This window comes from Colias eurytheme, chromosome 21 (genome assembly GCF_061535395.1).
Source record: "Colias eurytheme isolate Ceu_HAF_F1 chromosome 21, ilColEury1 Martin Lab GWU primary, whole genome shotgun sequence".
In the NCBI taxonomy this organism is placed as follows: domain Eukaryota; kingdom Metazoa; phylum Arthropoda; class Insecta; order Lepidoptera; family Pieridae; genus Colias; species Colias eurytheme.
In genome coordinates, this window is record NC_143000.1 from 4,403,342 (window position 1) to 4,466,681 (window position 63,340).

Consider the following 63,340-nt stretch of genomic DNA (forward strand, 5'->3'; position numbering starts at 1 on the left):
TTTCGATATGCCGTTTCTATTATAATACTTTCTGTGGTATTGGTAATACTAGTTTTATTTTATGAATTAACGTAAGATTTCATTAAAAATATATACCGTATATATGTATATACCGGATTAATACTTTAAATCTAAACCACTGATAACTTTAATCCCAAAGTGCAAACAATTGCATACATTTACGCAATATTGAGTAAGGAACATCCATGCATATTGCATAGTTTTTATTTTATTTGTGAAGCATTTTATTCATTGTTAAATGGTAAAAGATAAGGTCAACACAATATTTAAATATGCCTTAATATGGGTTCCGTATGATATTTAAATTAATATAGGTATATTAAGAGTATATCACTGAGAAATTATAAGTTCTAAGTAAGTTATAAGTCTCTACATACAATATTCAAATAATTACAGACATTACTTCCCAAATTACTTTTCTATTTATGAGGTTTGGCTGCAACCTTCATTTTCTTTTGTTTTTTATTTCTAAAGATGTACCAGAGACATCGAAAGGAGAGGGTCAGATGTCCCATTAGTACCAAATAAGTATTTATCATCGTAAATGACTAATTATCATGTACGCAAGTGTTAATAAACCAATAAAAAAGATATACAATAATGTTATCATATTGTTATGGTTGTAATTAATTTATGTATTGTGTTTACAATATTGTAACATAAACAAAGTACATTTAATAGATATGATTACTAGCTCTGCACCCGCGGCTTTGGCCGCGTACCTATTCAAAAAAAAACCCGCATAATTATATGATTCATCCTATGTCATTTCACAGGTCTCACGCTATTTCTGAACCAAAATTCATCCAAATCAGTTCTGTGGTTCAAGCGTGACAGATAGACAAACAAAGTTACTTTCACAGATATGATTATTAGCTCTGCTCCCGCGGCTTTGACCGCGTATTCAAAGAAAAACCCGCATAATTATATGATTCATCCTGTCATTTCACAGGTCTCACGAAAGACAGACAAGAGTTACTTTCGCAGTTATAATATTAGTTAGGATAAGCAATCGTGCAAGATTAAAAAAGCACGCAATTTCTTGCATTTTTATAAATATTTTTACGAAATCCTTCTTTGATAAAAACGTTCAGTTATTTTGAGCACTAAAGCATGTATAACCACTACGAGTTGATATTTTTAAAAGTACATTTTTTCTCTCTATAGGTCAATGGTATCATTTATTGTCATTAATACCAATCGCATTTTAACATCTGAATTAAAAATCTTACTTCCTACTTTAATATAAAAATTCGAAAGTTACCAGATTCCTTCATGCTCCATATGGGGTCTTTTAAAATTATTTTTTGTGGTATTTCTGCACCAGATTACAAAATGTTGTACCTATAACATTTATTTTTGTCTGAATCTGAAGATCTGTTAAACAAATGAATATTTTTTCAATACCATATAACTCAAGTAAAAAAGCTGGTATCTTGCTATATTTTGTTACTTTTCGGTACTAATAATGTTATTGACATTCATGTATCAAAAATATTTTTAAATATTGATTTCGTTAACCATTCTTTGGAATTTTCTAAATTTAAGAGAAAGTAGGATTAATTTAGCTTTCTACTAAATAATTTATAACTAAACAAAAAAAGTAAGCTCTACACTGCACTGATTTATTTAATTATCTCATAAGACTTTTATCGTATTATAGTACTTTGTAAATTCATAAATATACCTACTTACGAATATAACAAATTGCGTTTTTTTTACATTTAGGTATCAAAAGGAATTTACATATTGGTTAGTAAGGCTCTTGTTATTTACTTATTTATAACTAGCTGTGCCCGCGACTTCGTCCGCGTGGAATAGTGACTGCATAGTAGTTACTACTTACACACAATTATTGAGTAAACACGTCTTGAAACACGTACTATCATATACAACTAAATTATAAGTACTTACACATTATTATAAAGTTAAGAAATAAAATAAATAATAACACAAAAGAACTGTTAGTAAAATTTATTACTAAACTGAGCTATAAAACTTAGGTACAGAAGAGTTCAAAATTTCCAGGATGTGGTTATTCTCCCGCTCCCATATTCCTTCTACTTTCACAGACTTTCAACTTTTCCCTTTCACCCTTAGTAAATGGCAGAACCGATTTTGATCTAAATTCTAAACCATGTCTAATCATACCTATATATTATGTACATTGTACATGTCATATCCTTTCGTTTGGTACTCTATTTGGATTATGTATCCCCACTATCACCCCAAGGTGCCCTATATGTAATAAACAGATTAACCAATTTTGATAAAACATGACTAATTGTAATTCACACGTCATTTGATATGCCGCTTGATTATATTATTTGACCACATTCGATTATTCATTCCCACTTTTACCGCTATAAATCAATAAATGGATGAACCGATTTTGATTAAATATGCCTCATCATACTTCTCACGTCAGGTCATGCCCTTTCATTTGATATGCCACTTGGGTATATTATTTGACAACTTTTATTCCCACTTTTATACCTATATCCAATAAATGGATGAACCAATTTTGATAAAATATTGTACTTTACACGTCATGTCTTTCATTAGATAAGTCACTTGAGTATATTTGATAAAATTTATTTATTTATTCCCACTTTTACCCCTATATCAAATAAATGGATGAACCGATTTTGATAACATTGGACTACTTAATTGTTTCTGACAGGTCGTCTTTTTTCATTTGATATATCACTTGGGTATAACAGACAGCATTCGTTTTTCTCATTCCCACTTTTGCCCTACATATAATTATTGGATGAACCGATTTTGATTAAATATGCCTCATTATACTTCTCACGTCAGGTCATGCCCTTTCATTTGATATGCCACTTGGGTATATTCGACAACTTTTATTCCCACTTTTATACCTACATATTATATCCAATAAATGGATGAACCAATTTTGATAAAATATTATGTCTTATTGTACTTTACACGTCATGTCTTTCATTGGATACGTCACTTGAGTATATTTGATAAAATTTATTTATTTATTCCCACTTTAACCCCTATATCAAATAAATTGATGAACCAATTTTGATATAATTTGACTTGTTGTTTCTGACAGGTCGTCCTTTTTCATTTGATATATCACTTGGGTATAACAGACAACATTCGTTTTTTTCATTCCCACTTTTACCCCTCTATATAATAAATGGATGAACCGATTTTGATTAAATACCAATGCCTCATTATACTTCTCACGTCAGGTCATGCCCTTTCATTTGATATGCCACTTAGGTATATTTGACAACTTTTATTGCCACTTTTATCCAATAAATGGATGAACCAATTTTGAATATGTCTTATTGTACTTTACACGTCATGTCTTTCATTAGATACGTCACTTGAGTATATTTGATAAAATTCATTTATTTATTCCCACTTTTACCCCTATATCAAATAAATGGATGAACCGATTTTGATAAAATTTGACTAATTGTTTATGACATGTCGTCTATTTTCATTTGATATATCACTTGGGTATAACCTACATTAACAACCTACATTAACAACTAACATGCGTTTTTTTCACCCCTATATAATATAATAAACAACTAATGTAACAAAAAAACCGCATCTAATTCGTATTACCCGTTAGCGAGCTACGGTGGCACAGACAGACACGCAATACACACATAGCGGTCATAACACCCCTCTTTTTGCGTCGGGGGTTAAAAATATAATACCTACGACATAATTTCAAAGACCTTTTATATAGAAAATTTACCTAGAAGTAACCATAATGCTATTTGTGCAGGTTTTAGACTTATGAGCAAAAATCTAAATAAAGGTCCTTTGACCCCCCCTACTACCCCCTCAGCATAACCACCCCCCCCACGCTTGGGGACTTTCGATATGATCATCTGGACATGTCAAGGAATAACTTTAGCGTATAATTTACGTAATAAAGTAATTCATGTATAGAATGCCTTAGCAAATGTTCGCTGTGATTACTTAAATGGTCATAACTTTTTTATTTATGAACCGATTGACATGAAATAAACACTAAATGTTAAATGAAGCTTACCACAATATATTAGTGAAAACCGCATCTAAATCGGATAAGCCGTTTCTGAGATTAGCGTGTTCAAACATACAGACAAACAGACAAACAGACAAACAGACAAACAGACAAAAATTTTTTTAACAACAGTTTTGGGTTTGGGATCGATTTAGTAATAACCCCTGCTAATTTTTTTTTACATATTTTCATTGTACAGACACCACTTTTCTAGAATTTTATTATATGTATTGATGGACTTTACGACGACTCTACGCCAGCTGTTTCTATTGATAACCTATAACCTTTGGCTCATTTGCAACGTCACATAATACAACTTAATATTATAATTAAATTAATACTTAATATAGAATAAACTTAGCCTGTCCTAGATTTTTTTACAGAATAGTCAACATCAATGCTGATTAACAAATTTACATTCCAAAATTTGGGAGAGCATGAATTGGTAAAGTAGAACAATATTTTCGATATTAAAATCACATTTATTTGTAACTAGCGGTCCGCCCCGGCTTCGCCCGTGGTACATTTTTACGTTTTCTCTCCATAAGAACCATCCTCGTACTTCAAGAAATGTAATAAAAAAAGATACGAAATCGGTTCAGTTGTTCTCGAGTTATTCGCTTACCAACACATTTTGCGATTCATTTTTATATTATAGATAAGAAATACTATGAACAATATATAGGTAGTAGTTATAAAGCTATGTAAAACGTGGATTTGAAAAAGTCTACAGACACCGCTTCTAGTTAGAAGCAGTTGCTTCTACAATGTTTTATGTTTAAGAATACTAATAAAAACATACCGACCGAATAGAAAACGTCCTCCTTTTTTTGAACTCGGTTAAGAATAATTTATGGAATGTATTGATTTATAATATACTGAAAAACTGCAAGCATTGCTAAAGGATTAACAATTTAATGAATGCATGAATAAATTAATGACCTGCTTTTTACCAATAAGCTTTGTTGCGAATTTATCTTTTGTACCATATTAAATAATGTGAATTTTTGAGTTCTCAATACAAAGGCTGACTTATTTCTTCATAATATATTTTTTAATTAGTATTGAATATTGATATGGATATTATGTCCTTGTCCATGAAATTATATAAAAATCTCAAACAATAAAATTAGCGGAACAGTGTTAAGTGAATCTAAGACCTATTTCACAAAATACGCGTCTATTCGAGATGTCTGATCCTTCCTTAGAGCATATAATTTTGCCTGTATGATAATCTATACAATTTACTAATATTATAATAATTATTATTACATTTATATAATATTTTTTATTTACTATAATATGTATTTAAGATTGTTGTTGTTGTTTAAAATAAACCTATATGGCGCTGTATGATATTTCTAACCCATTTTAACGTACTACAAATCTGAACAGTAGCCACTAAAAAAAGGAACAATGAATTTCCCATATTAATATTCTTGTTAAAAATATTTCGAGCCTACGAGTACCTTTAACATAATATACATCTGTGAATAATGTTTACTTAAAATAGTAATTCTTAATAATTCACATTCATTATAATATTAACATCACTTACATTTTTGTCTTCATAAATATTTTATTGAGACGAACTACTGGTTCGATTTGAAAAATTCTTTCGGTGTTAGATAGCCCATTTATCCAGGCCCAGGATAGCCCATTTATCTATTTGCTATAAGTTTGATTTTAATTTTTTTTTTTCATAATTATTATTATAATTAAATTATATTTGTTTTTATAAGTTTGAAATTCATAAAATGCAATAACTGCAATTACTTTTCTGCTTTTTCTGAAATAAACTTTTATTCAGAACATTAGATTTCTCTTCAATTTATCGTAGTCTTGTTTTATTCCGAAGTCTCAATTATTTAGAATATTAATTAAGCATTTATACTCCTTAGTCCTTACTTACTTAGGTACTAGCTGCGCTTCGCGGTCTCACCCGCGTGGCTCCGCTTCTTTTATAGCGTAATGATATATGCAGGCCTAATAGCCTTCCTCGATAAATGGGCTATGTAACATTGAAAGAATTTTTTCAAATCGAACCAGTAGTTCCTGAGAATAATGATGATGTTCCTGAGAATGATGAAAAATAATGCGTGTAACACCTAAATGAAAAGTGAAAATATTAAACAGTTTTTAAACGGCATAAATACTGAGCAAGTACATTTCTTGTTTGCAACGAAATGATAATGAGAGTCGAATTCTTGGTGCGAGTCAATGACCTACACATTCACGTAAAATTTTACGTAATTTACAAAATTTTAGGATCTTGTAGTACACGGAAACTGTTTATCTAATAACTATTATTGATACATTTTATCGGTTGTACAAAAAAATGTCCTGATTGTGTGAGACTCATAAAGATAATAAATATAATGTTATCTATGAGATATATCGCATAGTTCGCTTGGACAAGGTCGTGAACGTGTCGGTAAAATGTTTTAATAAATGTACGGGAAAATCATATTGGGGTAAGTTTTTAATATAAAAAATGAATTAAAGTACCTATATTTCAATGTATTTAATTTAAGGTTTATTTTTTTTTTCATACCTAGGGGGCGAGTAGTTATGCTATTTCTAATACATAATTACTTTAAAAATACGAAACTAAATAAATCCACAAAAGTTTAAGGCAAATCTTTTTCTCTATCAAACAATATTATTTTTATCTATTGAAAATCTATAAAAAATAGTTCCTTGTGTACATAATCTTCATAACATTTATTGGATGAAATTAACTTACACAATAACCAGCGGTCCGCCCCGGCTTCGCCCGTGGTACCTTCATGTTTATACTATCCTATCTCTCAAGTTGGATCGAACTGCACATGGTGTAAAATTTTATTATAATCGGTTAAGTGGCTTGAAGTCCATTGAGGACAAACATTGTGACACGAGATTTATATATATATGTATTAAGATATATTATACACTTCGAACCATGTTTTTATTGCATTTATGTTCCAATTAATTATAGGTCTTGTCAATTCAAGACAGCAAACAAGCATATTAATTATTTATAGGTACTTAGGTACTATTTTGTAATTACAATATTCTACGTTACTTTATTTAACAACATTGCAGACAGATCCAATTTTAACGGACGTTCCAAAAACGACAAAAATTCTCTTTTTTTTTTGTAATTTTATACAATATGAATCCTTGGCCACAGTAATTGCAAAAATTCCGAAAAATCTATAAATAAAATAAAGATCTAAAAAGGCTTTGCAAAATGAACCGAGATTGCATTTTATATTGACAAAAGAATACGACATTTAATGAAACGAGTTTTAACACAAATTTATTTTTACCCTTGTCCCTACATTGAACAGACAAAGCGTTAAACATTGTGCAAGTACCAAAATGTATCTGTCGCAGTCATTTGGTTGAATTTGCTATTTGATTGAATGACTAGCGCCTTCATTTAATTGAATGAGTAAATGACAACTCGTCAAGTTGTTGAATGTTCAACGTCTTGACTGTACGTCATTTAGCATAGTCGTTGGTTTGGATAAGGGGATGGGTTAGGTTATGTTCGTGTTTTTTTTTACTACACAGAAATAGGAGCCCCGTTTCGAAACTTTCTTTTTATAGACGTTTAGAAAAAGTAAATTCTGTCGTCATTCAATGAACGCGCTAGTCATTCAATCAAATAGCAGATTCAACCAGATGACGACGACATATCTACTGGATAGTAATTATAATCGATCTTCTGATATAAATACACAATGCATATAATCACATGTTCATTATAGGTTCCGATTTATTGGCAATGCAAGTTGGACGCTATCTTAGTAATAAATTATATTATACTATAACATAACAAAAGACGGTGTTTGTGAAGTGATCAAAGAGACTCAGTTACAAATATGGATTTTATCCCAAAGGACAGGTTTTTGGAACTGTACCCTGACACATTGTATCAGGTAAAGGAAATTTATTAACTTTTTATAATCCTTGTTTATAAATATTTTGTTTGTCATTGCTGTTAATAATTTCAATGATCATAATAATATTTAATTATGCGTAAAATTAAGTCTAAGTATATAAAAGTTGCATGTGCTTCTATTATAATGAATAAATGTAATTTTAAAGTCTAATACAATGATCGATTAATATTGGTTTTAATAGAAATAATGAAAGCCAATAAAATAATAATTTCTGTAATGTACTCATCTTTAGCATCTTTTACAAGTCCAGCAAACGCGGACAAATATCATTAAAATTAGTTCAGGATTTCTCTAGTTATAAGTGGTGTAACTAATACGACTTTCCTTTGTAATAATATATAAATATTAAGCGCAACTTTAAATTTTAATTGATTATTTCTTATTCTCTTGCGAAGATTTTTTTTAGCTGTAGTATTAAATAATACTTCATTTCGTTTACTAAATACGCTAAGCCCTTATGTATTTTTTGATACAGATAAAAATGTACATTAATTACAGGTTCGTAAAGAAATAAATATGGAGAAGCCAGGTGAAATGAAAAGAGCGGTAAATCTTTTGAAGGAATGGCTGCTCAAACAACCGCATTTGATAAAGAAAGATTTTCGTAAGTCAATGTTTTATTAAGGGGCTGAAAAGACCAAATTTAACAGTGATTGCGCTCTCGTTTACTCCCATACAATTGGACAGTGTGCGCAAACGAGAGCGCTAATTGCGCCAATTTGGTCATTTTAGCCCCTTAATAGTTCTTTCTACCTTTTTCATAAACTAAGTAATAATAATGTCTGCATCTCAGGTGTAATGTGAATTATTTAAATAATTTTTTATAATATATAGAGTTCTAATAAATGTTAAATAGTGTCGATTCAAATTTCAGAAAATGTAATTTTAAAAAGATTCTTACAATTTCTTATAATTAAGTAGGTATCCGGTAATAACTTTAGTCATACGAATTCATGTGAAATGTTGTGATTTATATAAATGTAATTTGTATGACTATTAGTACAAAAATACCGATCTTATCTTAAGAATTCAAATCCTATTTTTATATGACTAATCGATATCTATCTTATATACTAATCGATACCTAAACACTCAGAATAACCCATACTTTAGCAAGAATCACTACATACCTAGTACTAGTATAAAACAAAGTCGCTTTCTTTGTCCCTATGTCCCTTTGTATGCTTAAATCTTCAAAACTACACAACGGATTTTGATGCGGTTTTTTAATAGATAGAGTGATTCAAGAGGAAGGTTTTAATATATAATTTATTGGGTTTTAGACAAAGCGGGCGAAGCCGCGGGCGGTAAGCTAGTGTATCATAATATTATGTTAAAACCGTTTGGGGATTCATGAAAATTTACAAACAGTTCTGAATGTGTGATATATTAATACCGATTGAAGACTCATGAAAATTTACAGAATATAGAGATTTAAAAATAATTAAACTTATCTAATTAATCTGTATCTTTGCCGGTAACAAAAAAAAACGATATATATTTATCATTATACATATATCGATGACGTATAAAAACATTATAAACGGCCGAAAATTCGTTATCAAATACAAAATTAATCACTCGATTTAATCATAAACGTATCAGGAATTATATTTTAATCCACTTAGTATTACTACTTTATTATTATGTATTACCATATTTAAATGATTAATCATGAAACTAATTCTCGAGGATCAGAAAACTGCATAGATAGTAAATTAATTGATTGAAATATTTGAAAAAGTAAAGTAATTTGAAATAAATAAATTATATTAAAACTAGACTTTCGCCTGCGGCTTCACCCGCGTTTTAAAAAAATCCGCATTGTTCCCGTTCCTGTGGGATTTCCGGGATAAAATTTAGCCTATGTCTTATTCTGGATTTGCACCTACCTACATAGCTAATTTCATTGTAATCGATTCAGTAGTATTTGCATGAAAGAGTACGAGTAACAAACATCCATCCATCCATACTTACAAACTTTCCCGTTTATAATAATAGTAGGATACATTTAAACAATCGCGCCTAATTTAAGGTGCATTGGGGAATCTTCAAAAGACGGGGTCATAATGTGAATGTATATTTTCATACGTTACCTACTAAGAAACGATCCTCTAAAGCGGTATTCTAAAATTTCCAAACCACATCGAGAATTCCCCTACTAGGCAATAATAAAAAGTAAAAAAACTAAAACCCAACTACGACAAAAAACGGCGCTGAAAAAGGATAAAACAAGATTTTCAGAATACTGAACTGAACAAAGTTGCTGAACAAACCGCAGTCATACGTTGTCAAAGTGCTACGGTAGATAGGTATATGTAACGTGTGACTACGCCTTTCAAAACATGACAATTTATCTCTACAGTGGAATATTGCATACTTCAGAATATTATTGTATGACATTATTGTCAATTTACAACGAAGGCATCTTGGTAGAGTCTATAACTGTGTCCATTTACTTGCAACTACATTAGCAACTTTGTTCAGTTCAGTATTCTGAAAACCTTTTTTTATCCTTTTTCAGCGCCGTTTTTTGTCGTAGTTGGGTTTTAGTTTTTTTACTTTTTATTATTTGTACTATTTTGGTGTTAAAGTGTATTTGTGGCGCATAATATTAACAAAAGTTAAATTGATGATCTAAAAATACTCGTGAAGCTCTTTCAAGTGATACCAAACACGGTATATTTATTTTAATTTTATATTAACATACAACTTTTTGTCCACTAGAGGGCGCAATACTAAATTTGGTGACAAGCTTTATAGCTCATAAGTCATAACCAAAATTATTCTGATAAGTAGTAAAGAAGCTATGAACGAAAAGATGTGAATTATATGCAATCAGCCCATGAATACAGGTAAAGTCACAAGCAAATGCTAGTAATATACATATATATTCAAATGTACAAGTAAAGCGCTTTCAAATGATACCAAACACGGCATATTTATCTTAACTTTATTTTTTTACTCTGTATGTTTTGTCCGCTAGAGTGCGCCACATTAGATTTTGTGAAACCCCATATTATAGCCTATAACCAGCGAACAATTAAGACGCTTCTAATGATATGTCATTTGTCGAATTCTGATAAGTAGTTTAGAAGTTACGAGGGAACAGATGAACATACATACATATACCTACATACATACATATATAGCCTATCAAAATCATAACCCTCCTTTTGCTTTGCCGTAGTCGGGTAAAACGTAAAATATATAGTCATTGATAGCAAATAACGACTGTTATGAATAAAATTAAAATTTGCAATTAAATGACATCATTCATAACACAAGCCTTTAACTATCCTGTCTACATAAATAAAACATGGCTAGATCATTCAATAACATGCGGATAAAAACATTTCAAGAAAAAAATCAAAACCAGTTATCGTATGGATCTTCACAAAAAAATCTGTTCAAAGTTCAATATTCAAGTCTCAAGATTATACGTGCCTAATATTTAGATAATTGGATACTTGTGCCAATTGCTGAGTTTTTGCGCTCATCTGTCATTGGAGAACAATCCATCGCATGAATGTGGAATAGTTAGATGGAGCGTAGAGGTATCTCTGTGTGTATATGGTGCCGAATATCGAGGCCGGGGTCCGTACCGCCATACTGCGATGAATGTACTTGGACTGACCCTGCTTGATACTTGAGGGTGAGCTTTTACTTCATAATGTGTAAAATGGTAAAACGCGGACCAGCGGACAATTAAGAGGCTTCTAATGATATGTCATTTGTCAAATTCTGATAAGTAGTTTAGAAGTTACGAGGGAACAGATGAACATACATACATACATAGCCTGTCAAAATTATAACCCTCCTTTTGCTTTGCCGTAGTCGGGTAAAAAATGCCTCTGAACTAGAGACAAAAAGCATGAATTGAAATATTTTTAATCGCGTGTTGTTTTGATTATTAATAATTAACCGGTAATCGGTGTATGAGAACTAAAATGGTCAAGGATAAGCTAGTTACACAGAATAACTAATCGTTTTATTGTTTTGAATATTTCTCCTTGTGATGAAATCCAATGTCATTATTATTTTGTAAAAAATTGGTTGTCTGTAAAGTCGGTTGACTGACGATAGTTGAACGTGACAACGGCCGATTGTGCTTCTTTGTCGCTCGTTCCGCAGTCTCGCTTGCACTTCAAGCCTTACGGAACGCCTCAGAGCGCGAGGTAACGCCGCATGAGTAATGTTTTATCGTGCGTGCAGCCGGCTATCGAATTATAAGACGTTGTCACGTCAAAAAAAATTGGTTGTCTGTAAAGTCGGTTTACTGACGATAGTTGAACGCACAGGTTGAATGTGACTACGTCCGATTGTGCTTCTTTGTCGTTCGTTCCGCGCTCTCGCTCGCACTTCAAGCCTTACATGGAACGCCTCAGAGCGAGGTAACGCCGCATGAGTCATGTTTTTTCGTGCGTGCACGCGGCTCTATCGAATTATAAGACGTTGTCACGTCAAAAATATTTCTTTGCCATAGATATATTTATGTACTATGTACTAGAACTAGATATTTACTTTCTATGAGATAGGTATATATGTATCTGTCATAGCTGTTGTAGTGGCTCATAGATCTTCAAGTAGGCTATGCTTACATCTGCAAAATTAAGCAACATACATATATTGTTGTTTTAATAAATAGTTTTTACTTGTAACAATTAGTATTTTTATTGTTTTCAACTTGAGATTAACTCGATTTTGTAATTGATGGGATTTTCATATGAACAAAATTACAATTTTTATATACCTATTCATAATGTTCGTAAAATGGGTTATGATTATTGAGTTTCTTTACATATTCGACAAAAAAATACCATTAATAATTAATATACAATAGGTAATAATCATAATATACACACCGGCACAATTAGCGGAACAGAAAAAAAAGTGAGACTATGTGATAATAACGCATATATTTGACGAAAATGTAATTAGGCACAAAATTACAAATTGATTAACATCTTTTAACAACGAATTTGAAAAGTCTTCGTTATTTTTTATTGAAAAATAAAGAAATTTGAAATAAGTGAAATTTTTAGATGATTATGAACCATCACAAAAAATAAAAAAAGTAAGCATTAAATGATTTAACAATAAAATTAAAGCAAAATTAATAACGAGTGTTTCCCCCTTTTGCTCTGATTACGGTTTCCATTCGTCTGGGCATGCTACAGATTATGTTATCGATGATTTCTTGAGGCAACCGCTCCCACTCCTCAAGTAATGCGTTTCCAAGTTCATTCAGATTGTTGGAGGGTGGCATTCTGGATTTAACCCTTCTTTTTAGCAAGTCCCAGACATGCTCTATAGGATTCATATTGGGGGAATTTGCTGGCCACTGCATCACCGGTATACCTACGTGGTTCAGATATGCATGTACCGATTGTGCACTATGAGCACGAGCATTATCTTGCATTAGAATAAAGTCGCCACCAATAAATGGGGCAAATGGTACAACATGTTCTCCTAAAATGTCTCTGATGTATCGATCTGCTGTCATGGTCCCTCCTGTGACTATCACTAACTCCGTGCGAGCTCCCAAACATATCCCTCCCCAAACCATAATCGAGCCGCCACCATAAACCACTGTGTGTTCAAAATTAGACTGTATGTGGCGTTCTCCTTTGCGTCTCCATATTCGCTGTCTCCCATAGATCTGTTTTAAAAGAACTCTGCACTCATCAGTAAAGAGAACCTGCTGCCATTCGTTCAAATCCCAGACGATGTTCTCGCCCATCGGTTTCTGTTCCGCTAATTGTGCCGGTGTGTGTATTATATATCATTTATATATTATTCTTACATGCTACGTCGTAATAGTAATGATTGTCTACGGATTATTATTTTGCTCTATCATACACATCAAACATGAATAAAAAAGTAATTTATTTAAAAAAATTCATTAAACATTTTCTTTAGTATTACTATATGATTACTATGAACTAAACTCATGACAGTATAAGTAATAGAACTATACTCTCTTAATAAATTTTCGTATATGCGAAGATGTTATAATTCGTACTTTATTTTTGACAAAGCATAACAGTTAATTTTCAAAATTGAAACTGTTTTTTTTACAATAATTACCTAGATACTTGTTCTTTTAACAAATTATCTCCATTCAAAAAAACTCACAAATATTACCTCCTGACTCCTTGATATCTATAAAAATAACACTGAAAAAATAACCTTAAATCGTAAATATATTCATGAAATAAAGGACGGATTCCTTTTCTAAACTAGGTGCTACTCGGGTAGACAGACTGCTTTTAAATATCCTCCTATTCACCACCAAAAATTATTGACATCGGATTAGCCTTCCTTAAACTAATAGAACATCCTTTATATTATATATATATTATATTATACTAGTGGTCCGCCCCGACTTCGCCCGTGGTACCTACATGTTTAAACTATCCTATCTCTCAAGTTGGATCGAACTGCACATGGTGTGCGAATTTTATTATAATCGGTTAAGTGGTTTAGGAGTCCATTGAGCACAAATATTGTGACACGAGATTTATATATATTAAGATTTCACATAGATAAATAATAAGATGTATATTAAGGAAAATTTATTATTTTTCAGCGGAATTCTATCTAGAAACATCAATAGTAGGAACAAAGGGATCAGTGGAACGCGCCAAGAAACAATTCGACAAAGTCTGCACCATGAGGACGTTGATGCCACAGTTTTTCGACACGTACGATGTTAAAAAGGACTTGGCACCGTATTTGGAGAATTCTATGTAAATATTGTTTTAACTAAACATGGATGAGCTGAAATTTAAACTATAAAAAGTCTATGCTATTTAAAAATTATTTGAATTAGTACTGATGAAAGAATGTTCGAAATAGTTTTCTTACTACACTTACAATCAAAGCTTTATTAATATATTAGTGCAAAATATGAGTCTTATACTGACCACTGAATAGGCTATAATTGCCTAGATGCTTTTTTTTTAATTATCCAGGGCATTTTATAAAGCTATTGCATAGCTTCTATCGCGGGCCTTGAGCGCGGGGACCGAATCCAGAAATTCCGTAACGAAAAAACCTCACGCTCCCCACTCCAACGGGCGCGGAGGTGTGGCTTGAAGGCATAGCATGGAATAGCTTTACCGCGGCAGTCCCCGAGTGCCACACGTCTTTTTTTTTTTCAATAATTACATTGTGCCTTTTGGAGACCACTCCAAATTTATGTAGTCAACTAATTAAATATCGGATATAATTTGACAATAAGATTAATAATTGTCTTGCTTTGAAAATATTTCCGTATTATTACTATATTGAAATATTATTAATTTTCAGATACTTAACAATGTTGCCGAAATTAACAAAAGAGCACTACAGGGTATTCGCTACCAAAGTCATTGATGTATTTGGTGATTCAGCTACCTACACAAAATATTTTAAGTTCTGTATTCAAGTAAGATGTTTGAACTACCTATATTATTTTCTATTTTTATGAATTCTATTTTTCTCTCCGACAAGACGCAGGGAGTTGAAAATCTAAATTTTTTGTTTGATTGTAAAACTATCTGCAAATTCATGTTATTATCATAAATGCTCCAAATTAATGTACCTAATTGATAAATATTTTTTAAACGATAAGTAGAGTAAGTAAGTTTGTTTATTGTAAGTGATATACGTACGTAAAAACGCGCGACTCTATATTCTCAGCCAGAATTTTGAATTTTCTTTACATTATTATTTTCAGTTACATTTATTATACAAAATATATATATAAATGTTATTAGAATGAACGATTTTTTATATTTCTCTCAAATTAATTTCCAGATGGCCGAATACGCAAAAAATCATGACTACGTTGGTAGTTTTCGAATGGTTGCTGACCTATCAGAGTGTAATCTGTTAGATTACATATCGAAAATAAATCTGCTGGAGATACGGCAAGTGATGGCCCTGTTCATGGTAAGGAATCAATTATGTCGTTCAATTTAGTATTTATTTTAATAATTTAAACACTGAATAATCCTCAAGCTTGGAAGCAAGCTTATTAGTCGTGAAATCTATGTGGAGAAATAAACATTAAAGCATTTAAATTCTCAAAATACAAATTTTTAAAACTACCAAAATTGTTTATTTTTGACTGGGCTTCTAAAAACCAATAAAATTTCCAAATTATTTTGTGGTCTACAACAACTTATAAACCAAATTAAAAAAAATTCTAACATACAAAATGAAAAAATTCTTTTTCAGGACGGCTACGGAATGAAAATAAAAGGCATCCATTTTATATCACAATCCAGAGCAATAGACGCTCTCTTAACAATATTCAAGCAAGTATTGAAACCAAAGATAGCTGGTAGAATGCATGTGCATAAGACTTGCGATGAACTACACGATATTATCGGCAAAGATGTTCTACCTGTGGACTTTGGCGGCCATGAGCGGTCTATGAAGGAACTTTTTGGTTTGTATTTTCAATATCTATAGGTACCTACTAAAATAATTATGAAAAAGCTAGAAGAACTGGACCGATTAGAGAAATTCTTTCACCTTTGGATATACAGGGTGGAAACTTTCTATGGGCCCTGGAGTATGGAGCTAGCAAATTTTACTGAAAATCTCTAAATGCAGTTCTATTTATTTTAAAAAACAAAGGAATGTTTTCTTTCACAAAATTTGCTATCTCCAGTATTTCAAGTACTATTCCCTCCAGGGCCTATTGAAAATTTCCATCTTGCATAAGTGTACCCTGAGTGCTGTAGGCTGTAATTACAGGTACCTAGTACAAGCGAAGCCGCGGCGCTAGTAGAACATGAATATTAACAGTTTATTACAAATGATTGGGACATTAATTAAATGACTCATTTAATTGTAAAGCTAATGTTCTGCTCGATTTATGTTATGATGTAATATCCACGCAATATCAATTAAGCATTTGATTAAGAGTGTCTCTCAAACAATTATTAAATAAGGAAGCTCTTAGTTTATGTACAAATGGATATCACTTTATTATAGGGCTCATCACTACATGTATTATAAAACAAAGTTGCTTTCTCTGTCCCTTTGATTTTGATGCATTTTTTTTAATAGATAGTTTATAATTTATTAGGTTTTAGATAAAACGGGCGAAGCCGCGGGCGGAAAGCTAGTATTGTTTTTTTAGTATTGTATAATTCATTACACAAAATAAGTCAATGTCCAAAAGCCACTTATAAAATTAACAACGTAACTACATAGAGCACAGCCTAGTAATAATTGATGAGCAGTTTACAAATTATTCCATTTCCACATTCAAAAATTATTATTTTTTATTTACAGAGGAATGGGTAGACATATTATCAACAGAAGAACACAAGGAATATATTAAACACATAAACAGCGCTGGTACAGACGAGTCGCTTCGAACGGAAAACAAATTCAACGAAGAATATGCGGGGATGCCGGGCACATTTCGATTGCTGACTGTTGACTGATATTTATCGTATTTTGTATATCGGTTATAGTTTTAAGTTCCTATTGAAATAATAGAAAGATGTCTCCATAAATCATGCTGTTAAATTTTTACGTTCCGTGTGTTATTATTGATTTAAAAACCTTAAGGATAGGATGATGGAAATCACTGGTCGTCGATCGTTCGATCATCCTATCCTACATGTATTGTTATATTTTTACTACTAAAAATTAGATTTATCGTCAATCATATAGAGAGTCAAGAAAATCTTTAACTACAAAATTGTGTAGTGTGTAGCTCTCTCAAAATGCAGACTAAACTGCTGTATTGTAAAACATGATAATTAATAATTTATTTCACTTTGTAACGCCTTTGTAAATTCGACAATACAATACGCTCGTTTACAAAATATACTTATTATTATACAAAATCTCTGTAAAGAGGCTATAATGAACAGTTTTAAGTTTTCTGAGTGTATTGATTTATTTTAAAAAAGTGCGCTAAAAACACCTCAACGCCCTCCAGCTCCTTTACAGACCCTTGTGTTTTTCTACTACTATTTAATTTATGAATGGATGATTTTACTTACTACGAATGTAATTTGGAATATAATGTATTAAAAATCTTTAAGGAAACAGTGATTGTTAAGCAGGATTTGAATCCGTATTATTTGCTTTACCATTGTGATGCGTTTCCTCGACCCCAGAAATATAGTTAGTATTACTACTACTTTTATTTTACACAAGTAAAGCCGCAGGCTTAAACTTTGTTTTGAAATAATATAGATAACTGAAAAACAATAACTTAGCAATTTCATTACGAAACGTAGTTAAGGAAGTTTAATATTGGAGCAAATTATTTTTTTATTAGAGTTTTATAAAATTAATACTCTCGATTTTAATTAGGTTAAGAGACTAGGCATTGTGATATGGACGTAATTATTCTTATTTTAGTAGAAAGTACATATTTGTATTTTAATTTCTAAGCGTATAATTAAATACTCGTTCATAATAAAAACGATTATTCCTTTTAGTAACGCAATATCTTACCTTTTAATTATGATTTGAAATAAGGTGTGCCCAAGGAAAAAAAAGAAAATGTAACGTGCTCTAAAGACGCACGGTTTAAAAACATAATAGCTAATAGTTTTCAATAGGATAAGCTAAAAGTCAGAACACGCAAAATAAACGTTTGAACTCTATTTATTTTAACTCTAATTATTATTTATTATTACCATTCTAAATAAATATTCAATTAAACTGTCTGTAAATTGGAGCTTTTACAACCATATGCACAGCCAATACATATTAGTTCAACGACTCTACATTAGGATATTTTTTTATTAATTTTTACGATCAAAGTAAACACAAAAAGAATAACTTAATAATATTATAACTACTCATTTGACATAACCAAATATAATACGGTATTTAAAAGCATATATTATAGTAGTTATGTTAAACAACCACACCCATGGACAATCTTTTTAATTCTTATAATGTTCAGAAAGTAGCAAAGTCCACTTGAGATTCAGACAAAGATTAAATGGTTGAATGTCTCTTTGTTTGTATGATAGATTAAAATTATAAGCCTCCAGATATAATACATCACGTAGGTACTAAGATAAAACAAACTAATGTCGTAATATTAGCTAGTTTTATTATAATATAGCAGCTTCTCCTTTCGCTGCAACAGACAATATTAAAAACAAAAGTTGATTAAACGAATGACTCTTTTAGGCCAATGATGGTTGACTTAAAATATCGATTATTAAATGAAACTTCTTTAGGCGCGTTGAGAGTAAAATTTCAAAATCGATTCATGGCAATACTGTCACGTCATGGAGCAAGGTATCTTTGAGTCTTGCCAAAGAAGTTTCACTACTGACACGTGTGATCATAATCGTCACAAAAGGCGACGTACACTGCAGTCAGAGAAAACAAAGTTTCGCAAATATGTCTCCTCATATACTTTTTACTTAACAAGAGTTTATCGTTTAATTAATCATGAATAAAATGCGTATATCGTGAAGACTGCTAATCTAAAATCTTTTCGCTTGCAATAACTAAGAGTCGCTTTTTATTATAATTTTAAGTATTATTTTCATTTGAGTTAACATTTTTTTAGAAATATGTACCTGTACAAAATCTTTGTCATCAACTTAACTTTCTAGCTAAATAAATTCCAGATAAATTTCCCGTATAAAAAAAAATCACCGTGCCATTCAAATAGACATAATTATCGTAAGCTCTATCTTATTTAAATAAAATTCTCTATATATTTTCTCATCTATATTTATTATTTAATCATAATTCAGGACACCTTTAGATTCTAAATACGCAATCTTTATTTTTTTAAAGGAAAATGCAAACGATAATATTACCTACATGAGAAATATATTACGGTAATATATTTCTTATTTCCATCAGTAACGTCATCTTAACATTTTAAAAAGCATGAATTTTAAAAGTAAATTATTAATTTAGGTATATGATAGTTAATTTTCATTTCTCAAGACTATAAGATAGATGAGATAATGCAATGTCTAATAAACTTGAAAATGACTGAGAATAATATAGGTATAAATAGCAAATGCAGTTTTAAAGTCAGTTGCATTATTATATTGTTGGTACTTGATCACAGTGCAAGAGCTTGTACCTCAATAAGGATTTATTTAACGTCTAAGAAAGTAAGTAGCATTTTATTAATTAATTTTGAAAATGGTGTTAGTAAAATATTGAAGTAAATTAGCCGGGTGCCCCAAATTTACATAAATATTTAAATTGAAGATAAAACTATCTATATCACTAAAATTCACACAAACTGGTACAAACATTACCAAACAAAATATCCAAAAATTATCATCCACTAGGGTCCGCCCCGGCTTCGCCCGTGGTACATGTTTACGTTTTCTCTACATAAGAACCATCCTCATACTTCAAGGAATATAATAAAAAAAGAATTATCGAAATCGGTTCAGCCGTTCTCGAGTTATGCGCTTACCAACACATTTTGCGATTCATTTTTATATATAAGAGAAGATTACTTTTATGTTCAACTGACAAGTAAAAATTTGTGCATTAAGGCAAAAGCAGTAAAATGGATAGTTTAAGACCGAGTCCTGTACTACAATTTAATCCAAATCAAATACAAGAAGTACGTAAATTGTTCAACTATGATGATGCCAAGAAACTTGAGCAAGATCTGGACGCCTTCGAAGCCTGGATTGCAAAACAGAATCATTTTCTTGTCAAACGTTTTGGTAAGTAACTATCAGTCATACTGGTTTCTAATGGATTTCACAAAAGTATACCTATTACACGCTAGTGACTTGAATTAATATCCCATACAATATCCCAAATTTTCTTCAAAGGTAAAAAAAAATTAGGATATTAATTAATATTTTCTTGTAGTTATTTTAGTTCATATTCTGATCTAACAAGTTATACGATATAAAAGAACGAAGAATTTTTTCAATTATACCTACATAGCTAGCTTTGAAATGCAGTCCAGAATAATTTTATACCCATATAAATAAATCATAGAAAAGTTCTACACCTGTGTCAGTTGCCTACTTACTACTAAATACATAGATTTCGATTTATTAATACTGAACCAAAAAAGTACTGTATTCATAAAATATGTTTAATTACAGACAGAAACTATTTAGAGCGACTCTTGATAGCCAGCAAGGGTTCCGTGGAGACTGCTAAAAAACGCCTCGACAAATTGTGCTCATTTAGACGAGCATTGCCGGAGTTCTTAACTAACTTTGACATGAAGAATGAGTTCATTCCTAAAAAGAAGTGGTGGTTTGTATATTCATGGATATTGTAGGTATTATATTCGTTGAATTGAACAAATAATTTCATTCCTTAGCAGTTTTATTAGATGCACAATATCATATTGTATAAACTAACGTAAAACGTACATAAAAAATATATAAAAGAAATTGTGTCTGTTTATTATTGATTTTTTAATGATAAAGTTCATACGATTATACCAGGGACGATCACTCTCTACCATAAATATTTAAAAGAAGAGCGTTTGTGTCGAGCATACGTGCCAGAATTGAAACTTCTTTAGCAAGATTCAAAGATACCAAATTCGTCGCCTTACTCCTTGACGTGGCGGTATTGCCTTGACGTCGCCTTGAAATTTTACTATCAACGCGCTTAAGAAGTTTCACTTCAAAATGCAACAACAAAATCTCAAAGAAAACTGATACTTTATTAATGCATTGTTATTCAATTATTTCTGTAAAGCCACACAAGTATCATGCCAAAACCAACAGCCGATAACTACAGAGTCATTGTGACACGCGTCCACGATCCTGAGGCGGCGGACTCTGTAGATTTCATGCACTACTACAGGTTTTGTATAGCGGTAAGAACTAATCAACTAAATTTTGAAGTATGAAGCATCTCATCGGACTCTCCATTTTTAATATTCATAGTACCTATATTTGTACCAAATAAAATCTGAAAGTACTGGACCGCTATTAAAACTTCTTCTTCCAAAATAAATTGTTAAGAGTAACATTCGCTATATTTTTCGTCATACACTACGTACATATACTGCCTACATATTATTATATAGAAACAACTGCAAATCTAACCAAATCTTTATCAATAACAATTCATTATTTATCTGTTTATTAAAATACTTAACAATTAATAATTATATAATACAATTTTAGATGCTGGACTACATGTTCAACCGTGACTACAACGCTGGTTACGAAGTAGTCTTTGACACTAGAAACTACACTCTCGGTGTCGTATCTAAATTGAACCCACTTGCTATGAGAAAAGCTGTTTCTATTTATTTGGTAAGATTTTTATATTTGCGTTGTTAATTAAGGAACTTTTGCTTTGGTTCGCAAAAAATTGTAAAATCATTTCCCAAGTGAGATGAATCTACTATTTTCTTTGAGAACATTATCAGGATGAAAACATTATAATGTTCTATCTACAATATTAGATACATTCTGTCATAATAAAACTTAGTTATTGCATAGCATGCCTTCAAGCCACACCTCCTTGTCCGTCGGAGTGGGGAGCGTAAGGTTTTTTCGTAACGGAATTTCTGGATTCGGTCCCCGCGCTCAAGGCCCGCGATAGAAGCTATGCAATAGCTTAAAAATTGCGTGTTTACTACAGAACATATATAATAGCACGTTACAATATCATGGACTATAGGTATTGGTATAGGTATATTTATACCTACATAAAGAACTATAATATAATAGGACTACAAATTATCGTCAGCATCATCAGACATTTTTATAATTTCAGGAAGCCATAAGTTTGAGATTAAAATACTTGCATGTAATAAGCGGATCGAGGCTGTTCGATGCAATTTTAAAAATTCTCAAACAAGCAATGACTGAGAAGTTGACACATAGAATTATCGTCCACGACAGTATGGAGTCACTCCATAAATATGTTTCACCAGACATTTTACCCGCAGACTATGGTGGCAAGGACAAATGTCTTAAGGATTTATTTGGTAAGATCTGGGGCTTTCGGTTTAAAGAACTTTATTAATCTCATAAACAAGAACAATACAACATGATCTTTTACAAATATGAGAAATAACAATTTTGCAGTTAGTATAACACAATCAGCTATCGAAATTAGTTAAGTATGTCCTTAATTTATTTTTAAAAATAGTAATTGATGAGGATTCTTTAATTGCTTTAGGCAAGCTATTGTACAATTGTGCTCCCTCAAATCTTAAGTTTCTCTTACCGTATAGAGTTCTTATAAATGGTAATTCAAGGTTATCACTCTTTCGTGTGTGGTATTTGTGGGATTTTTTGTTTAGTGTTATTTGTGTTTTTATATTATTAGATAGAATATTTTTAATCAGTATGCATGTGTGATATTTATATAATTTATTCAAATCAAACAATTTGGTACGGAAGTATAGATCCTTTGTTGGCGTTAAAAAATTAAAGTTAAAAAGGATTTTTATTAGTTTGTTTTGCGTAATTTGTAGTTTTTTTTAAATTAGTAGGCTTTAAAGATAGAAGTCGTAGAAACTAGTGCATAAAGCACCATAAAAAGAGGTTAAACGATATTATAATAGTTGTGGTTTGGGTTATTATGTAATCTCTTGCTCTCGTCAAACACAAGGAAAGGAAAAAATGTGTGAAATGAAACCGAATCTACTCTTCGATCTATCTTTTATTTAGAGACTTTGCTTTTTTCTTCCAATTTTTGTATAATTTTTGCATACAGAGATTTACAACGAATATTCGTCTATGGTACTTAGTTGTAAACTGTAGTCGCCATATCAGTATAATATTTTACGCTTTCAGAAGCATTTCTCGATGAAATGTGTACCGATGAAAATATTGAACATCTCAAGGAATCGGAGAAAGCCAAAACGGATGAATCGCACAGAATCACGCTCAAGTTTGACGAAGAGTATCTGGGAATGCCGGGATCTTTCAAAACATTATGTGTTGATTAATATAAAATATTGAGGGCCAGTTTCATGACTTGGTGATAAAGTTATCTACTGATAGCCTATGTACATGACTTGTTTTTTATATATAAGTTCATACATTATTTTAATTAAGTTTATATAGAATTCCAGAAGTTGTTGGGTTGTGTTTGGGTTTTCATTATGTTATCAATATATATTATCATTCCTCTTGGTTGCCATTGCAGGTATTTTATTATTGAGGGTTTGGGCTTATCATTTCAAATTGTCGAAGGTAAATCTGTGTTAAATTATATTATCGTTTCAAAATTCTATAGTGTTTTCTTTTTTTAAATACCTACCTAGCTTTCCGTCCGCGGTTTCGTCCGCTTCGTCTAATATTTAACAAATCATAACATCACTAAAACCTTCTTCGAAAACCATTCTATCTGATCAACAAACTGCATCATCATACCATTGCGTAATGATTTACCTACTATCTAAGCATACATTTGTTTTGTAATTTATACGATGTAGTGATATTCTAAAATTATAAATATTTTTCAGGCTTATAAAACTAACCCAACTAACTTGTATAGACTGGAATTGTTATCCTTTACAATACTAATATTACTACTACTACTACTACACACTACTACTACTACTACTTACTACTTACTATTACTACTATTTCTAAATCTTAATTATGATCAATAAAGTTCACGTATTTAATGACAAGCACGTGACCACATTAAAATTTGATATTAATTTCATTAAATTATTATGGTATTATCTCATACGTGGTGGAGTGTGTTGAATAATGTTTGTTTATTTTAAAGAAAATTTACTTGTTAATATCACATTAGGTATTACATAAGACGGGGAAGAAAAGGTCTTTATTTTTAATAATTAACAAAGTCACGTCTGTGTTTTTAATAATTATTTAAATCTGTCTTTTCATTTTATTCACTTATAATTATTATTGTTCGAAGAAATAATTTTCAATACTCTTTAACTTTTTAGCAAATGCCGTTTCAAAATGTAACCCAATTTTACACTACTCTCACTATTATGTAGTTAATCTCAAGCATTGTTTAATCTTGCACTTTATTGACTATAAATTATTATAATATTATGAGAGTCTAGAATGAATCTCAAGGGAGCAAGTGTGTCGTCTGAATTACCAGATCCTTAATAAGACATAGAATACAACCCGTTATAAGCCTTATTTAATAATATTTATAGTTTATAGGTACCTCTAAAAATAATAGAAAAATGTCTTGTTGTTGCATGATAATAACATTCGTTTATAAGTAATAATTAATGATCAATTATAGCTCGAAAATCTCTTGTAAATTATGCGTTTTTTATTGGAGGACGATGGATATTTCAGCAGAGAACAGATTCTATTAACTAAACCCAACACAGGGTTTGAATTCAACCATTGAGTTTGGCATTCCTATCAAAATAAAACATTTGTTAGATAAAAAACGATCAGTGATTAAATGCATATTTGCAAATAACTTCGACCTCGGAGATGTTTATTACCCATTGCAACACAATACACACAAAATCGAGGCTTGTCTCTCCATTCGAGCATTATACATTAATTATGAAGATTCCTATAATCACTCATCTTTCACGATAATTATTAACGGTAGTAACTACTAATATAATATTTAGTCAATTAAAAAAAATATGTATAATGTAGAGATACGACGATACTCGACTGAGTCAACATTTTAATGATTATTTTTGCCATTTGACATCTCCAAAAATTAGGAAAGTTTTATGACTATTTTTTTAACATTCCCCCTCCCTGCTAACAATGTGTATAACAGAAAGAACAAAAAGGGCAGTATTTTAGTGTCGTAATTAATTTTAAAAGGATAAACAACAGTGGCTGCTACTGTGTTTAGTGTGCCTAGAGCTTTTTTGGATTTTATTTAAGTCCTTTAAACGAGTAAGTACGTTTTTTTATTAATTCTTTAGTTCTAATGTTATACGTATTAGCCGTCAAGTTTAAGATTATTTTTTTGAACATTTCATACTATTTTATGTGTTTACATAACAAATCAAACATGGACATAATATACCTTCAGAATTTGAAATTTGTAATTTCTATTGGTTTACTAAAAATAGGTACTAGAAATTTAATTACCAACATAATATACTAAGTTAGACCTGCTAAGAAAAAGATTGGGTAAGATCTTTTTTCTAGTGATATTATGTTGTGTAAAATATCCACTCATTATAATATTAGCTAGCGAAATTAAATGATCAAATTGTTAAATATCCAATTTATACGACAGGCTTCGTGCATACAAACACAATCAAAATGGAGAGTATACCACCGAGTGCAATTTTGGAAAATCGTCCAAATCAACTACAAGAAGTAAGAAAATTATTCAACTATGAAGATATCAAAAAACTCAATCAAGATCTGGACACCTTCGAAGCCTGGATTGCAAAACAAAACCATTTTCTTGTTAAACGTTTTGGTAAGTACCTATCAATCAAAAAAGACAGTAGACAGAAGTTTTGGTATATTATGTAAACTTTATTATAAGTCAATACAAAGTAAAATAATAATCATTGAATATCATTCCTATGTTATGTGCCTATAATATTACTAGTGGTCCGCCCTGGCTTCGCCCGTGGTACCTACATGTTTAAACTATCCTATCTCTCAAGTTGGATCGAACTGCACATGGTGTGCGAATTTTATTATAATTGGTTAAGTGGTTTACGAGTCCATTTAGGACAAACATTGTGACACGAGATTTATATATATATTATATATAAGATTAGATGTATATTATTAAAATAGTAAAGGCAATTGGATATAATATTTCTTAGTACCAATCTATGAGTTATCATTATTTATACATTTAATAAACATTTGGTTAATTAATTTCAACTGAAACTAAATTGTGGTTTTAAGTGGTCTATATTTTAATCAGTAGCTAAATATACAATCACTGTTTTTGTCAATACAGATTTTAATTAACCATAACTAAATACATATTTCAGCGAAATCTACTCACACTGGTTTATTTTAACGAGTTTTAATGAAGCTAGTAAATTAAATTAATGTACTTGTTTGTTTGCAGACAGAAATTATCTAGAACGTCTTCTGATAGCAAGCAAGGGTTCCGTAGAGACAGCTAAAAAACGGCTCGACAAATTGTGCTCATTTAGGCGAGCATTGCCGGAGTACTTAACGAATTATGACATGAGGAATGAATTCATTCCTAAGTTGAAGTGGTGGTACGTATTTTCATATTAATTTAATTCTTCTAGTTTAAAGCAAAAATCTCTATATAAAACGTTAAAAATGTCAACATAATCTTTTCTACTTATAAATATCATATTCTAGGCTACTTTGCAGGATTGCAGTATCTATACTAAGATCTATATTAATAATAAAGCTGAAGAGTTTGTTTGTTTGTTTGAACGCGCTAATCTCGGGAACTACTGGTCCGATTTGAGAGGTTATATAGAAAGCCCATTTATCGAGGAAGGCTATAGGCTATATAATATTATCATCTCGCTGAGACCAAAAGGAGCGGAGCACTGCGGGTAAAACCGCGGAGCACAGCTAGTATTTAAATGTATAATATATTAAATAACACTAATTTGTTTATAGCCACACAACTATACTGCCGAAACCCACACCTGATTACCACAGAGTGTTTTTAACTTGCGCGCACAACCCAGACGCGACGGAGCATGTAGATTTCATGCAATACTACAGGTTTTGTATATCGGTAAGTATCCAAGGCTATAGATTTTCTTTAATTACTATTGATACATCTAAGAGATCACACGCATTATCTTGAATTGTCATGATGGTTTCTGTTACATGCAAATCTATTTGTATAAATAAATTAGCAATTATTGTAATTTGTCAATATTTTGCAAATCAATTCATTGAATTTAGTTAAGTTCTTTATCTAGTAGGTACTTTAACTTTGATCTCTGTGTCTTAATTTCTCACTCAGCCAATGGCATCATTTTAAATATTCTTATTGTTAAAACATTAGGTATGTATATCCCAGTACTCTCTCTTTATCGGAGCTGAAACAATAATTTATAATTTTTTAAATTTCTATAACGTTACTTATAAAAATTTTCAGTTGATGGACTACATGTTCAACCACGACTACAACGCTGGCTACGAAGTTATATTTGATACGAGAAACTACACTCTCGGTGTCGTATCTAAATTGAACCCACTTGCTATGAAAAAAGCTGCTGCTATTTACTTGGTAAGTCCTTGATAAGAAACGATAATAGAAATAGAGTTTTACTCTTTAAAGTGACGCTGGATAAATAACGTAGGATGATGCAAAATAGATGTAATATGCATTACAACGAATTATTTTAAAGATCGTGTTTTATAATAAAATCTATTAATTAGTAAGGCGGTTTTAATAGCATTTAATTCATGGGTTCAATCAAAGTACAGATGCTTTTAGTTGTAATATTATATGAGTCAATAGGATAGCCGATAGCCCAATAGCCTTCCTTGGTGATTGGGCTATCACATAAACACCGAAAGAATTTTTCAAATCGGACCAGTGGTTCCTAAGATTAGCGCGCTCAAACAAACAAACAAACTCTGCAGCTTTATAATATTAGTATTTAGTATAGATTTGTCATTATCAAAAGTAGTTTACTATTGATGTATATGCTTTTGTCTCTATAAACAGAACATGAACTTATAATAATCACCATCAATAATATTTTTTGAATATTTTCAGGAAGCAATTAGTATGAGATTGAAACATTTGCACGTTATAAGTGGATCTAAACTATTTGATGTTGTTTTAACAATCATAAAACAAGCTCTAACAGAGAAACTGTCACATAGAGTTGTCGTCCATGACAATCTTGAATCACTCCACAAATACATTTCTCCAGAAATTTTACCAGCTGATTATGGTGGTCAGGACAAACGAACCCTTAAAGAAATGTGCGGTAAGAATTTGTATATATGTTATAGGCAAACTCCGAAGCTCCGGCGCTCCTAGGTTGGACTGGTCAATCCTCAGGTCAGACTGAATGACTTAGTCAAAGCCCAAACAAATGTAAATTTTCGGCCTTTGACTAAACAATTTTCGTCAAACCTGGGAGAGACTAATTTGGTCAGGCAAACGTCAAAACACAATTTTATTAAATCGGGGTTTGACGAGTCAAACTCCGATATAGGTATGAAGTGTCTTATCTTCGTATATTTGGAAGCAGCTTTCAAGTCTTAAGAATCGCTTAACTCTGCCAGTTCTGACACCTGATTGGTCAGCTTACGTGATTTTCACTTTTATATTTGAGATGCTTTGAGAGAATGCCGTGTGGTAATGTGGTGTGTAAAGCATCTACAGACGCTCCGATTTGGTTGGTGCCAACCATATTGGAACCGACATGGCAACCATTCCAACATTGCTACAGATTGTCCGACGGTTGGCCTTCCAACTGTCAGTTGACCATAGAGTAATATGTCAGTTGACCATAGTACGAAGAGAATGGGCTAAATTCTACTATAGAAATAGAGAAAATTACAGTCATATGCGGCTCTTATAACTTATTTTTTAAGGTTTTTAATGTAGCCGCACTGTCAATTTTTTTAATACTTCTAACATAATAAAATACGCTTGATTTCTGGCATCTCTATTTGCGTAATCTTTGTTACTTAAGTCCCACAAACAGGGAAAGTCTTTATATAGTTCCAGTAATTTTATTAATATGTCACGGTCGGTGACCGTAACTCCCTCGGCGTTCACGTTGACGTCCTACACCGGCGGCGTTGCAAATGTGAATGAGCCAATTACCTATATTACTCTATGGAATGAGCCGATTTGGTCGGAACAAAGCTTCCACACGTTCCAATTTGGTTGGATCGGATAGGAAGTTGGTTTGGTCGGTATTGCTGGCGCATCCGACCACGTCAAACCAATATTAATAATAATTATGTCGGACCGACCGCTCTCTACACTTTCCGATTTGGTCGTGGTCGGATGGTTGGCACCAACCAAATCGGAGCGTCTGTAGATGCATTTAGGCCCGCCTTTTGTACGATGTGCAATAAAGTATAAAATAAATAAATAAATGCTTTGGAATATACGGAGGTTAGTTTGTATAAGATTAAGTATAAAAAAATAACATTTTAAAAATTTTGATGTTTATTGTTTTAATAATTTCTTAAGTAATTAAAATGAAAAATTAATCATTTTTCTGACATGGTGAGGCATTAACTTTAATGTTAATTGTTTTAATAATTTCTTAGGTAATTAAAGTGACAAATTAATCATTTTTCTGACATGGTGAGGCATTAATGTTAATTGTTTTAATAATTTCTTAGGTAATTAAAATGAAAAATTAATCTTTATTCTGGCATGGTGAGGCATTATGACATTTAGAATTGCACAATACATTAGACCTTTTACATTTGCATAATTTTGAAGAGCATTTTTTATTGCAGTGGCATTTTATAAAGCCTTGGCCACCAAATTTTGAATCCTTTGCACTGATTTCTCTAAGAGACAGCCGAACGTCAGGCACATCTTCGATCTTAAGAAATTTTTTAACGTTTGACCGAGAATTGCAGTCGCTTCTAGGATTGACTAGGCCAAAACCGAAACAGAATAATTTACTTTCGACGTTTGACTGAAAAGTTAGGAGCTCCTGGGTTTGACTAAAAATACTTCAGGCAAAGGACGAAATTGAAATGTATTTCGGGGATTGCCTGATGGCTTTGGCCAAACCTAGGATAAACCAGTCCTTCCGCGAAGAGACTGTGTATCGGACTTTGACTATAACATATATATAGCGTTACATTTTTGTAAAAACCAAGTGACGAGACAATTTTCGACCTGCGTAAGGCTTAAGAACACCTGTTTATAATATTCAAATAAATAATGCTCTACCTATTCACTGATATTTTGATTCCTTTGCTAATAGAAATATAGGTAGCTTCATTGGTCTCCGTATATCTTTATTAGGAAGGTCTACTCAGAAAGGGCAGCGTCGCGAAGCAACTACTGCGCGAAGCATCTCGGTCTATGTGGACGTGGCTCTATCGAGGAAATTACAGTAATTGCTTCATGATGCTGCTCTCTATGTGTGGACCCGCCTTATAGCTATTCAATAATTCAACTATGCCTTATATTTTACCGTTTCAGAGAATACTCTCAAAGAGCTGTGTACTGATGAACATATTGAGCATTTCAAGGAAACTGAGAAAGCTATGACGGACGAATCTCACAGAATCACGCTCAAATTCGACGAAGAGTATCTGGGAATGCCTGGGTCTTTTAAAACATTGTGTGTTGATTAAATTTGTAAAGTTTTTATAGTAATTGTCCAAAGTTATTGTTAATTTATTAATTGTTATGGGCTAGGTGTTTTTGTTACAATATAACACACATATTGATGTAATTAATTTCACTATGGTTTAGGCTGACCGATGTTTGTTGGTGGTTACAATAAATTATTATATTGGAAAATGAAGTTTTATTGGAACATTTTTTTTTAACATTAGGTGTTCCTGATATTAAAAATACGTTACTTTGTTGATACGTTGTTGATAAATTCACTTGTGATTTTCAAGTTTTAATTCCTTGTGAGAGTAGATATTGTGATTTTTGCAATGCACGTCTAGTTAAATAAATTTTATTTATGTGTCTAAAGTCTAAATAATACAATAATTTATCACTTAAAATTTTGCTTATTTTATAGTTATGCTTAGTAAACTGTCCGAAAACATTTTTATTACAATAGTAAGATCTAAGATTTGTATCATTTCCATATCTATATAACTACTGCCATGATGATATCAACAAGGTTGTTAAGATTTTGTATTTATGGAAACTTGTCTAAAATAAAAATTTATTTTATTTATTTATAATTCTTTATTGTGCAAAATATGATCAAACAATTATACAAAAGGAAGTAGTAATACAAAAGCATAATTTGCCCAAAAGGCGGCCTTATTGCTAAACAGCAATCTCTACCAGGCAACCTGGCGGTTTATCTAAAACTTATGAGCGAAATCAGGCAAAAAGTACATTATATTATAAAAATAACATTCCGAGCTATCAAGATTTGACGAATCACCTGATACATAGACGATCGTGCAATCAATCCTGCAATGAGGTGGGGAAAATCAAGCAGAAAATTCTTTAGAATGCCAATGCACGTATTGTTTAGGTAAATACGACATAAACAATATATTAAACGATTAAGGGCTGATTATTCAATCCTCGGTTAAAACATAATATTCGTCGAATAATGTATAAAACTATCATTTTAAAAACGTATTCTAATTGCCCGTATTTGACAGTTTACGTGACATTTTAATATTATCGTGTAATACTTTATTGGACGGATAAATTTTATCCAAGCATTAAAAAATCGGCCCTAAATCAATTCTACATAAAATAATTATTGAAATATTACGAAGAAAAAGAAATGTAGGTACCTACAAAAGAAAACGTTTTATTGTCTTGTTTGGTGACCAATATGTACAACGTGAATTCCTGAAAAAATATTGAACCCTAATTGCAAAAAATTAGCAAGTTTTAAGAATTTTCAGCTGTTTCGTCATACAATAATAATATAGGTACTATTATAAAGTCAGTCCATCGTTTCAACGTTGTCAACTTTTCAGTTTATTATATATAAGATTTGCAACTTACATATTTTAAGAACCAACTGATAGATTTTACGCCCAAATATAATATTATTATTTACAGTCGTCAAAAATATGGAGAGTAGTCGATGTTGGAAAGATGTTTATTTTTTCAACTTTATTCTGTGAAGCCTTCCTTATTCCTGTCTATCTACTGTCATTTTAAGAAGATTTTACCAACTTCGAGACATTTCTCCTTACTTCCATCCTCATGGGATACCTATTCCTCTAAATTCGTCCACTCAAACATTTGTTTATTAAATTATATTTCTTTTGAATCGCACATAAATTAATTTTCATACCACCGGTTTGGAAGCAAACTAAAAAATGATCAGATAAAGATATAAAATACGAATGAAGTGTGTAATATTATAACGGTACAGAATTTATAAATTCCCTCAAAAGTTTGAAAGTTGTCCTTTTGCTTGCTATGGTCGCATTGCGTGATCAAGCGTACCAAATGTTCGTCGCTTGGCTAAAATATATTTAAAAAATAAACAAAATCAACTTATCAAAAGTGCTATAATTAAGAGTTTTTGTGCTTTTAGTCAAATAGGTATATGGTGAGTGCTTTCTATATATTTTCTTCTATTTTATTTGAATTAAATCTACACTAATAAGATGAAATATTTAATTGTTTGTTTGTTTGAATTGCAAAGGATCCGAAACCACTGGACCGATTAAAAAAAAAACTTTTATCAAGGGCACTTCAACAAGGGCTTTATGGTGTTTTTATCCCGGGTCAACCCAGGTGGAGCTGCAGCCGGGACGAGCGGCTAATTAAATATTAAATACCTTATTTCTTTAGTTTTATGAAATAAACACTTTTAAACTGAGATAATATTATGATGGGTACGTTTACGTTTTAAAGTTACTGATATTTTTGTTGGCTAAAATTTAATTCCGAATATTATCTTTATATTTTATAGAATTAGCCGTTCGCCCTTTGTCGACCCGAGATAAACACAAAATTAAAAAAATATCTTCTATTTGTAACTAGGAGAGCGCCCCAAATCACCTGAGATTAAAACTTAAAATATACTTGTATGACCTGTTTTGCTTCAGAAAAAAAAAGAACGCGTTCGCTGAGCACACGTGTCAGAAGTGAAACTTCTTTGGCAAGATTCAAAGATACCAAAATTGTCGCCTTACTCCATGACGTGATGGTATTGCTGTGACGCGACCTTCAAATTTTACTCTCAACGTGGTGAGATTTTTCAAAATTGTTCAAGTTTTTGATTTATTTATTACTTATTAGGTACCAAACATAATTATTATAATACATATTTTTTTACCAGAAAATCATAATTTATCGTCTCATTTTCTTCATAGAACACATAGTTATAAAAGTTAGGTATAATTTTCGAAAAAACAAACTCTAATTATGTAACGTGTTTCATTTTATGGTGTTCTTCAGGCACATAAAATGGTTTTATTGCTTTTAAAAACTGCGGTTTTGCAGAAACTATACTATAACTATGCATTGTTTATGATTCCAGTTCATTTGTGGTGACAACGTTGATAATGTCAGTACATTTTATTCGAAAGCTCTCACTTTAAAGAAAGTTTAAAAGTATTAAAGTTCAAACAATACTCCTACTTTGTAGCTGTGAGCAGTTTTCATATTTTTAAAGCCAAAAGAGTATAGAAAATTAATAATATGGATAAATTACCACCAAGTGCGATATTGGAATTTAAAACGAACCAAATAGATGAAGTTCGCAAATTATTTAATTATAATGATGTTAAAAAATTGGAGCAGGACTTGGATAATTTTGAGGATTGGATTGAGAAGCAGAATCATTTTCTTGTTCGACGATTTGGTAAGCACGATTCTATTAAAAATTAATGACTAACTTTTTTTTACAGAATTTTAGTGAAAAGATTAATAATATATAGTCTTAGGTAGTGATTAATTTTCATAATATGTCCCTTACTATTGTTGCGGCACGCTTTACAGATTCCTTTCATAGTAATAAATTTTATTTTCAAGTCAGAAATTTAAATTGTAATGTTAGGCTTACAAAAAAGAGCACACACGAACTGTAATAAAATTTATTTTAGTATCGTTATTCTTTTTTTACAAAAAAGTAATGATAGATATTCTATAATAACTTTCAGATAGAAACTACCTAGAACGTCTCCTGGTGGCAAGTAAGGGTTCCGTAGAAATCGCTAAAAAACGGCTCGACAAATTGTGCTCATTTAGACGAGCATTGCCGGAGTTCTTAACTAACTTTGATGTGAGAAATGAATTCGCTTCGACGATGAAGTGGAGGTTTGTATTCCTATTTTATGTATTTTTTTTTCTATTTTAGAACTTTAAATTTTTATTTTATGTATTGTTTATTTTCCTTTATTATGTATATCTCTTGTGTTATATTGAAATCTTGAGATCTTTGATACGAAATTGAATAAATGTTTAGGTACATTTTCATTTAGGTACTTTAAACGGCCTATTGACAAACATTCTATGCGGTAACAAATTCTTATCAAACATTTGATTTAGTCACTTTAATTCTCTCTAGGTATGTTTATTAGTCCCATTTAAATCACGTACCTAAATAAGGATTAAAAGACGTACGAATTCAACTCAATAACTTAAAAATTTTAATTGTCTGAAAATGGTAAGAACCTTTTGAGTGCCTAACTACTATAGTGACCCTATATGCCCTTCCAAGAGAAAAAATATTTACAAAGTGCATAAAATAAGTTCTTTATTATTATATTTACATTTTTGTAGCCATTCATGCGTCATGCCGAAGCTAACACCAGACAATTATCGAGTTTTGGTTACACACGTGCATGATCCAGAGGCATCTGACCTTGTTGATTTTATACAATACTACAGGTTTAATATATCGGTAAGTGACCCCTAAAACAGAGTTTTAACAAATGTTACTCAAACAATAAGTTTATTTATTTATTCATACTTTATTTTTCTGACAAAACTTAACTAGGAACTTAATCTAATTATAAATTAAAACAAATGGCGGTCTTATCGCTAAATAGCGATTTCTTCCAGACAACCAGACGTTAGACGTACGAAAGGAAGTTAGTTTGAGGAGAGGAATAGGGCAGAGCATAAATATAATAAGTAAGAATATATATTAATATGTAACTATAAGATTATCGAGAAATACAATATATAAGTTGTTTATTTAAAAAAAAATTGGACGTCAACGAGATTAGTATGTATAATGTCTAGATAGCGATATAAGAAGAAGGTCGTGTTACACAAAGAAATCAAGAACGGCTGAACAGAACTTTTATCCCAAAAAAATATAAAATGAATAACAACGAGGATGGAGCCACGGCGAATAGCTAGATAAATCCTCTAAATAATAAGATAAATAAGTATATTTTAAATAAATAATAAACAAATATTTCAGGACATTTTTCACACACGGCTTTATCTGATCCCATACTAAGCTTTCGCTTGTGTTATGGAAACCAAATGGCTGATAAACATACGTATAAAAAATATACAATTTCAAATTCAAAACACAGAGCAAATATCGATGTTCATCACACAAAAATTTGGTCTGGTTGGGAATCGAACCCACGACCTCTGGCTTGGACGCAGAGCCACTACCAACAAAGCCAACCGGTCAGTCAAAATCAAAATATCAATTAAAACATTTAGGTAATTTTAGTATTCTATTTATATTTCGACATTATTATTTACTACCTACACAATTATAACTACGACAAAAGCATTCGATACAATATAGAAACTAAACCAAACTTTGTAATCAAATTTCGATCGAGAAGAACATTTAAGTGCGAAGTAATGTTTTGAAAGTTGCCACTAAAATATATATTGGAATCCTATGGCAGTTAGGTATATTTAGGTATACCAGTTGAAGCCCTTGACTTCACTTGTGATATACTCGAGTAAAAGTAGGTTATGTGCAAATACTACCTACCTACTACCTTCACTAAATACAATCTACATACGTATATTATTATTATGTACAGAATTCTGTATATAATAATAATATATGTAAGTAATTACTTACAGATGATATGATCAAGAATTTTTGCGATATATCCATCCATACATCGTCACAAAATTTATCTTTTACAAAAATAGTAGGATAGGAGAGGATAGTATTAGGATAGGTATTCTATTTATCAATGACATGTTAAGCCGGCTACTCACGTACCTGTAGCAGGGGCAATTTTGAAATTGGACCCTTAATTGTGATGTGAATAGGCAAGCAGGGGCAATTAAGAGAACAACTGAAATTGCTCTGATTGCACCGCGCGTCCACCAACCAAGATTGTTCCAATATTGCCCCTGCGGCAGGTACGTGAGTAACCGGCCTCATGCATCTTAATATACAGATCTTTATTTCTAAATACAGTATATTATTACATATTATTATATTATTATTTAAATAAAATACATTGGAATTTCTTTTAATTCACAGCTAATGGAATACATGTTCAACCACGACTACAACGCTGGCTACGAAGTTATATTTGATACGAGAAACTTTACACTCGGAGTTGTATCTAAATTAAACCCACTTGCTATGAAAAAAGCTGCTACGATCTTCTTGGTAAGTTTTCGAATAAAGAAAAATAGATATAAACTTTTGTACATATAGAAATAACTACAATAGTACCTATATTATGTTCATACATTTTTAATACACTAACAACAATTTAAAAGTTTAAGATTACAAATCAATGTTTATTACAACATGACACAAAATTTACTGTTATTACTACCGTAGGTAATGTATCGATATGTAATATTAAAAAAAATACTGTATAAATGATATTAAACTCAAATATTTTTTGTGAAAATTGAATACTCTGTAAGGCTTTGCCCATTTCTGAAGAAGAATTACACAAAATTATAAAGTCGAGGAGGAAAAGAGGTAGAAATTTATATTTTCGTTCATTTTCCTCACAATTGTTGTTACAATTATAAAATCGATATTGTGTTTGAAAAGGTTTTACAGTGAAACCTTATAACCTTCTTTCATTATATGAATAAAATTTAAAAATAACTTCAATAGTTCGAGAATACTGATGTATTTTTGTTTTTTTTTTTTAGGAAGCTATTGGGTTAAGACTTAAACGGCTGCATATAATAAATGGCTCAAAACTTTTTGATGTGGTTTTGTCCATCATTAAACAGGCGCTTACAGAAAAATTGGTGCACAGAATTATTGTTCATGATAATATTGAATCAATACATAAATACATTTCTCCAGAAATCTTACCAAAAGATTATGGTGGCAAAGACAAGAGTATTAAGGAACTATGTGGTAAGTCAAAAATAATAAAAATAATATGTAAAGTGGAAAAAATGGAGCTTCTATAATAATTGTAATAGGTAAATGACGAAACAACAACATATCAAAAACCTTAGTCAAAAACTATATTTAAAAAAGTTATAACTTCATATTATGCTAAATTAGTCTTAAGTAGGTATATTGTATAACAGAAATAACTGAATCATCTTGCGCTTGACGACGCGGGTCTGTTCTTGGGTCTGGGTGTTATTATCTATATATGTATTTATTAATTAATGTTATATTTATCGTCGCCTAGTACCCACAACACAAGCCTTAGAATAGAATAGAATAGAAAACACTTTATTGTACAATGCACACAAAAACAAAATTTACAAAAAAACGATATTTAACTTAAAATAAATGTACAATTTGGCGGCAAGGCGACAAGCCTTAATTGAGCTTATTGTGGGACTAGGTCGATTTGTGTAATAATGTCCAATAACATTTATTTATTTATTTATTATTTATTTATTTATTGTTTATTTATCTATTTAAAATTTCATAAAATTAATTTAATTATTAATCACAGATAATTTTCCATATATTGCATGAACAATTTGCAAAAAAATCTACACATGAAATTCTCGAAAAGAATTTTTTGTTCAGTGATATTGGGAATTTTATTTTTTGCAAAACAAAAGCATTATTTGAACAAACAAATTCGTAAATAAATTTAATCAAATTCCTGTAATGCATTCCATCCATTAATCAAATTTGTCACTAAATAATGTTCCAGGGTATATTATCTTTTGTTCTATATATCTCCCTTATTTTCCCCTTAGTTTGGAAAATGAACGGATTTTCCCGTTGACACCTATCTAGATCGATTAATCACTCCCAAATACGCCCCTGTACCAAAATTTGCCGAAGTTTTCTGAGGACCAAACCAATATATTTACTGACCACATATTTTATTGTCACGCTGTATAAGGAATAATGGTGTTTAAATATAAAGTAACTGACAATGATTTACTTATATTCTACTAGCGGTCCGCCCCGGCTTCGCCCGTGGTACCTACATGTTTAAACTATCCTATCTCTCAAGTTGGATCGAACTGCACATGGTGTGCGAATTTTATTATAATCGGTTAAGTGGTTTAGGAGTCCATTGAGGACAAACATTGTGACACGAGATTTATATACCTATATTAAGATTAGGTATTTCACTTGAAAAACAATTCTTACTTCGAAACTAAAATATTTCTTATAAAATACCTATTGACTGTTTTCAATTTCATAGACTTGTTTGTAGGAACGAAAATTTATTTATTATTCCATTAAAAACAAAATAATAATGCGACCAACATAGATTCATTATTGCCTATTTTTTAACGGCTAAGCTTTAAGTTTTTTTAATAAAAGTTTTAAGTTCCACAAAACTGCTAATTAATTTTAACTTCATCATTTCCATTGTATTATTTTATGTATATAAAATAGTGTATATGCATTTATTTTCAGAGTCGACTCTCAAAGAAATGTGCACCAACGAACATATTGAGCAACTCAAGGCATCAGAAGGGGCCATGACGGATGAATCTTACAGAGTGACGCTCAAGTTCGACGAAGAGTATCTAGGAATGCCGGGCTCTTTTAAAACTTTAAATGTTGATTAACTTTGAAATATATGACGGTTCTAGAAGATTTGTGTATTTGCTTATATATTAATTATGATTTTAACAGTTCAGTTGTGCACTAAGTATCTACTGAAGTACTATTTAAATCCGTGTCTTTGTGAACAAAAGGCTATGGAATAAAATTATGATAGTGACGTCCTATGAAGAAATCATAAGCAAATTAAACTTACATATGGGCTAATAAAATACGTATTTCATTCACGTTTAAAATTATTCATATCTAATATTAGTAGACTTTTGAAATTTTACTTTTAATAAGAAGACAATCTAATTGTTTCAACAGCACAAATTGATGCATTATTTCCTCAACTATTTATTATTTAATTATTCACTAAATTGTACAATTTTCTGTTCCAGTTCCCAATAGTGGATTTTAAAGAGTTTTTAAAATAAAACGCTCGCAAGATTCAGGTCGTGTCCCCTTTCAGTCAAGTCGGAGCGTCTCCACGTCACTCCGGCTGGAGAAATCTTTTTCATTTTCAATGATGATAAAAATGTTTGTATTTACGTAAACTATTATGGAATCTTAATTAATTTCGCGAGAAATATCTAAAATATCTATAGGGTCAACCGGGGCAAATGCAACTATGGGGCTATGGCAACTAGTTATCATAACTAATTTATTAGAGTTGTTGTAATAAATCGCCACCTATGATTCAATAACTCAACGACTAATAAATCTTACAAGTAATAGATGGTGCCCCTACGATGAAAACTATTTGATTGATAGGCCATTGTGTCAAACCGCTATTTTGAAGTTGGTGTGCGTAAAAACAGGTGTCGAGTTTTGCAGACAAAAAAATTGTTTAGGAGTGATTTTTTGCAGGTGTTTTTGATTGGAGACGATTATCACAAGCCGTTAAGCTTATTTCATTTATATTTTTAGTGCGTTAGTTGACTCTATTTTGTGTTATTGATGCAGTTACAATTGCCTCATGAAAATTTCACTGTGGGGTTATTGCAACTGCGAGGTTAGTTACAATAGCCCCTTATATTTTTGTATGAAACTAAAAACACTAGTGATGTGACAGTGTCGATATTTTTATTATGTATCCTTCTTGGTAGTCAAAATATACTTTCTTTATGATTAATTAAAGAAGAACCATCAATTATTTCTTCGATATTATACCCAGAGACGGGTTCATAAGTAAAATTCAAATTAGATAAAGCGTGGTTAAAGAATATAAGTAACTAAAAACGATAGGTAGAATAGTTCTGTGATTGTTCAAGTAATTTTTAGTAAACGGTTGATTAACTAATAAACGTATTTTGTTTGGTTTGCGTTTTTAACAATATTTAACACAAAGAATATTATTTGTTCTGACCAAAAAATAAAATTGACTTAGTAGGTAGTACACTGATGTTTTTTTTTGTTGCGATTTAAAGTGGTAAATCAAAGTAGGTACATGAGTTTTTCCTCTAAATAATGCGGCGCCATCTACGATCGCAACGTTATTGTATAGATAACGTTATTGTATATATATATAGAATAATAAAAATATATCGATGAATAAGTTTTTTGCATTCCCCACACTAATTCTCTAACAAATAGTTGCATTTGCCCCACAATCAGAAAAATAAGATTTTTCCTGAAAACTCGTCCTTGCTACACGGTTATCCAGTTCAAAATCCTATGAATAACATGAAATCTCATAAATATATTCTATATTCGTTGTTTTATATGAAATAGAAGAAGAGCTATGGCAGTTAGTTGCATTTACCCCCGACTAGGGGTTAATGTAACTTTTTCTACCAATTTTAGGAAATATTCTCACTACCAGTTATTTATAAGACTACTGTATTGCTTGATTGGTTGAAAATAATCTTGAATAAATACAAAAATCACTTAATGGGTCAAATAAATGACCAAATATAAAAGGAGATAACTGCAACCGATCAAACTTGAAACTTGTTATTTTTTAGTTGCATTTGCCCCGGTTGACCCTACCTCTAAAAAAATGTTACTCCTAATAAAATAAAACGAGCAATGTGCCAGCTGTTCATATTTTATGTTGTTTCTATTCTTTTATTGATAAATTCCTGATAGCTGCAGTGTTTATAACTCTTTAAATATATATTATATAAACTTATACGATATTTATATTTTATTGTACGATAAATAAAACAAACTTCGCCTGCGATCAATGGGTTCCAAACAATCATGGCTGACCGCCACGAGTGATCATAATTCACAAGGACCACGCCTTGTCGTTTGGGTCACTGTCTATAAGTCGTTATTTATAATATCTCTGCATCTGCACACTTTTGTCAATAATATTCACATAAAATATATACTTTAGTAGCTATCCTCACAGGAGAAATGTAACTTGTCGTACAACTTTCTCCAAAGTTGTCAGTTGGCTGTGGAATTGGTGAAAATAAAATGGTAAATATGGATGCCAGACCACGTGTTGTTTTTCCCTATGATTGTAAAGATGAATGTGTGATTATACCCAACCAATAGAAATTATATAGCGAAATCTTACCTACCTATAACGTATCCTTTACCGATCGGTAGTTTTAATAAGGGATACCTAATTAAAACTGAATCTTTGAATTGCCGTTATTTATGAAGAAGCAATTCAATTTTCAAGACATGTTCTTTCACCAAAATCTTAAAAATAGTAGGACAAGATGCCAAAGTTGTAAAAGTCGCTGCAAAATCACCAGCGAAAATATTAAGTAATTAAAAATTCCTAAAACGTACCCGCAGAAGTCAATTAGTAAGTCCGAGATCCGCAATATACATACACCTCATAATTCCCCACTCATTTGAATAAGTCGCACAAAATTGTATGAAATATCATGGGGAATGGTTAACTTCCCGTAGTTTTAATGAGCACTAGCTGTGCCCCGCGGTTTTAACTGCATTGCTCCTCTTATTGGTCTAAGCGTGCTGATAAATAGTCTATGTATAAGCCTTCCTTGATAAAAATACACTATCTAATGGTGGCAGTACACATTGGGCCAACGCGTTGGGCCAACGGGTTGGGCCAACGTGTAGAGAGCTACTTGGCGGTATGTTGGCTTCATTAGCCTAGTTGGCGCCAATATTGGCAGGCCAACCGAATGTTGTCGGTTTTTTGTGCACACATCAAAGGATCTTGGCGCGCTCCACAAACAGCGTTCACACGTTGGTGTCTTGTTCAGTTTGTTGTTACTCGTCAGCGGAGACAGTATCGTTGCGCGTCAATGAAATTTATTCCGATAGCGATGGCGGCGCCGAGGTTTTACAATTCGTAGAATTGTATCGACATGAAGGAATAATTTGGAATCCACGGCATGAACTACACAAAAATAAAACCATATGACTCAATAAATTAGATGTTCTATTTTCTATTTATTATATTATTCTAGATGTTTTTCTTATCTCACTTTCATACAATGCGATAAAAAAATGAATATATTTATAAAATGAGTAAAATAGTATTAAAAAGTTACTTGTTCTTAAAAATTAAATAACAATAATTATACAATGAGCATGATTTTGATCAAATTGTGCTTTATTACATAAATAATATTATCATTTAATATAATTATAATATCTAAAATCTAATCTTTAAAGTTTCGTTGTATAGGTAGTTAAAATTAAATTAAATGTAAAATGTACACATTTTAAACATTTGAAAAAATCTAAACATAATAATGTTTTATTTATACAGATATAAAAAAGGACAATAGAGATTGGAAAATGGTATCATCGCAGACGGCAGAGTACACTCATTGTTATTGATGCACATGTACGTAATAATTAAACGCACTGTATATAAATAAATTGCCGCGGCTGCAAGAACTTCTACGGACTACGTCCATCTTTGAAGCGCCAATGCAGAATGATCAGTAAGCCAATGTGTGAACAGGAATCTTCATTTTTGCCCAACACGTTGGCCCAACACGTTGGCCCCATGTGTACTGCCGCTATAACAGTGAAATAATTTTTTAAATCGAACCCATGGTTCCTGAGATTAGCGCGTTCAAACAAACAAACTCGTCAGCTTTATAATATTAGTACGTATAGAAAAACCGAGTGGTCACATTTCACAAATTGAGTTTTCTATCCAATTACCTGAGCAACGAGCTACATTAAATTTTTGCACGTCTGCTTTTCTAGACCGTTTGAAATGTTTAGGTTATTGTTGGATTCCGAGTGTCCAAGCGTTCTAGCCGTTACAGTATAGTGAAATATTTAGCTATTTTGTCCTTTGTATTGTATTGTGTGTCTCGAATAACTTTCAAATCATCATCAATTTCATCATTGCTAATCTGGTGATATTATATGAAGCAGCGGCGGCCTTACTCATTGCGAGGCTCCGGGCGGCAGGCCCTTTGCGAGGCCCTTTGCTCTTTGTGAAATGTATGTGATGCGAAAGTAGGTTGTTTGGTTTAGGTATTTGTCATATTTGAGGAGAAATGATAAAGTTATACAAATGAATAAAATTTGAGTTTTATAATATTTATACAGGGTGTCCCAAAAAGTAGTGATGAACGGAAGCTGGGAGGTAGAGGACCTAGAGGGCTATCCGAATCACCCCCATGTATGTTATGCGATTTTTCGTATTTTCGGAGTTATGACATTTTTTTCAATTTTTCATCTATCGCTGAGTACGATGAGATTTTTATTTATGGTGACGTGAATTATTGCGCTAGATGCTTGATTTTTTATGTGTGCTAAGCTGAAAGAAAGGCCAATTCAGTATGGTAACATTTACTATCGTTAGATCTTCGAATGGAATAAAAAAAGAATTAAATGCCAAGAAATATGAAATTACCCAGTATGTTCACAACTTCAAGGGCCCATAAAAAATAAAGTCACATAAAAAAAGTTTTCCATTTGGCTTTTAAAAACTTGCTCTATCTATCAGGTAGCTACCCTAAAAATTTCATTTTATTATTCAGAAGGCTTCAATCGAAAAATTGAAATCTAAATATGGTAAGTGCCAAAATTTTATTAACATGGTGATCATTAAAACCAATAAATAGGTGTTTATTACTTACCAGATTTTTTTTAAATAATCCCGCTGTTGCTCAATGCAAGTGCGACATCACCGTAAAAAGTTGTCTTTTAAATGTCTGAATGCCCTTTTATCATTTTTATTATTTCCGGGTTATTTCTTCCAAATTGTGGCATTCTCTCAAGTAGCCGAGGTCTTTTTGGTATCCCCATTGATAAAAATCAATGGGGTTTAGGTTGAGGGACCGTGGAGGCCAGGCTTTAAGGCAGGCGTCACCGGCGCATGCGCAGGCTGCAACGACCAATCCATCTTTCAAGATATCTTTGCCCTTTAGCCTGGCCTTCACGGTCCCCGGACATAAACCCTATTGATTTTTTTCCGTGGGGATACTACAAAGACGAGAGACTGCCACAATTTGGACGAAATAAGTAAATAACCCGGAAATTCATAGTAGCAGAAGAAACCATTAGAAACGATAAAAGGGCATTCAGACATTTAAAAGACAACTTTTTACGGTGATGTCGCACTTGCACTGAGCAACAGCGGCGTCATTTTAAAAATTTCTGGTAATTAAACACCTTTTTATTGGTTTTAATTTGTTTTTATTAATCATCATGTTAATTCAATTTTTGCACTTACCAAATTTAGATTTCAATTTTTCGATTGAAGCCTTCTGAATAATAAAATTAAAATTGAAAAATCGCATAACATACATGGGGGTGATTCGGATAGCCCTCTAGGTCCTCTACCTCCTAGCTTCAGTATATCACTACTTTTTGGGACACTCTGTATATTTATACATAGAAAGATTTACCAAATTAACAAATACAGAGATGATAAATTTTAAAATTGATGTTTGCGGCTTTTCCTAAGGCTAAAATCTTTAATTAAAGCACTTTCGATTGAAAGAATAGCAAGGGCTGAAAGCCGATCTTGTGTCATCGAATTCCTCAAATATGTTTTAATAATTTTAAGCCTCGAAAAACTCCTTTCAGCAGTGGTCCATTGAAAATTTACATTTGGGGTCGCATTTTTTAGAGGACGCAATTTTATTTTTTTGATGTGTAGGGGGGGTCAGTGTGAAGCTATCACCAATTTTGTGGGGTCGCCACCCTTGTCCCACGGCCGCCATCTTGAAAATAGCGGTTGAAATGGTTTTTACGATATATCTCTTAAACTATTTATCAGATAATAAAACAATGTTAACATTATTCGTTGCAAATTAAATTCTCTACAACTTAGGTTCAGTAACTTTTTGTCGTAGAACTATAAACAAAAAAGTTATAAGCGAAAATGTTCAGAAATTAGAGATGTTTATATTTTTCAATAAAACTTTTTTTTATAAGTTTACGAAGAAATTATATCAGACCATTTTTGTAGATTGTTTTTCGTAGAACAACTTTTATTTACAACATTTTTTCATTAAGTAAATAGCTAAGGTTTTACAGCCATCCGAAGTGAGTACTATTTTAAGTACTCTTTACTATACAGAATACGATATATTATGTGTGTACTAATAATAATTTGTCACCAGTAATTATTTTATTTTTGTTATAATAATATTTTTAATAATTAATTTTACAATATTATTAATAATTAATTATTGAATCTTTTCCCCACAACCCAGGAGGTAGAGTCTGGAAGTGCGTTTTTTTTTACGTCGAAAAGCAGGGCTGAAATGTTCTGCAGTGTGCTTCCATTGTTGTGGAGTCTGGGAAAAGAGCCAATAGCCAATTTATTATGTATAGTTACTACTGAAAAATAGTACTCACTTCTGAGCGCTGTAAAACCTTAGCTATTGACGTAATGAAAAAATGTTGTATTTAAAAGTTGTTCCTCGAAAAACAATCTACAAAAATAGTCTTACATCATTTCTTCGTAAAATGATAAAAAAAAGTTTTATTGAAAAATATAAATAGCTTTAATTTCTGAACATTTTCACTTATAACTTTTTTATTTATAGTTCTACGACAAAAAGTTACTGAATCAAAGTTGTAGAGAATTTAATTTGCAACAAATAATGTTAAAATTGTTTTATTATCAGATAAATAGTTTAAGAGATATATCGTTAAAACCCTTTCAATCGCTATTTTCAAGATGGCGGCCTTGGGACAAGGGTGGCGACCCCACAAACTTGGTTTTAGCTTCACACTGACCCCCCCTACACATCAAAAAAATAAAATTGCGTCCTCTAAAAAACTCAAGGTAAGGCCTAAAAAATGTAACATTTCAATGGATCACAGACGCAACTGTCACAGGTGTGGTGGCAATAATTCTCAGAGCTATTTCGATAGTGGGGTAAACTTCAGTTAATTTGTTTTCTATTATGTATTTCAGCACCGAGATAATATCGTCGTTTCCTTCATACACACGCATGAACATACTCAGTACACGCACACATTTTCATTTTTTTAAATTTGCTTGGGTGGTTGCTTGTTGCGCGAGGCCCCTGCAAGAGCGAGGCCCCGGGCGATTGCCCCGTTCGCCACCCCCTAAGGCCGCCTCTGATATGAAGTGTCTTTTCATTATTGCTGTTATTCATTAAGTTTCGTGGTTATCTTTCATCATTTTGGCTATATTACATTACATTTTGCTTTACATTTGCTTAATTTTTTCCAAATCTGTTTCGATTTCAATTTACACCAATGCAATATCTTTTAACACCTTCCATAGAGTTCACATCACGCCTGATTCGGATAACTAATTACCCTGGTAGTTGCAAGTTTCACATTTTGAGTAGTCATTGACTATTGTCCCTTTCAATACAAGCAGGTTCCAGTTACACTGACTAAATAATGCATTAATTGGTAAAAGAAAAAACATTCTTTCAACAAGAGAGCATAGAAAAAGGTAGATTTTATTATAATGTTTCAAAGAGGATGACAAATAATAAATCTAAAGAATAAATGAAGGAGCAAATAAAAATGCGACTCTAGGGCGGAATTCTTAGATACCACCTCCATTTAATTCCCAAATATTGCTCCATATTTTCAGCGTTATTATGATTCCCAGATAATCACTGTATACATAATCCAATTCTACATGACTGACGTAATCCACAATACGCGGATAAACAAACAAAAAGACCGACCTTGTAAAATATTTACATGTCTTTTGCCCTTTCTCTCTGAGTATAATATATTCAAAGCTCGTAGACGTCGAAAATTGTTTGTCTAAAAAAATGTTTACAAAATTTCACTGTCCTTTTTGCGTATTCATATTATTTATGCGTTAAAAAAGACGTTAAAACGTATGTTTTGCACCGGGGATGAAATTCGCGGAAATTTGAATGAGCGAGAAATTTCACTGTACATTGTACAAACATACTTCTAAATGTTTTCAGGATCTAATTTTTAGCTACAATATTCTTTATTTTTTATGTCATACCTTTACATCATACTTTTTTGAAAAACCTTAATATCGAATAGTAATAAATATTATAAAATTGTATTATATACCTACCAACTTTACAAAAGTTGTTAAATTAAAAACAAAAAGCACGGTTTCAATAAATTGAAATGCAAAAAGTATGCATTCGAATGTACGTCTTGCAGCGTTTTGTTACATACAATATTATGTATTACAAGAACCACGTGTTTGAATATGCATTTGCACATAACTCGTAGCAATATCCAAGACGATGCCCCTAAAACAAGAAAAGCAGGCGTGACACAAATCGTTTATTCATGAGTAGACGAATGCCGCGTCTCGAAATCACATATTTCTTATATTCCAGCTATGTCTTCAGCTATTCATTCCATGATGACTTGCAATTTTTCCTTAACGTGCTTCATCACTCGATATTTATCTGATGTAATGGATTTCCTCTGTCATATTAATATTTGGTGAACTTGTGTTTTCTTTTGTTTTTCGCTTGCGAAGGGGACGTTCATTGAAAAATCCGATGATGACGCAGCTGAAATGAAATCACAAACAAAAAGATGATCGGACTAAGAATAACGCACTTAAAACGACCGAATTAAAAAGAAGGGTTTGTAAATTTAAAAACAAATACATAACATAGTGTTACTAAGGGAATAAGATAACATAAATGAAGTGTCATCAAGTGAACCCGTGAGTATTATGAAGAATAATAACAGCAATGTAATTTAACTTTGTAATAAAATTCTTTCCTTGTACTGAAATGTTTTAATGTACTTCGGTGTGACTTGACGATAAAAAATTCTCTCTTTATGTTCGGAACAAAAGCGGGGAGGTTAGCGGAGTGCGAATCAATGTTTTAATTTAGGTTAATTTTGGGAAATTTAAATTAAAATGAACTGTTGAATAAAGGCTTGATTTGAAGACACTTGGGCCTTGATATAAGTAATGCTTTTGTTTGAAACTAATATTCAGTGCTGGAATTTTTTTGTTAATCTTTTGTTAATTTGACGCAAAAATATTTACCTTCAAATAGTTCCGCATCAAAATACAGAAGTTATTATTTACTCAGTCTTGATTAGAATATTGAAAATACAGTTTCGAGTACGCTTCGCTATTTATTTTTTTAAATTAGCTATTCTAATATACAATTAGGTGAAATTATATTGTTAATACACGCTGGGGTTATATATACGTTACTTCGTTTTTGAAAGTCTTATGACAAATCATACTCATTACATTGTATACATGGTAAAAAACTTCACAAACACATACATTAATTACTTATAGATGCAATTTATTCCTATAGATTTTAAAACATATAAACTCCATAAACACCCTTATTTTTCATAGGGTTTCCACATCCGTCTCAAGCCGACTGAGCCTACATTTACGGTGGTCAATACATCAGTGATTGAATAATTTGCGTTAGGTGATTGATCTGCCCTTTAAACTTTCCTTTTTATAAGAAATTGGTTTTGGGATTTCCTTATGTAGCTCCTTGAATTTTTGTTTAACCTTAGTAAGTAGATCTTTGTGATTAAAACATTGGGAAAATGAATTACGCACCAGGGTGAATATATTTAATTAAAAAATAATTGCTATTTCTTTTAAAATTGTGTAAAAGAATCTGCGAATTATGTCTATTTTTATTTCCTTTTTCACGTTGTAAAGCAAGATGTTCGTGCACATTACAAATTGCTTCTTCAACAATAAGAACCTGCTTTGATTCTAAGATCTAATATGCATACTTTCATAATATAGAACATTACATTCACTAAAATTTAAATATTTCATAATAAATATTTCCGAATACTATCTATTCAAACTAAACAACGCTTTTTAGAACTTTATGAACCGGAAAATATTATCTTATATTTTTTTAGTACAAACTTTATACCTACATGATTTTATTATTTATACGTTATTAGACGCACGACCGGAATAAAGCCTTCAATATATAGGTTTTAGTATTAAAGGTCTTATATATTAGAATCTATCGCATTTTTGTAAGTATCAAAACGACCGCAGGATTTAGTTATCCAATTATGGTGGTAAGAAATCACGATGTTTACTTAGGATCGTTATTTCCTTGAAGTGTTTGGGGTCCCTAGAAAAACGTTCACATGTCTCGTTATATTTAGTTACATAAACAATATGTTTTATTAGGTATAATATAATTTTACTTGATTGCTATATCTAGAAACGATTTGTTGATCGTGGTATTCATTTGTAAGTATGTTTCTTTATTTTATTTCAGAATATATGGGATTATTTTGTATTTGATATATTACGCAATACGCATAACGTACGATTTAGTTCATAGCTTGGTATAATTTTTATTCCTTTTAAATCTACCATCATTAAAGAAATCCAGTTACAATTTCTAACTACACAAGAACATCCCTATAACCTCTACATAAATTCAATATCATAAACTCACGCACACAAGCAAAGAATAATTTCTAGCAAATAATAAGCGCTCATTACTTATAGCAGCCATCAGTGAGAGTGGCCATAAAGCTTCCGTAAATATTGTCATACGGAATTATACCGATTACACGGACTGCCTGTAACGTAATAAGCGATATACTGTTACATTTCTCTAGACAGGACGATTAGTGGTCATGTAATGTGTTTAGATATTGGATATAGACAATCCTGTTAGGAGGATAGAATTTTACGAGTCGAATGTTCCGAAGGAGGGATTTAGGCATTTTAAAAGTTTAACCATATTACATATATTAAGATCTCGGTAAAATATTATAGGGTCTAAAGAAGGTTCCCGGTTAAGAATTTAATTTAACTCGTTCTAGAAAGTGAAATGAAAACTTTGTGTAAACTTTGATTTAAATTTATGTCTCACAAATTAACCACTTTGTGATTAAAGGTAGTGTTACCGTCCTTCGTTGCTTTAAAATTTAATATCTAGTTATAAATGTTGATAATATTTTCTAATACGTAATTGTTATTTGAACGTCTTAGAACATAATGGTTAGGGAGCCAGGTGCAAATTTGGTTAACTATTTCCTCTCAAGAGATAATTCGTCAGACGCATGAGAGTATAGTATTATAAAGCCTCGTGAACGTCAGCTGGCGCTCGGTTGGGGGGGTGAGCGGTTGTAGCCTCCCACGCACATAGGAAAAAAAATACATTCATTCATTCATTTCCTCTCAGCTAAAAATTTGTCAAATTGTAGCTAACCCAATATCTCAACGAAAAAAAATAGTCAGCTGGTTACAACATGGTGTATTATACGTCAGCTGGTGTCTCGAACATGAAAGTTAAATTTAAAGAAAAATTTATTTTCCGTTATTTCCTCTCAAACAAAAATTTACCTGATGATAGCTTATATGTAACTGTGGATAAATATATATGTCAGCTGGCTGTATCTTGGTGGAAAAACCGTCAGCTGATACGGGAGGCTACAACCGCTCTTCCCCCCAACCGAGCTCCAGCTGACGTTCACGAGGCTTCATAATACTATACTTTGATGCATTTTACTAATTACCGCTTGAGAGGAACTTGGTCATAAAATCTGCTGCTGGCTCCCGGACCATAAACACCGTTAACTTGACAATATCGTGCTACTTATAAAATTCAATGGAAGAATGTCGATATTAAAAATACGCTTCATCTTACTCAATTTATCTTATATGTAAAAATGAATCGCAAAATGTGTTGGTAAGCGCATAACTCGAGAACGGCTGAACCGATTTCGATAATACTTTTTTTATTATATTCCTTGAAGTAGGAGGATGGTTCTTATGTAGAGAAAACGTAAATATTATTTACCACGGGCGAAGCCGGGGCGGACCGCTAGTTTTGAATAAAATAGTTACCTTATCAATATTGACTCGACTTCCAGAAAATATATTTCGCTCTTTTGAAGCGTTGCCCCGAAGTCAGACGGCTAAGCAATCTTCTCCTTGATTATTATTTATCTAAAAAGATGTCCAGTCGTGTATAATAATAAAAAAGCAATTATGAGTAAACGTACTTTATGATAGACTGTTTACTTAAAAAGTAATTTTATGATGTTACCGTGAAAATATCTTTAGGTAAAAGAAAAATTAAGACAAACGTCCGGAGGGAAATCTTTTTAATAACAGAGGTACTAACAATCGAAATAGAAAAATATCCTAAATTGTTACTTTATTTGTATATTTCAAAATTAAACTACCTTTCAAATGGCTTTATTCGATGGTCATGAATTATCATGACTATGATATAGGTACTTAATTTTGAGTAGAGTTTTAACCTTCTATAAAAATATAGGCATTATAAATTATAATATAATAGCATTATACATTAAAATACTGTCATAAAGATCGGCTTGAAAAGAAAAGGCTATTTAAACTTTTTGATGTTTTTGGCATAAGTAAATACCTTTATAATAAACTAGCTTTCCGCCCGCGGCTTCGCCCGCGTTTTCAAAGAAAAACCTGTTCCCGTAGGATTTCCGGGATAAAACCTATCCTATGTCCTTTCTCGGGTATCAAAATATCTCTATACCAAATTTCATGCAAATTGGTTCATTAGTTAAGGCGTGATTGAGTAACATACAGACAGACAGAGTTACTTTCGCATTTATAATATTAGTATGGATGTGATAACAACGCGACGAAATGAACCTTTTTTGACGAAAAATATCTTGAGGACCGATAAAAATTATTTACCAAAATAATTATAAGTACTTACCTATTGGTGAAATAAATTAAGCTCACATTGTATAGGATGAAGCTTTGATCCCAATTGTTTTATTTGCCGCCCCAACTTCAGCCTTGAATCATCTTTAAATACCTATCAATTTTATTGTTTACTTTCTAATTTTTACTTTAACAAACTATGTGTTAATTTCTTACCATTTATTAATTTACTAACCTAACTAACTAGTATCATTTTATATTTTTGTCGCGTAAAAACCACAGGACAGTGTTCTTTGGCATATTATGATAATATAATTATACGCACAGTTAGATACTTACATATTTTGTAAAATGAAATTGTTATACTGAAATGATTTAAAAGAGCAACTATGGAGTTTCTTGCCGATTCTTCTCCATAGATACTGCTTTCCGAATCGGTGGTAAATTTTAAAAATATGTATTGACGTTTCAAAAGTGCTTCTCGGAGAAGTCTAATTGAATAAATAAATGTTTGAGTTTTGAGTTTGAGTTTATGTTGCACATCGAGTGTAGGTAGGTACCTACTAAAAATATCTACACCAAACTTAATAAAATAATAGCCTTACCGTACATGATCCATTCAATAGATTAGCGAGTTCAAACAAACAAACGAACTCTTCAGCTTTATAATCTTAATACATATAATATACTAGCGGTCCGCCCCGGCTTCGCCCGTGGTACCTACATGTTTAAACTATCCTATCTCTCAAGTTAATCTCTCATATTAAGATAAATCTCGTGTCACAATGTTTGTCCTCAATGGACTCCTAAACCACTTAACCGATTATAATAAAATTCGCACACCATGTGCAATTCGATCCAACTTGAGAGATAGGATAGTTCAAACATGTAGGTACCACGGGCGAAGCCGGGGCGGACCACTAGTATTAAGTATAGATTTTCAATAATTAAACCAGAGCAAAACGCAGCCGGTAGTGGCCCACCATTAAAACGAAATCTCATTAAAACCATCTTTGTTAATCTGTCATAGATTGGAAGGTGCAAATGAAAATTCATCGGGAGATTATCCGTAGATCTGAACGGTGTAATTAATTTTAATTAATACAGGTTCGTTATGTTATCCGTAAATTATTAAATTGGTGCAATATTAAAATCGGACGAGTGAACGTGTAATGGCTGGTTCACACTTTGATTAGTGTGAGTGCAGGTGTTTAGTGCGAGTGCAGGTGTGTAGTGCGAGTAGTGTCCAATTGACTGCGAGTGCAGGTGATTAGTGCGAGTGCAGGTGTGTAGTGCGAGTAGTGTCCAATTGACTGCGAGTGCCGGTGATTAGTGCGAGTGCAGGCACGCTGCGAGTGAGGGGGAAGGGAGGGCGCGCGGGACGTGGCTACTCGCAGTCCACTCGCAAAAAAATAGAACACGCTTCTATTCACTTTACTACACAGCCTACTAAACACTCGCACTAAACAGTCGCTGTCCACACGTAGTACTACTCATCACCTGCACTCGCACTAATCAAAGTGTGAACCAGCCATAAGTGATAATGTGCGGAATAATTATTAAAAGATAATTTGTGTATTGCATGTAAATAAATGTTATTAACGAAAGAGCAGAGGTTATATATAGGGCATGCACCCGGGTTTACCCGGTTCCGAAAAACCCGGGTAAACCCGGGTTTTTTGATGATCTTGAGAACCGGGTCTGAATAGTATGAAACCCGGTTCCCCCGGTTCCGACTAAAATATTAAAATATAAAGTATTATTTATATTTTGCTGCATTATTTTAACAAATTTATTGTATCTGGCAACGTCAGACTCACGTGCATCGCGAACTTTCGTGCCACGCCTCAAGAGTGCCTCTGATTGGTTGTCTAACCTTAGATGCTATAAGTTTCCTACGGTTGTATTACCAAAAAAAAATTACCTAGGCTTCGAAATTGACAAAAATTAGGCTACAGAAATATTTTTATGTAACTATTAGATTTGTCGTGAATTTGAAAAGCTGTTGATTTTACTGTTTCATATGGTATCAAGCTGAAATTTATATCGAATACTCAAGTCTTCGGTCCCTTTTATGTGAAAAAGTCGAACTCACAAGCCAACGCATCAAAAGATACAACCGTAAATGCTGAAAATTTTCGCAAATTTCGTCATTCGCATGGGACTCAAAACCTACAGGATACTTCTCATGAACACAGACCCTTTAAATTTGGTAAAAGTAACGTTTTATAACATAGATAAAGGAAAAATTGCTAGAAACATAAATTTTAAAGTTACAACATTATAAAAAATAGGTTTGTTCGGAGGCCTCGGAGCGCGAGTCCGACTCGCACTTGGCCGGTTTTTTGCTTTACAGTTTGCAGATAATTAATAAGCTTTAAGTTTATATGTGATATTATGATAACAAGGTACTTTTATAAGACTGATAAATAAAGAGAAGTATTGAAATTTTGTTTCTTTACTAATTTAATAAAATAAGACACAAGCCGCGTAAAATAAAAGGTCCATCAGGTCCTTTTACAGTTACTTTTGTTTAATTTCGTATTTTTTCCGAAGTATTATAAAAGAACCGGGTAACCCGGTTCTACCCGGTTCTGAGCTCGATTTGGAACCGGGTTTCAGAAACTTGGAACCGGACTCGGTTCTGCATGCCCTAGTTATATATCTGTCGTGGCCATATCGTAAATTTGCTCATTTCATGATCATTTCGTGAAATGGCCAATTTAGTTTGGCTACATCATGATATGGCTTGAGCAGATCATTGATATGAAATCGTTTCAAGATATGGCCAACTAAACGCGCGGTTTTTTCATGAAATGATCAAAATTATTTGATAATTTCGTAAACTGCAAGCTCTGTGTTTATGTGATAAATTAATGGTTTCTTATCATTGGTACAGTTTTGTATACGTTTATTCAAGTAACTCTTGATAGATGGTGTAGCCTGTAGGGGCTATATTTTCCCTATAAAGCATAGATAACGAAATTAAAAAGTATCGTCAACTCTTTTTTGCCCTCTGTGCAAAAAGGGTCGTGAAAATCTAATAAACCATTTGAATATAATTATACAATGGGGGAGTGAGGAGGGTTGACAATCTCGTCGGCTTAGTGGTTTGCATGTACAAACATAGGTTGAGATGTGCCGGATTCGAGGCGCCCAAATTTAAAAAGAAACCCTAAGTTAGTAAAATTTATGTGATAAATGATAAGACTATATGCCAGACAGCCCGGACTCTAACCGAAATAGGAAGTATATCAAAGAACCAACTATACTAAAATTCTCTCTTGTCAACGTTGCTAGCTCCTATACGAATAATTTATAATATTATAATTGGGAAATTGGCTGCGATTTCCGAATATCGATCAGAAGAATACAGCAAAGATATTAAGACGACGTGGGTTGTTAGAGTCAATGACCTTTCATCAGAATGAAAAGGAAAGAAACATACTTTTACGCTAATGATGGCTACTAAATTCGACTATAGTATCAGAAAACGCGCAAAATAATTTTCTTCAACACATAAATATTAAAATAAACGAGATAAGAATGTATAAAACAATTTATACGGAAATATTTGCGGTGGAATAATAAGCCGCGGGATAATTTTAGACGGCGCAAAGAAATTGTCTCTTTAAAATTCATGAGCGGCAAATTGTTCAGTTTTACCTCACTTGAGTGATATTAGATTTTTCATTGAAGGATCCACCTCGGTCCACCCTTTGCTACATTCCACTTACTGTTTATATACGAAGGAATTTCCCCTTGGTATTCCAGGCGGGCGTGGTACAGGGTTGTCAACTTTTGTTTTATTTTATTTATTTTTGTGCCTTTAATTTTAATATTGATAATTATTTAAACAAGAAATGTAATTATTGTGATAGTTGTTTTTAAGAGTGAGAGAGAGATATTGTCGATTTTTGAAAGGGCGGTATAAATTTATTTCAAATCTATTCTTCCTCATGACTGATACTATCAATTTGTGAACCATTTTAGAAAAAACTATCAATAAGAAATGGCTACTAAAAATAGCAAGCAGTACCTAATAGAAAAAAGTTTTGAAACTATTGTTATTTATAATATCTACAACTTGTTTGTGTCAACCCTACAATAACGTGAAATTTACGTGTGTCACTAACGTATTATACTGACACAGGTATTGTTGACTTTTACGAGTTAAAATTTGGATGTAATTTTGCACCGAGTATATTTTAAACTATTTTTAACATTTTTCAAATCCGCTCTACAAAATACATTCGTTCATAATTCGATAATCTAATTTTTCTCATATCCAACTTTAAAGATAATTTTAGTTGGATACGAGAAACTTAATTAAGACGATACACAAAAAAAAATCCACTGCTTGGCGGGCGGAGTCTAATAGCTCGCTATCGCGAACGCGGGTGTGCGCGAAGTCATTCTTGCAAACTCGCCGCGCTGCCGCTGGCCGACTCGGGACAAACATGTATGGAGTCGTCATACAGTTATAATATTGTTATACATTTATTTAATTGTTGATTTATTGGTTTTATTTTCTTGCTTATAAACAAATAATCTTCTTTTTAACAACTTCTTAGACATTATTAATAATTATTATTATTTCGTAATGTTTACTTTATTACAAAATAATACAGGTCATAATAGGTGCGGTCGGAATGATATTTTTTTAAATAAAAAAATTGTTTAAAAAAAAACACAAAATATATTGACGCATGTATTTATTTTTTGCACTCTATTATAATTGTAATTATTCATTACAAATAATCAAAATAAAATAGCCAGAACAAAGTTAGGCCCTGGTAGGGTAGGTAGGCAGGTACAGCAATGTGAGACGAACACTGGCTTATTTATACCAATAATAATGTATTATAAACATTAAATTAAGTTTACAACAAAAATACATAATATTAGCTCATGTGAAAACGAATCAACCAATCATCCCACAACAATGAAATGTGCACACAAATATTCATCCAAATCGGTTCATGTGATTAGGAGGAGTGACTGCAGCGCCATCTTCCGGGCCCAATTGTGTTTCCAGATCACCCAGGAACTCATTAATATACTTACACAAAAATTTTCGAAATTAAAACTCAGATTACTATGTAAATATGAATATAAACCTGTTTTAGTACTAAGCAATTTCCCGCACAGGTGTAGTAAGTATAAATGAAATAAATATCAACATCAAATTCTTTATACAACATACTTATCTACCACCTACTAAGAAATGTAATTCTTGAAATTTTTTCGTATTTTTTTTAAATATAATACTACTCCAATGAGCTCCTGTTCCATATTATGTCCACCATACTTCCACTAAGTTCACCATGATTTTTTATTTCTTTGCACTTTGTTGCTTTTTGCTAAAAATGGAATCATGCGATAAAAAAAAGTAGAGCGTTGATAACATACATTTTTGACTGAATAAAGGTACTTACGAAGGAGTGGGTTCACATTGTGAACAATCAGTGGGTTTATTTTCCTTCTGGATTCCGGATTTCTGAAAAGATTATCTATGCTATAAATGAAAAAATCTTACACATTCGTTATGTACTTAAAACAGGGGTACATATCAAACATCGTCTATAATACAATTATCATCAAATTTAAAATAAAACCAACTTACTTCATTAATTTGTTCCAATTGTAAGCATTCTTTTTCCTCCAACCTTTATGTTTCTTCTTCTTATTTTCTTTATTGTCCCCATTTGTCTCATTTTGTCTTATCGTGTTGTCACCCTTTGTTACGATTGCGCGAGCGACACAAGTTCCTCGTGTGACGGCCGTAGCGGGAATGACTCGTGCAGCGATCGGGGTAGGAAGGTACAGGGCGGCTCTCGCTATATTGGCTGGTCGCGCGCAAATTTCAAGTATTTCTTGTTTATTTCAAAACCATCGCATATTTCAAAATTCTAAATCGGTAGACGTATAGGTTGTATATTTTATAGTTAATATCAAAAAAGTCGTAACTTTACGTTTGTTATTTTGAAGATGCCAGAGATTAAAAAAAAATAACAATGACAACTTTGTATTTTTTTTCTATCGAGAAAATATCATGGAATCATGTTTCTAAAACGGTAGACGTATTGTGTTACTATTGAACTTTCTTGTCAAGAATTTTCATCACGACAACTTTAATAATATAAAAATTACGAAGGTTTAAAAAGGGCCGTAAAATTATTAATTATAATATTTAGTAGTTTTTTTTTTTTTAATAAAATAGATAGTTACTTAATAGTTTAGATATTTAATAACGGTGTGTGGGTTCCTACTTGTTTGCGTTAAAGTTTTCTAATGTCAAAGTTATTTTGAGCCGTAAAATCCATGTCTCATTTTAAGAGTGACATAAAACTAAAATAAAGCAGTATAACGTTTCGGTTATAAAATATGATAAGTTTGATTATTTAAAAACAAACATAAAAGCTCAGATATCGATAAAATACGGCAATAAATAGAAAACGCTGAGTAAACGCATCGCTCATAAATTAATACTCTACGAAAACCGATGACAGTTTTAGAATTTAAATAAGTATTATTTGAGTAACTTTTCTTAACGTACTTTTTAGGGTTCCGTAGCCAAAATGGCAAAAACGGAACCCTTATAGTTTCGTCATGTCCGTCTGTCCGTCTGTCCGTCTGTCCGTCTGTCACAGCCGATTTACTCGGAAACTATAAGTACTACAGTGATGAAATTTGATGGGAATATGTGTTGTATGAACCGCTACAAAAATATGACACTAAATAGTAAAAAAAAGAATTGGGGGTGGGGCCCCCCATACATGTAACTGAGGGATGAAATTTTTTTTTTCGATGTACATACCCGTGTGGGGTATCAATGGAAAGGTCTTTTAAAATGATATAAAGTTTTCTAAAAAACATTTTTCTTAAAGTGAACGGTTTTTGAGATATCAGCTCTCAAAGTCGTAAAAAGTATGTCCCCCCCCCTCTATTTTTATAACTACGGGGTATAAAATTCTAAAAAAAATAGAGGTGATGCATGCTAATTAACTCTTTCAACGATTTTTGGTTTGATCAAAGTATCTCTTATAGTTTTTGAGATAGGTTGATTTAACTGTAATTTATTATATTTGCTGCTACGGAACCCTTTGTGCGCGAGCCCGACTCGCACTTGGCCGGTTTTTATTTATGAGAACAAATTACCGTTAGTAGTAGGTATCTGATTTTATATCCACGTTGATATTACTTATAGCAACTAGCTATTCGGATTTAGACCATTATATTATGTTATTTATTCAATTTTTTTTTTATTTTCTAATAATTATTAGAAGGAACTAATTGAACGTTCCTATTTCCTAATATCATAACATGACCCGAAAAAATAATTTAGTTAAAATTACTTTGGTATCTCCATTACAGCAAATGATTGAAAAGTAATTTGAATTTTACATACGCTTTTCTTTTAACGTGTTCGTGCAGATACTTTTTGACATTTTGAATGCGGTAGTGGTCTCCGTGCTTGGCAAATTGGTTTAGGGTAATTCTACATCTTTATAATACATATTACTATAACATGAACGTATCCGCACTAGAACTTATCCTGACCCGTAAACTTTCATAGACTCAGGAACCTCAACCACTTTCAAGACACTGAAACAAATGACGCCATTTGCAACATTTATACATCAATTATTATTAACAGTACCTAAATTGCTAAGTGCTATGCAGAATTAATTAATGGTGCCTCAGCAGCATCTAACAATGAGACCCTCTTCAATCTTGGCGATCCCATTCCACCTTTATTTACAAAGAGAATTCCGCTAAAGTGACTTTTATTGAAAACAGCAAAGAAACTCAGGAAATGTATGAGAAATGTTATTTTTCTCCAACTTCTGTTTATTTTCTCGGCTTCATCATGGTTCTAGTGTCATATTTATGTGATTGTGTTTCAACAGCTTGTTACATTTTAATGGAAGTGGTATTCTTTTCCGATACTATGTATTACAAAGCCTTCTTTAAACATGTAAAGCAAGACACATAGGAGATTAAATACCCAAAATTGCATGTCGTAAAAGCAAAAATCTTTCTCCAATTTTCTAATTGCCTGAGGTTTCATGAATTACAAATTATGTTATTTAGGTATTTCTCATTTTCATTTAATTAATCTGAAAACAAGAATCTCTGAATCATTCATATAGACATTTGAAATATGCATCACGAAAACATGATTTTTATAAAACAAAATAATCTGATGTTAGTAGGTAGGTATTAGACCACTAACCCACTATCTCAATTATATACTCGTACATTGATTGTAATAGCAACCAAGTCTTTCTATATTTAAAATTTAAATTAGTCACAAAAAATAACACATACTTATATTCTACATCTTCTTTACATTTGAACATAATATATTTACATGTTCAGCAAATACCTACAAGCCAGAACAAAGGAAGTGGCATTGCTCCAGGATGCTCATATGGGATTCACTGATTTGTCAAAGGGAATCGCAGGATCGTGCGATCGTTGACTCGAGCGTCTTACGATGTTTATGAGATGTTTATTTTATGGAGCTTTTGCAGGATTATATTTACTGTATTTATAAAAAAAATATGCCTTTATATAGACAATAACCCAAGAAAGTATCAATTTTGAAATTAAAATTTTGAATTAAGGATCTAATACATACGTACCTATGTACAGTATTTACTATTAAATAATCGAAAATAATAATTAACCAATTATTATTAGGTATCTACTCGTTCACATTATTAATTCGAATAATGACAGTATGTAAATATATAACCAAACTTAGCAAGTTTAATATTTAAAAATCCTCAAAAACAGAAGCTCTTTAAAATAAATAATCATACTACCCAACAGAGCGCTGTAAAATTCAAAGTACCGCTCTCAATCTTTGTACGTATTTCCTTATAAGGTAGTGCCAGAGTAAATAACGGCTGCTGACACAGAATACTCCATAAACAATGCTTTAAATCCTATACTACTGCTGAGTAAATAAAGTCACAGAGGAAAATATAAAGACCGTCGCTTACAGTTATTGAAATTCAAGACCGTAGTCTTCAATAGAGTAAATTGAGAATATTTAGATGTCGATTATAGTTTTGTAGAGACTTTTATTTGTGTTTGAATAATACTTGTATTTGTAGCAATTGAGTGTCGCTTGTTTGATGTAAAACGAGACATAAACATTTATTTGTTGAAAGAACGGGAAGACAGTAAAAAGACGCACTTATTTCTTTTATACATATCATAATACCTTTCCTAACAGGTTGCCTGCAGAGATTGCTGCAATTTCTGCAATAATAAGGCCGTCTTTTGTTCAAAATATTTGTATCTAATGAACTAGCCGTGTCACACATTTTTACCCGCACTGGTCCGCTCCTGTTGGTCTTGGCGTGATGATATATTAGCCTATGCCTTCCTCGATAAACAGGCTATCTAACGCCAAAATGATTTTTTAAATCAGACCAGTAGTTCCTAAGATTAGGCGTTCAAACAAACAAACAAAATCTTCAGCTTTATAATATTAAGTATCGATTTGTATAGGTTTACTTGAAATTCTCTGTATAAATGAACAATGTACCTACCATCTACAGAATATACTTATACATCTTATTTATTAATTTTGTAGTAGAAGATTTAGAAAAAAAAGGAAAATAAAAAGTTGAGAAAGTAAAGATATTATAATAAATATTAATCGAAATGAAAAAAATAGTTGGTGACAGGTGTCGTCGCAAGGGCAGTTCAATTTGAGCATAATATTCAATTTGGCCCTCGTCAATCCTCCTGCGACCGGAAAATGTTTAAGTATCGTACAAATAAAAATATTTACATATTTTATCGGAATAATGTAATACATTTTTTGCGCGTTTTCTATTTGCGAAGTTCAATATTGTTTATGATTTTTACAAAAGAAACAACAAATTGTTAGATGTTATTAAGTAGTGTACGCTTGAAGCTACCTACATGTAAGCTTGAAGATGATAAATAGCAGTAGCCTAAATTGCGTTTTATTTTTAAGGTGTTTTTTCCATTCACAAATAAAATATTATGGCAATATAAACGTGTTTGACTTAATATGTGATAAACCAAAGAGATGATTATTTACTCATATTTTTATAATTTTAGTTAGATTTTTTCTTTATTATCATTTCGTAGGTGCCACTTAGTCGCATTTTTATAATAAGATTCTTATAAAAATGCGACTAAGTGGAGTGACTAAGTGGTTTGAACCGAAATTTAGTCATTATAGTTCCCTGACCAATTTTTGTTCAGTGGAGTACCCCAATATAATTTCCTGAAAGCGAACAAAATCATGAATTGAACTAATTATCAACAAGTTATTAACAGGTTAAAACGCATTAAACACGGGAAGAAAATCAATTTATCAGAACAATACAGTATACTTCCGCCCGCCTTACTGCCTTATACTTTTAATTAAAACATGTCGCTAACTTCCAAAGTTATTTTGACGATACTAAAGCTTATAGGAAATTAATTTAGTAAAGGCTGCGCTGCTGAAGTTCACTTCATTATACTGTGAATGGTTCCAACTATAAGATGGGCTGAAGTTGATAGCTTGGGCGTTGTTTTGGAAATCATTCTATATTTAGTATTGCAATATATTAGTATTGTATTTAGTGGTTTATTTTTATAGAGATCATTGGGTTTCACTGAAAATGGGCTAAATTATTGTTTGTTATAATTCGAGTATATCTTATTCAAACGTATATTTTAAGGAAACATATTATCGATGTACTGTTGATGAAAAGCAGAACTTTAAAACCGTAAATGGTTAGATTTTGTTTTTATCACAACACCTTTAGAACTGTTACAAACCTTTATGAACAGATTTTGCTATA

At 31.8% G+C, this 63,340-nt stretch overlaps 5 protein-coding genes across 7 annotated transcripts; 4 read left to right on the forward strand and 1 right to left on the reverse strand.

The window, feature by feature from the left end:
- Positions 1 to 6,411: 6,411 nt before the first annotated feature.
- Positions 6,412 to 17,926, forward strand: LOC149899054 (alpha-tocopherol transfer protein-like). The gene is made up of 8 exons (XM_090114791.1): positions 6,412 to 6,537; positions 7,822 to 7,992; positions 8,515 to 8,620; positions 14,609 to 14,768; positions 15,331 to 15,448; positions 15,820 to 15,954; positions 16,243 to 16,456; positions 17,311 to 17,926. Exons 2-8 carry the CDS (start codon positions 7,936 to 7,938, stop codon positions 17,463 to 17,465), a joined length of 945 nt encoding a protein of 314 aa, XP_089970917.1. The 5' UTR covers positions 6,412 to 6,537; positions 7,822 to 7,935; the 3' UTR covers positions 17,466 to 17,926.
- A 2,564-nt stretch (positions 17,927 to 20,490) lies between these two features.
- LOC149899055 (uncharacterized) lies at positions 20,491 to 24,186 on the forward strand. 2 transcript variants are annotated; one of them, XM_090114792.1, is made up of 6 exons: positions 20,491 to 20,705; positions 21,099 to 21,255; positions 21,709 to 21,829; positions 22,143 to 22,274; positions 22,741 to 22,954; positions 23,769 to 24,186. In XM_090114792.1, the coding sequence occupies exons 1-6, from the start codon at positions 20,543 to 20,545 to the stop codon at positions 23,921 to 23,923; spliced, it is 942 nt and encodes a 313-aa protein (XP_089970918.1). In that variant the 5' UTR covers positions 20,491 to 20,542; the 3' UTR covers positions 23,924 to 24,186. The 2 variants fall into 2 exon arrangements, with proteins under 2 accessions (XP_089970918.1, XP_089970919.1); XM_090114793.1 differs by having other exon boundaries at positions 23,772 to 24,186.
- A 2,003-nt stretch (positions 24,187 to 26,189) lies between these two features.
- On the forward strand, positions 26,190 to 31,380 carry LOC149899056 (alpha-tocopherol transfer protein-like). The gene is made up of 6 exons (XM_090114796.1): positions 26,190 to 26,376; positions 26,989 to 27,145; positions 27,525 to 27,645; positions 28,015 to 28,146; positions 28,642 to 28,858; positions 31,057 to 31,380. The coding sequence occupies exons 1-6, from the start codon at positions 26,214 to 26,216 to the stop codon at positions 31,209 to 31,211; spliced, it is 945 nt and encodes a 314-aa protein (XP_089970922.1). The 5' UTR covers positions 26,190 to 26,213; the 3' UTR covers positions 31,212 to 31,380.
- A 1,611-nt stretch (positions 31,381 to 32,991) lies between these two features.
- On the forward strand, positions 32,992 to 39,520 carry LOC149899057 (alpha-tocopherol transfer protein-like). 2 transcript variants are annotated; one of them, XM_090114683.1, is made up of 8 exons: positions 32,992 to 33,127; positions 33,630 to 33,771; positions 34,064 to 34,387; positions 34,686 to 34,842; positions 35,308 to 35,428; positions 37,001 to 37,132; positions 37,636 to 37,849; positions 39,338 to 39,520. In XM_090114683.1, the coding sequence occupies exons 3-8, from the start codon at positions 34,225 to 34,227 to the stop codon at positions 39,490 to 39,492; spliced, it is 942 nt and encodes a 313-aa protein (XP_089970809.1). In that variant the 5' UTR covers positions 32,992 to 33,127; positions 33,630 to 33,771; positions 34,064 to 34,224; the 3' UTR covers positions 39,493 to 39,520. The 2 variants fall into 2 exon arrangements, with proteins under 2 accessions (XP_089970809.1, XP_089970810.1); XM_090114684.1 differs by lacking the exon at positions 33,630 to 33,771 and having other exon boundaries at positions 33,003 to 33,127.
- Positions 39,521 to 57,620: 18,100 nt separating this feature from the next.
- On the reverse strand, positions 57,621 to 59,947 carry LOC149899058 (uncharacterized). Its single transcript, XM_090114596.1, has 4 exons — positions 59,908 to 59,947; positions 58,123 to 58,345; positions 57,935 to 57,996; positions 57,621 to 57,859 (listed from the first exon to the last, which is right to left on the reverse strand). Exons 1-4 carry the CDS (start codon positions 59,945 to 59,947, stop codon positions 57,819 to 57,821), a joined length of 366 nt encoding a protein of 121 aa, XP_089970722.1. The 3' UTR covers positions 57,621 to 57,818.
- Between the last annotated feature and the right edge of the window lie 3,393 nt (positions 59,948 to 63,340).

Excerpts from the sequence above, each read along its gene's own strand:
- LOC149899054 (XM_090114791.1), top strand. The coding sequence starts at position 7,936 with ATGGATTTTATCCCAAAGGACAGGTTTTTGGAACTGTACCCTGACACA. Across the intron at positions 15,449-15,819 it reads ATTTTAAGTTCTGTATTCAA|ATGGCCGAATACGCAAAAAA; the intron begins GTAAGATGTTTG and ends ATTAATTTCCAG. Across the intron at positions 15,955-16,242 it reads AAGTGATGGCCCTGTTCATG|GACGGCTACGGAATGAAAAT; the intron begins GTAAGGAATCAA and ends ATTCTTTTTCAG.
- LOC149899055 (XM_090114792.1), top strand. The coding sequence starts at position 20,543 with ATGGATAGTTTAAGACCGAGTCCTGTACTACAATTTAATCCAAATCAA. Across the intron at positions 22,275-22,740 it reads AAGCTGTTTCTATTTATTTG|GAAGCCATAAGTTTGAGATT; the intron begins GTAAGATTTTTA and ends TTATAATTTCAG. Across the intron at positions 22,955-23,768 it reads ATGTCTTAAGGATTTATTTG|AAGCATTTCTCGATGAAATG; the intron begins GTAAGATCTGGG and ends TTACGCTTTCAG.
- LOC149899056 (XM_090114796.1), top strand. The coding sequence starts at position 26,214 with ATGGAGAGTATACCACCGAGTGCAATTTTGGAAAATCGTCCAAATCAA. Across the intron at positions 27,646-28,014 it reads ACTACAGGTTTTGTATATCG|TTGATGGACTACATGTTCAA; the intron begins GTAAGTATCCAA and ends AAAAATTTTCAG. Across the intron at positions 28,859-31,056 it reads AACCCTTAAAGAAATGTGCG|AGAATACTCTCAAAGAGCTG; the intron begins GTAAGAATTTGT and ends TTACCGTTTCAG.
- LOC149899057 (XM_090114683.1), top strand. The coding sequence starts at position 34,225 with ATGGATAAATTACCACCAAGTGCGATATTGGAATTTAAAACGAACCAA. Across the intron at positions 35,429-37,000 it reads ACTACAGGTTTAATATATCG|CTAATGGAATACATGTTCAA; the intron begins GTAAGTGACCCC and ends TTTAATTCACAG. Across the intron at positions 37,133-37,635 it reads AAGCTGCTACGATCTTCTTG|GAAGCTATTGGGTTAAGACT; the intron begins GTAAGTTTTCGA and ends TTTTTTTTTTAG.
- LOC149899058 (XM_090114596.1), bottom strand. The coding sequence starts at position 59,947 with ATGTCAAAAAGTATCTGCACGAACACGTTAAAAGAAAAGC. Across the intron at positions 58,346-59,907 it reads GAACACGTTAAAAGAAAAGC|CCAATATAGCGAGAGCCGCC; the intron begins GTATGTAAAATT and ends GCGCGCGACCAG. Across the intron at positions 57,860-57,934 it reads CAATGTGAACCCACTCCTTC|CAAAAAGCAACAAAGTGCAA; the intron begins GTAAGTACCTTT and ends TTCCATTTTTAG.